This window comes from Diospyros lotus, chromosome 6 (assembly GCF_014633365.1).
Source record: "Diospyros lotus cultivar Yz01 chromosome 6, ASM1463336v1, whole genome shotgun sequence".
In the NCBI taxonomy this organism is placed as follows: Eukaryota; Viridiplantae; Streptophyta; class Magnoliopsida; order Ericales; family Ebenaceae; genus Diospyros; species Diospyros lotus.
In genome coordinates, this window is record NC_068343.1 from 4,925,820 (window position 1) to 4,995,858 (window position 70,039).

The 70,039-nt window shown below is 36.2% G+C and overlaps 7 protein-coding genes and 1 pseudogene across 17 annotated transcripts in view; 5 read left to right on the top strand and 3 right to left on the bottom strand.

Moving 5' to 3' along the window:
• The first annotated feature begins 1,215 nt into the window (after positions 1–1,215).
• Positions 1,216–8,382, top strand: LOC127803564 (protein decapping 5-like). Of its 2 annotated transcripts, none has more exons than XM_052339874.1 (9): positions 1,216–1,374; positions 1,485–1,670; positions 3,493–3,590; positions 4,577–4,648; positions 5,035–5,538; positions 5,623–5,814; positions 5,979–6,137; positions 6,391–6,483; positions 6,629–8,382. In XM_052339874.1, the coding sequence occupies exons 2-9, from the start codon at positions 1,538–1,540 to the stop codon at positions 6,866–6,868; spliced, it is 1,491 nt and encodes a 496-aa protein (XP_052195834.1). In that variant the 5' UTR covers positions 1,216–1,374; positions 1,485–1,537; the 3' UTR covers positions 6,869–8,382. The 2 variants fall into 2 exon arrangements, with proteins under 2 accessions (XP_052195834.1, XP_052195835.1); XM_052339875.1 differs by having other exon boundaries at positions 6,659–8,382.
• Positions 8,383–8,525: 143 nt separating this feature from the next.
• LOC127803565 (transmembrane ascorbate ferrireductase 2) lies at positions 8,526–11,933 on the top strand. Its single transcript, XM_052339876.1, has 4 exons — positions 8,526–8,804; positions 9,509–9,557; positions 11,112–11,311; positions 11,402–11,933. Exons 1-4 carry the CDS (start codon positions 8,661–8,663, stop codon positions 11,705–11,707), a joined length of 699 nt encoding a protein of 232 aa, XP_052195836.1. The 5' UTR covers positions 8,526–8,660; the 3' UTR covers positions 11,708–11,933.
• Positions 11,934–12,694: 761 nt separating this feature from the next.
• LOC127803563 (uncharacterized) lies at positions 12,695–21,548 on the bottom strand. 3 transcript variants are annotated; one of them, XM_052339871.1, is made up of 7 exons: positions 20,754–21,548; positions 17,500–17,673; positions 16,062–16,417; positions 14,885–15,629; positions 14,686–14,782; positions 14,549–14,603; positions 12,695–13,285 (listed from the first exon to the last, which is right to left on the bottom strand). In XM_052339871.1, exons 1-7 carry the CDS (start codon positions 21,235–21,237, stop codon positions 13,223–13,225), a joined length of 1,974 nt encoding a protein of 657 aa, XP_052195831.1. In that variant the 5' UTR covers positions 21,238–21,548; the 3' UTR covers positions 12,695–13,222. The 3 variants fall into 3 exon arrangements, with proteins under 3 accessions (XP_052195831.1, XP_052195830.1, XP_052195833.1); XM_052339870.1 differs by having other exon boundaries at positions 20,745–21,548; XM_052339873.1 differs by lacking the exons at positions 17,500–17,673; positions 20,754–21,548 and adding an exon at positions 16,662–17,248.
• A 1,153-nt stretch (positions 21,549–22,701) lies between these two features.
• Positions 22,702–26,366, bottom strand: LOC127804633 (cyclin-B1-2-like; annotated as a pseudogene).
• A 5,819-nt stretch (positions 26,367–32,185) lies between these two features.
• LOC127803982 (allene oxide cyclase, chloroplastic-like) lies at positions 32,186–33,482 on the top strand. Its single transcript, XM_052340664.1, has 3 exons — positions 32,186–32,578; positions 32,673–32,794; positions 32,885–33,482. The coding sequence occupies exons 1-3, from the start codon at positions 32,359–32,361 to the stop codon at positions 33,284–33,286; spliced, it is 744 nt and encodes a 247-aa protein (XP_052196624.1). The 5' UTR covers positions 32,186–32,358; the 3' UTR covers positions 33,287–33,482.
• An 801-nt stretch (positions 33,483–34,283) lies between these two features.
• On the top strand, positions 34,284–41,258 carry LOC127803981 (uncharacterized). Of its 3 annotated transcripts, XM_052340661.1 has the most exons (8): positions 34,303–35,458; positions 35,884–36,183; positions 37,460–37,585; positions 38,376–38,456; positions 39,118–39,173; positions 39,437–39,501; positions 39,602–39,728; positions 40,847–41,258. In XM_052340661.1, exons 1-5 carry the CDS (start codon positions 34,537–34,539, stop codon positions 39,144–39,146), a joined length of 1,458 nt encoding a protein of 485 aa, XP_052196621.1. In that variant the 5' UTR covers positions 34,303–34,536; the 3' UTR covers positions 39,147–39,173; positions 39,437–39,501; positions 39,602–39,728; positions 40,847–41,258. The 3 variants fall into 3 exon arrangements, with proteins under 3 accessions (XP_052196623.1, XP_052196622.1, XP_052196621.1); XM_052340662.1 differs by having other exon boundaries at positions 34,300–35,458; positions 39,118–39,501; XM_052340663.1 differs by lacking the exons at positions 37,460–37,585; positions 38,376–38,456; positions 39,118–39,173; ... (1 more) ...; positions 39,602–39,728; positions 40,847–41,258 and adding an exon at positions 36,536–37,385 and having other exon boundaries at positions 34,284–35,458.
• A 13,467-nt stretch (positions 41,259–54,725) lies between these two features.
• Positions 54,726–57,898, top strand: LOC127804688 (uncharacterized). Of its 4 annotated transcripts, none has more exons than XM_052341622.1 (5): positions 54,726–55,036; positions 55,146–55,187; positions 55,305–55,583; positions 55,695–55,882; positions 57,481–57,898. In XM_052341622.1, exons 1-5 carry the CDS (start codon positions 54,841–54,843, stop codon positions 57,694–57,696), a joined length of 921 nt encoding a protein of 306 aa, XP_052197582.1. In that variant the 5' UTR covers positions 54,726–54,840; the 3' UTR covers positions 57,697–57,898. The 4 variants fall into 4 exon arrangements, with proteins under 4 accessions (XP_052197582.1, XP_052197583.1, XP_052197581.1 ...); XM_052341623.1 differs by having other exon boundaries at positions 54,727–55,036; positions 55,143–55,187; positions 56,820–57,617; XM_052341621.1 differs by having other exon boundaries at positions 54,732–55,036; positions 55,143–55,187.
• An 899-nt stretch (positions 57,899–58,797) lies between these two features.
• LOC127804687 (uncharacterized) overlaps positions 58,798–70,039 on the bottom strand; it is a 17,451-nt gene continuing 6,209 nt past the window's right edge. Inside the window, exons 6-13 of one of the 3 annotated variants that reach the window (XM_052341618.1) lie at positions 64,812–64,936; positions 64,529–64,726; positions 64,336–64,426; positions 64,079–64,247; positions 60,960–61,070; positions 60,786–60,882; positions 59,871–59,979; positions 58,798–59,781 (exon numbers count right to left, since the gene is read on the bottom strand). In XM_052341618.1, the coding sequence (XP_052197578.1) occupies positions 59,904–59,979; positions 60,786–60,882; positions 60,960–61,070; positions 64,079–64,247; positions 64,336–64,426; positions 64,529–64,726; positions 64,812–64,936 (867 nt within the window). In that variant the 3' untranslated portion in view covers positions 58,798–59,781; positions 59,871–59,903. Of the gene's footprint in view, positions 59,782–59,870; positions 59,980–60,785; positions 60,883–60,959; positions 61,071–64,078; positions 64,248–64,335; positions 64,427–64,528; positions 64,727–64,811; positions 64,952–70,039 lie in introns of all 3 variants that reach the window. The other 2 variants (XM_052341617.1, XM_052341616.1) reach the window with 2 other exon arrangements.

Below are 70,039 nucleotides of genomic sequence, written 5' to 3' on the forward strand. Positions count from 1 at the left end.
TTCAGTTCAGAAGCCCAAGCAAAAGGGTAAAATTGGCCTCTAGGTCGAACCGTAGGTTTCTTGAACCGCAAGCTATCGGGTTCGGTCATGTGATGTGCTTTCTATCATTATATTATTATTATTATTCTGTTTCGTGCCATGTCATCATGCAATATTTTTGTCTCCTCGTACTCCACTTTTTGCGTACTAAACACCAAACATGTGATTCTTCCTGCTCTCTTTCTCTTTATTATAATATATAAAATTGTATAAATTAAACTCCACTTTTACTAAACATGTGCAGCATTACATCTTTGCTTTCTCATATTTCCGACGTCTCTCTCTTTCCTTTTCTTTCTTTTCTTTTCTTTTTTCAGTAAAAGGATTCGCTTTTATCATCTATCAACAAATAAATAAATTGGTAATGTTAAGGTATTTTAAAAACATTTTCTTTTTATTAATTACTTATTACAAAATATTTCAAAATATAATAATAATAATACATTTATAACTAACTAACTAGTGCATTTTGTTGTTCTTTAATCATTGTTTGCCAAACAATTAAACTTACCCAAAATAATATATAGGAAAGATAAAGAATTACTTAAACATATACTAATTAAGTGTGTACGTAAAAATGCATACTTTAATAACATACTACTAAATTAATATCATATTTTTGGCAAATTAAGTTGATGAATTAATGAACATTCTAATAATTATTAATGGGTTCAGCTGGGGCTTACAATGAACTTCGTTTCGTGGTACTGGAAAAAATTAACGACCCAATTGAAAAGTAAGTAGCATGTAAAAGCAATGGTTATCCATTCTATATATAGTTTTAAGCCAGCAGTATTATCTTATTATCGTTGTGACTGATTAGTCGTATATTAGCTTATTTTGCTTGATATTGAGGTGTAAGTTAGCTCTCTTTAGATTTGAATTATCCTGTACATGCTCCCATAAAGACCACACCAGTCACCAGCAGCAGTCTACCCGTTGGCTGTACTTGACTGCAAGAGGAAAATATTTGATTTACATTACCATGTTTAAACGGGAAAGCAATGAACTTTTAAGAATCCAAGAAACGAAATGGCTAGCTATGGCCATACGTAAAAGAGAAAGCCGATGAATTCACGGCTCTATACAGATATATATATATATATATATAAAGTCTCAGTTCCCTAGAAAAGGAATTGAAAATAAGAAAGCAAATGGAAAGAAGGAAGGAAAGATGGGGAAGAAGAGATAAAAGAGTGAGGGAAGCAACGCTAGCTGGCCGTAGCTTTGGCTTGTATGGCGTGTCGGCAAGGTTGGAACGGCCAGAGGCAAATGTCGAAACGAAGAACAATCGAGCCCCACGTGGATCGTCATCCCCTCGCATTTTATCGTCTTGTAATCCTCTTCCTCCTCCACCTCAAATGGCGTCTCCTTTACGGAAATATATTTATTTTTATATTCTTATTCATATTTATATACCCCTCTCTTATCATTCCCTTACACAGCAACAACATAAGAAGCAAAACCAAAACCAAAAACAAAAACAAAGGCGAAGAGCATGGCGGAAGAAGAAGCATTGCGCGACATGTTGCTGGGAAGCTTGGTGAGCTTGACATCCAAGACTGGAATCCGATACGAAGGCACACTTGCGGTAATCAATCTTGTTGATCGCAGCATCGTGCTCAAAGATGGTAACTGCTGTTTTAGCTTTGCCTCTTTCGATTTTTTAGGGTTTTTTTTTCTTCTTCTTTTGTTTGTGGTTCAAGAACTGTTAATGATGCAGGTCTGTACTTGAGATTTTGGTTTCAGGCTATGTGCTTTGTTGTGATCCTAAAGTTCTGGTAAAGTAAGAGTATACTAGTTGGGACTTAGTGGGAAAGCAACTGAAGGGCTCACGAGACCTCAGACTTACCAGCGCTGCCACCTCTCACTAGGCTATCATGGCATAGACTAACAGGAAGTGATATATGCGTGTGTGTGTGTGTGATCTGTCACAGGGAAGGTATAGTAGATGGAAATTGAAATATATACTAATTGGTATTTGATTATTTCCCACAATAACTAGTGCTAGAGGCATAGTTATAATCTGCAGTTGGAAGTTTCAAGAGTGCAAGATCTATAGCATACCTCAATTGGAAGTCGTAATTTATGTTTTTGTTGATAATTAGAGAAAACAATGAAAAAAGGAAAAGAAATTAGTGGTATAATACAGCTTGGAGAAAGATGGAGCTATGGTGTAATATTTGTGCATGACTTTAGGAGCAATGCATTTGATTCAAAGAGATGCACAGAAACAATTATTTTGTAAACACGCTTCAGTCCTTCATATGTATGTCTAGCAATCCAGTGATATTTTGTGCATGACCTAAAGGAGAAATGCATGCATGAAGACTTACGTTGCGTAAAAAATGCATCACCTTTTAGGTCCATAAGTGTCGTCTAAGTGTCAGCGTTAGGTCCATAAGTGTCGTCTAGGTGTCAGCGTGTCGCTATTCACAAAAGAAAGTGGCAAAAAATCACATTCAAATAGCGACAAAAAATCACATTAGACTTGTTTCACATTGTTGTATTTGGAAAAAATAGACACAACATTCTTCGCGTATTGGTTTATCCAGATACGGTAAAGTCCAAAGGTGTCGGCGTGTCGCTATTCACAAAAAAAAGTGGCAAAAACCACATTCGAATAGCGACAAAAAATCACATTAGACTTGTTTTACGTTATCACATTTGAAAAAAATAGAATTTGTACACAACATTCTTGGCCTATTAGTTTATCCAAATGCAGTAAAGTCCAAAGTAGAGATCCTTGCATCATTAAAAGGCCTACCATACTTAAAAAAAGAACATGTTGAATCTAATAGTCTTGCTTTCTGTATCCACTGACTGGCCTATTTTTAGCCAATTGTACGAGGCATGTTTTGGGTTTTTTGATATATATGGTTACGGGTAGAGAGAACAATAATTTTTATTACTTTGTTTAATTGATCTTTTTGACCGCTGTACCAATCTCTGGTAAGGATATCATATTCTGTGTTTGAGATGAAATCTTTACTTACTGCATATTAATTGGCACACTGGCATTATATCTATGTATGGTAAAAGGACTTGTTAAATGAATAAAATGTTTGAACTCATAGTTATCTGTACAATACACACGCGGGCATGTGCACACACATATATTTGAGAGTCTCCAATTCATCAATGGATGTATCTTATTCTGGAGGCTCAGCAAGATTTGGATATTCCTCTTTGCTATCTGAAGCCACGTGCTTGAGTTGTACTCCTCTTGTTTATTATATGTCCTGTCCCTATACCTGTCAATTTATTCTTAAGCAATTATAATTTGATGTTCATGTACATTCTGTGCTTAAGATGTCCTGCTAGAACTTTGCAACAAATTACATAGTTGACTTTATTTTAATCCTTGTTCTTTCACGTTTTAATGTCTTACTGGAGTGTGAAGGTGTAAATCAAACACTGATTGTTTCTTCTGTGTAACTTTTGACTTCGCAGTTAAGTTCTTGGGAACAGAGGATCGTGATGTGGCCCTAAAAGTCCCTCCTAGCGATACCATCTATGATAAAATTATGTTTCAATCAAAGGACATTAAGGTAAAGCCAAATTTTTGCTTAAATCAATGTATCTTTATGCCATCTAGTTGAAGCTAATGAATGCACGTTACAGTGCTTAACAAAAGACACCTGAGATTTGTGTTGCACAAGTGGCTATGTGGGTGGAACATGCAAAAGTTTTTCGTTGCAATAAAATAGATGTGAAAACATAGTGCATACATATATACATATGTTACTCTTTGCCTCTATGATTTCTGAATTGTCTGTAAGAAATATCGATGTAGAAATCTAGCCATCTCAAGAGCACAATGATTTTCTCATTTTAGTCAGACCAGATTCTGGTTAACTAGATCAAAACACTGTTAGCTGGATATTCTTGACGTGCATTGGCTAGTATTTTCTGAATTGATTTCATTTATAATAGCGACTTGAATTGACAGTAGAGTCATGCAAAAAGAGTAAATTATCAGACGTTGATGAGTCCAAGGTATTATCTTTATACTTGTTTTGTAGTATTGGTGGTTGTGCCCTATGAGTGAGTCTATTTCTGCTTCATGTACAAAGTTATGGATGCTAATTCTTGCATCGGATAACCCATGATAGTTTCTTAATTCTTATACTTCTCTCGGTTGCTATCATTTCCCCGGTCTTTGGGTTTTTTATTGTAGCTTTCCAAATAACAATTATACAGTATTTCCCTTGTTCTTCGTTGCTAAGTCGTCCGTCTTGGAAATTGTTGTGATCCATTGTATGTTGAATTTGTGGAAAATTGGCCCATTTCCTTTTCTTGCGGTTCCCTGCTGCGGAGACAAACAGTCTGCATGTTCATTGGAATCGGGTATTATAGGTTGCAAAGTCATTCGATGTTAAAAGATGCTGGTGTTTCAACAACAGATAGAAGGCAGAAGTACCTTCCTGTGACGGACTCTATTTAGGAGTGGAAAATCATATTAATTTGGTCTCTGTATGAATGCCATTTTGTTATCAGAATGACTTAAAATCTTATTCTAGCTGCCCGGTTTCAGGATGTGGAGGTCAAATCATCTACCTGCACTCAGGATAAGGATCCTATATTTGATGACCCAGCTGTTATCCAGGTAAAGTAATTGAAATTCTTTACATACAATGCTGATCATATATCACCTTGAGATATTCAAGCTGGTTCCAATTAGAAATATGGATTCGGGTGTCGGGTGTCTTGTCTTGCAATTAGTAATGACTGATTTTTTATGGAAAGAGTGTTCATCAAATTCTTACGAACGCATTTAAAGTTTTCCGTGTCTAAAACAAGTTAAAATGGTCACAGTTGGAAATTGATTAGATTGAGGATCTGAATTTTATATATTAATTCGATCAGCCAGGCAAAATTTCTTCCTTAATGAATTGGCTTCAAGCAACATCAGAGTGTAAATTTTATGTTTTTTTCACTTTCTTCTGCATGGTAACTTGATATTTGTATATTCTGAATTTGTTTCTCTTGCAGGCACACTGTTCTGAAGATGCATTTGTGCCAACAAGCTGTGTTACTGCTAATACTGGATCTTCACAAGATTCTAGCTCCCATGCTTCGGAGATCGGACTTCCACCGAATTTGAGCTCAGGGCCACGAAGTCCACATTTTGCTCCTCCGCCACCTAAGGATTGTGGCTTTACTGCACCTATGCATTTGGAAGGATCCCGCAGAGTCCCAGATGGGCTTCAAACTCAGCAGCAATCTTCGGTCCAGCCACGACCTGCCCCGTGGATTGCTCCTTCCTTACTCCAGCGTAGTCAAGATCCTGCCAAGAACGAATCTTCACCCATCAGAGCTCCTACGTTTCCTGATTTGGAGTTGCCAAAATACCCACCTCCTATTCGTACCAGCTCTTGGAAATTGCGTTCAAATTTTTATCCTGGGGAGTGTTCTTACAGAGCTTCAGCCTCACGATCAATGAAGGCTCCTATTCAAGCTCATCCGTTTCCTGCTTTGGGCCCTAACCCACCATTGGTATCTCCATCAACTACTGAACTGGAAAAGAATATTCTGTTCATGAAGCATCAAGTTCTTTCCTGACATGCTCAACTCTTGCAGCCTGTGTTTGCAAAAGCATCAGCCCAGCCTTCTCGAAAAGCTCAAGAGGAGGTGGGGATGGTTCGGGAAGCTCAAGCTGGAGCCAAAGAGGATGTCGAGATGGTTCAGGCATCACCAGCAGGGCTGCCAGTTCCAACGTCATTGACAGCTAAGCGACCACTTCTTCATTTTCCTCCGCCACCTGTTCACAGGGTAAGGTCATGTCTGCTTTTAAAGCAGCGGTTAAATCCCTTAAGTTCTTCAGGGAGATGTTGGGTTTAAATCATTTATTTATTACTCAACTGCATATTTTGCCTTGGTAAAACCGTTTATCTAGCTGACGAAGATTTTTACATCATTCTTTGTTGGCTTCACAGGCTTCATATCCAGCGATCGCATTCAAAGAGGACTTTGATTTTGAAGCTATGAATGAAAAGTTTAACAAAGCTGAAGTGTGGGGTAATCTTGGGAAAAGCTTCAACTCTCAGGAGGTTGGGAGTGGTTCAGAGGATCAAACTGATTCTGTAACGGTCAAGGTACTTTTTCTTCACTCTTAGTTTTGGTTTTAGGAATTATTTATGGAATTTAAACATATCCCTTGCCTCTGGAAAAGGCTCGTCACCTCTACTCCCGCTTGCGGTTTAGCCATGCTTTAGCGCTACCATGTAAAGCTTTCCTTTGTTTATGCATGTAATCTGTACTGATACCACTGATATGTATATATATTGACACAATTTGCATACTTTGCTCTTCATCCATGTATTGGACCTAATAACCACTATTCTGCAGGCTGGTTATGCTAAGGATGAGTTCTTTGATTCACTGACTAGCAATTTTAACAGGAGGACCACGTTCTCTGAACGAATGAGAATTGATACTGAGGTAATCACAGATAATCCAATTGTTGTGCCCCCCCATGTTCTCTCATGCAGTCCCCCTTGGTCATGTACCCCAGATTTCTATCTTGCATTGGGTTTTTGTATTCATGCATCCTGGAGTTAAAGATTGTGCCTGGGATTTGTTCCAGAGAATCCTAGATGATCTTGGTTTTCTGCAGACTTTTGGTGAGGAAGCATGGCAGTGGGGAAGTCGTGGACGCGGTTGGGGTGGGCGTGGGCGTGGCTGGGGTGGGCGTGGACGTGCTGGACGTGGCTATCCACCTGGTGGCTATCCGCCAAGGCGCCATGGCAATACCAGGAGAGGTAGTCGTTATTCCATGAGCCCTGGTGGCGCTGGAAGCACAAGCAATTGGCCATATCGCCCATAGGACATGGCAGCTCGTGGCACCTAATGGCAGTCAGTCAGTCAGAATAAGGGGGTGGTTTTATAATACAAATAACTAGGAGGAACGTGCGCTTTGTTGCTGTTATAAGACTAAACTTGGTTTGCCTTTACTAAGTAAGTTGCTTGCTTGTGTTGAAGTTATGCTTGTCAAAATAAAGCGAATCGAATCGCTAAGTGGAGGATTGCTATTGCGATTGCTATTCCTCATTTCATCATCCTATCCTATCCTACAAATAAGTGAACTTTAATTTGTTTGTACCTATATATATGGGATGTTCAATTACTGCTTCTATTACATGAATAAGTTGTTGTTGTTTCCTCCTAATCTTGTGTGTTGGTGATGATTCATGGTTAAAAGAGATGGAGCCTGCAGGAATTAATGTTGGAGATGGTAGAAAAGGGTAAGTATTTGCCTTCATAGTTTTCCCTTACCTGTCTTTATCTTATCTTTTCTTGGGCTTCCTCTACTTGCTGCTCTACCTGCAAATTCTGCTACTCCACTCCACTGGTGTTGGTGTTCCCTTCACCACTTTGATTATTCTTTTTCCTTTTTTTTTTCTTTTCTTTTTGCTATAGCTTGCCACCTAGATGACAGTACACAAAATCAATTTTTTTCTATACTCATAAAACGAAAACTTTGTTGGGTTTTAATAGTTGAGCCTTTATTTTTCTCAATCATCACTTAATATATTGAACTGAAAATATTATTCAATATAAGTGAATTATTCTATCAACCAACAATGCTATGTTATCTACTACCGGGCAACATAATATTTGCCTGGCAATGAGGGGGGCACGGCCCATGCACATGATGCCCATGTACAGACGCGGGCCCCACGTGCATGAGCCCGCGTCCCCTGGGCAAATGCTAAGTTGCCCGACAGTAAATAATATAACATTACCGTTTTGTTAATATATTTATTTTTTTTAAGTGACATTAAAAATAAATAAAAATAAAATTTATCTTTTCCATCTTATAAACCAAGCTAATCCACATATTGATTTAACTTAAAAATCATTATCTCACAAGTCATGAATTATCTTATTTTAGATTTTAAGTAAGTAACGAGTCTTTTAAAAATAAATAATATTATTTATCTATAATAATATCATTTAAAATTGTTAATCGTGAGGAGTCTAGAAATTTTCTTCTTACCCTATTATTTTATTTTTTAAAATCAAATAAAGGGAAGTCAGAATTTTACACTTTCATAACTTTGTAAGACAAATAACATTGTTTTTAATAGTAGATAAAAATATTGATATATTATCTAAAAATTGGGATTAGACTCAGAGATTATTAAGTAGGTGAAGAGGCTATTTTTATCTCTATATTTACTCTCTTCCAAACTTTTAGACATAAAATAATTATTCATAAATGATAATTAATCAGTTAAAAATAATCTTAACTTTATAATTTAGAAAAAATATTAATATAACAATACTATCACATAATTGTATTGACGTCATATTATAATTTAATAATTATAAATTATTATTAAATTGAGGAAAACATCGTATGGAGTTGTATTGAACATTCTTATTTTTGGGTATTTTGACACAATAATTGCTGTGCTTACGTAAGACAGGGGAGGAAAAAAACCATTGGGCCACGTGGAAACATTTCTTTTCAAAACCCTAATTCAAAAATTCTGTAACAACAGTTTTGCATCGCCATCCAAAGGTCCCTCTCCTTCTGATTCTTCTTCGTCTTCTCTCTCTACGAGGTATACCTGTGTGTGTATCAGAAAACAGATTTTTTCATAGGGTTGACGATGGCGGTTCCAGTGGTTCAATTCCCGATCTTCGGTGTGGTGAGGATCATCGGAGCCATAGTCACGCTTCTGGTCCTGACCTGGACTGTGCACTACAGAGGAGGACTAGCTCTTATCTCCGACAACAAAGATCTCATTTTCAATGTAATTTTTTCGAATCTTTTCTACCTTAATTTGCGTTTCACTTTTCCGCTGTGAAATGCCACTACTTCGACAATGATCTGTATATTTGCGCGACTGTGCGTCGATTTGCAATAATTTCTGTAAATGTTTCTCGGATTCTCGCAAACTGAGTTCGATCGCTACTTAGATACCAGTATGGGCTTTTATGGATCTGTGATAGAATGTAACCCGAATTTAATTGAGCCATGGAGATCTGTTGACTTGACTTTAACGGGTTGTGGCCAACTTTTGGGCAAACTTTGTTGTCGTGTAATTTGAGTTGCTGATTGCTGTTTTATATTGGATTTCATTTTGCAAAGAATACGTTAAGTATTTGGATGCTATTACTATGGCTATCTTTTCTGGATCTACTTTAGGACCCGAAAAGCTGATGCTGCATTGCCTCATTAAATTTTTGTCCTATTTTCTTTTTGATAACTTGGTGAAATTCGTTCTCTTATGGACGGGGGAAATGAAATCAATTTTGTAGTCAATTCATGAACCTTTTCAATTTATACTGGATACTTGGTCTTCTCTTTTGAACTTTCATCAACTTTCATCCTTGCATTTTCAATCATCTCAGAGGTGTTGTTAAGCTGGTAACTACCAGCTCTTGTAATTTGGTCTTAGCATTTAACATTATTCCTGTGGATTTTTTTTCTTAACATATTTGGTATTTTTTACAGGTTCATCCTGTGCTTATGGTGATTGGCCTTGTACTTCTGAATGGAGAAGGTAAAAAGTGATTCTTTGCTCATGACTCTGCAATATTTTATAATTGTACCAGTGAGAAAGCTCTTGACCATAACTGGACTGTTCTTTTAATTTGTTTTTGCAATGCTTCTATGGTTGGTAAACATAATGGAAGCATCATGTGTTCTGCAATATAATTTGTTTCTTTGTAATTAAATTATATTGGAACGTTCACAATGGTCTCAATTTGCTCTGGTTTTAACTTTTTGCATACCACAATGAATTAATGGTTTTTGCCACTTCTTGTATATACAAAGTTTTGGTCTACTGCCATGCAACTAGATAGAGATGACATTTTTGTTTCATTTCTTTTGCTAAGAAATAACATTAGGACTCAGTTTGCTGTGTATTTAAGTTCATGCCTACCTGATGCATTAATGGTTGCTGCCTTTTCTTTTCAAATTGGGTATCTAACATTAGAACAGATCCCATAGTATCTCAGGATAATAGAAGTTGTGAACAAGTGACAATCTTAGTGTAGTGGATGCATCAGAACTGATTAGGCTTCTGAAAAAAGCCACTACCTTCTGTCATGTACTTAGACTGCACTATTGTAAAAAGGGTGTTATTGTACAGGTGCTATTGTAATACGGGGGTAGTTATGGCTGTGATGACTCGTACCTAAGGGGGTGCAGCTAGATTTGTACACACAGGGAGTAACCATTTTTGGCGTCAACTCCCAAGTTGCGGACCAGTTTAAAGGCACGGTCCCGGCTTGGTTCGAAGGCATCGAATACAATTTGAATTGCCTTATTCTCTCTCAAATTTTCCTCTACTTTCTCTCCCTCTCTTTCTCTTCTCAATCATTCTCCCTCAATTCTCAAATTCCCCTCCCTCCTCCTACAATTCCCACCTAATTCTCCTCTAAATAGATGAGAATTTCCCCAGTCAAATCACTGATCTAACACCTTCTAATGTACTTTTTCTCCAAAGGACCATGAATAATAATTTGATTTTCTCTTTAGATGGCATTACTTTGAACCTAGATAATGTTATTGGATGGAAATTTTGGCCATATTGTAGAGTGATAGAAATCTATAAGAGCAAATTTTGATAAAGTTGAATCCCTTGAATTGATGTGCCCGTCAATTTGGAAATATTTATCCTTTTGTTCTTTTTTTATTTCCTTATTTATCTTTGATGCATGGGTTGTCTGAGTTTTCTTCTTCTTTTTCTTTTATCAAAGAATTGGTCTACTGATCATAAGATGCATAGAATTTTTTAGCAAACAGTAGCATGTAAATGATAATAAGTATGCTCAGGGTGCATTTTAGAATTTGCAGGATAAGTGCTGTTTGCTAAAGGTTTAAGAACACATTATACTTCCCCGTTTATTCTCTTCAATCTTTCTATTTCCTGTCTTTTTGTTGGAATACACCACTTAATCTATTGGATTGCTCACAGCCGTTGTGCACCTTAGAATAGAACATGCAATTCATCATATTGTGTTGGAATTTTTTCTGATACTTTATCCCTTACAAGCACATCTATTGCCTTTCTACTGTCATAAGAGCAAGTTTTGAATTGCTTGTGTAGCGATGCTAGCTTTCAAGACTGTTTCAGGAACAAAGAGCTACAAAAAATTAGTTCATCTCTCATTGCAATTCCTGGCTCTCTGTTTGAGCATAATTGGTGTATGGGCTGCTTTGAAATTTCACATTGACAAGGGCATTGACAATTTCTACAGTCTGCATTCGTGGCTGGGCCTCGCTTGCCTTTTCTTGTTTTGTATCCAGGTATTTCCTTAAACCCCCTCCCGCTGTATATATATTTTGGAGGTAAGTAGCTTCTATAATCAAGGGATTATATTTATTTTGTGTCTACAGTGGGTTGCTGGATTTGTCACCTTTTGGTATCCAGGTGGTTCAGGCAACAGCAGAACTAGGCTCATGCCATGGCATGTATTTTTCGGGGTTTATATCTATGCCCTTGCAGTTGCTACATGCACTACGGGTATCCTAGAAAAGGCCACATTCCTCCAAACCAACCAGGTTATATCTCGCTATTCCACCGAGGCATTGTTAGTGAACTGTTTGGGCGTCTTGATTGTTTTTCTGGGTGCCTTTGTTATTCTTGCCGTTGTTTCTCCTGTGAATGGTAAACGTGACAATCTCAGGGGATCGACAGAGTAGGAAGCGTTAATTAGACAAATAAAATAGGTGTGTATTTTCAGTTAGAAATTACAGGATTTGAATTTTCGTGTCAATCAGCTATTGCCATTGCCAATTAAATATAGGAATCGAGGAGACCTTGGATATTTGTAACATATTCACATTTGAATTCCATGACTGGTTTTCTGACTTGTAATTTTGGGTTAATTTGGCGGAACTGTTATTCCAGCGCGCCCTTTGTCGTGTGTATACATCTGTTCTACCTGCTGGATTGGGATGGCAGTGGCAGTTCAAATCTAAAGCTGCTGCGCGGGAATAGAAATAACCCTAAACGGGGCATTGCCAATGATCATGCAAAATTCATAATAACCTAGCCCCTCTCCACTCTTACCACTTAAGGGTTGCATGTACATGGGATCCCTTGTATCTAGCCGAATACGCAAAGAGCTGGTTTTAGTTCTTGCAGTCTAAAGAAGAAGAATAAGGGAGTTCAGCAATTTCTTCTCTTTCCTACTTAAGACGCTCATGGGCTTTAAAGAGGTGACTTGGTTTCATGTTAGCTAACTAGCATGGGCAGTTGTGCAATGCACAGAATGGGTATGGGTTAAATGGCATATATGTTTAGGAATGGCAATTAGTCTCAATTATCTATTTAATATTATAATAAATATAAGATATCATATATTATCATGATATTTATTTAAAATTTTATTAAAATAAGTATATATATAAATAAATAAATAGACGTCCAGATCACATACATTTTTTCCCCTTATTGGATAATTTCGGATTTATAGATCAGGGAGATTTTTTTGAAGATGATGGCTCAAAATGCTATTATTACGCGGTAGAATAAACTGTTGGTTCTACCCTCCCTCTTGCATCCAACGCGGACGCATTGGTGTTAAGTGAGCCGCGATGTAAATGGATTATCAAGTAAATCTATTTTTAAAATTTTCTCCACTAAAACAAGTATGTAAATTCATAATTTAAGGCAAGGCATAGGACTTATTTAAAACAAGTACGAAAATAAAGTTTATTAGAAAACTCATTTACATCGCTGTCTAAACCCTCTTTGCCAAGCCGTCATACATAGATCCCCCCTTGGCCATTGAAAGCAAGCCATCCATATCGGCTCAAAATTGTGCCACAAAACAGGTAACAATATTAAGTTCTATTGTCCAAAATTAGAAAAACATACAAAATCCTCCCATAACTGTCGTCATTTTTCCATCCCAATGGCGGGTTAACAGGCTTGCCACAACATTGAAAATGCATCCCTAAAAGCTGCCCGGAGAGGCGTGACAGTCGCACTCTTCACTGAGTCAGGTGAAAACAATCAAGAATCCAAAAACAACAGCATCAGCAGCGAATTTGACCTACGCAAATGGCATTATTCGGGACTGAACTGGTAAAGAAAGAAGACTGAACTTTGTTGAATTTTTTTTTTTTTTTTTTTTCTTATTTGGCACCGGGGTGAGATTTGAACATGGGCAAAATTTCAGAAGCCTCCAAGTTTTGTAAATGAACCTCTCTCTATATCCACAAGTGTTCCCTCCGGTACTCCCGAACAATGACAGGAACACTTGTGGGTGGGACCTGAATGAACCACCAAAACAGTAAGCAGCTGCTGGATTGGTAAGAAAGTTAAATATTGAATTATGTATAAATGCAAGGATCACAGTGTAGAGCACCCATATACAACAAAAGAAGAAAAAGAAATATGAAAAAACACAAATCATAACTTCTGCATTGCACATAGATCTTGGATCCACACAGGACCCTCAAAGCCCTGCTGGGGCAAACCTGACCGGGAGGGGGGGGTGTTCAAGAAAACTATAAAAATTAAAATAAAGTAGCAACAAACCATAAAAAAGAACAGACAAAAAACATGCATTCACAAGACAAGTATACCCATAATCCTGTTTCCATCATTTCCTCACTAGCGAAACATGTCTTCGATTTACAATATCTACCTCTCATTTAACATGGTGAGAAACTTCACTCAAAAAAGAGAGAAATTCATCACCATGAGACTCAAGGTAAGACTGATCTAGAAGTTGCCATAACTTAATGAACCCAAGTCCATGCAAAACTTTCAACATGAGACCCTGCACAAGTCAAAATGAATCCAAAGAGATGCTTTGGGTCCATTCCTACTTGCAAACCCATGATCCCTACGCAACCTTCTTATGTAGGATTCAACTTAAAAACCAGCGTTGTCACATCCTACTATATCAATCAACTCCTTTTACATCTTTTGCCTTAGGTTGCAGCAACTGAAAAACCAGCCTTGTTCTAATTATCCTAATCCATGCCCAATAGAACTAACTACCAGCGGATAAGGAGATGATAAAATGCATTTTTGCATGTCAATGTATAAGGAATGCCAATTCTTTAACATTCCACCAATGAAATCCAACTAACCTACAGAAAAAAACCCAGAGCAAACAAGTATGTCTTACGAACTACAATAATTCAACTCAAAGTTCTGTGCCAGGGAAAACAAAAAGTGTCATGCTACCCAGGATTAAACACAATGGGACATCTAAAATTAGTCTTCATGCAACATATATAGCTTGCAGAACCCAATTCATGACAACAATGCATTCAAATTTATTTTGTTACAGATCCTCATTCATCACACTGTAAGTAATGTACATATAACAGCGACTAGCAGGCCTATACTACACGAACCATGCCATCTGATTCTTTTGCAACTTGCATGCTAAGTTATAAGCACCCATATATTCATGTATTTTGTTGGTAATTCAACATATGCATAGACATATATGTATGCATAAATCAAAAACACTCAAAATATGAAGAAAATACCAGTTTTAAAACCAGAACCAAACTTACCATGCCATAATCAGTGATAATCATTGATACATAATCTGAAGGAGTTGCATCATATCTGTCAAATAAAGAGAAAATAAAGTTACATTGCTAATCCGGGCAAATTAATAATTGTGGATTAATCATGCTATAGAGCTTACATAAGGTTCAGAAGCTGTAAATTTTCATTAGTAGCCCAATCATTCAAATGGTTGATTTTTCCTTTACCAGGAACCTTTGATATAACATCTGGATCACCTGCAACACAGATAACTGAACAGGTAAGTCATCAGAGAATACATTTGCCACTTGTGACACATGGAAAGCGACACCATTATAAGTTACTGACAGAAAGCATACCAAGTTCATTAGAACAAATTGAATCAAGCTGCACCCTCTCATGGAATTTATATGCTTCACAACATACTAGGACGGGAACCTGGAACTCATGAGCAACCATAGCAACACATGCAGTCCCAACCCTTGAGTAAACCGTTCCATTGGACAAAACTGATGAAGCCCCCAAAAATACTCGAGTGACTTCATGCATGATATAAGAAACAGCATTAATATGAGTGTATGTACAACTAAGACCCTTTCCCATCAACCTACGAAGTAACAGCCTGCCTTCAAGCTTTGGACGGGAATCGACAATTACAACTCGGAACTGTTTACCAAGCTCATGGGCATGTAACAGAATCATTTCAACAGCAGATGATGATCCATATGTGAGAAGAACATCCCCATCTCTGATTTTTGTTACAGCATGCCTGACTATCACCTTATCTGCCAGTATTATCTTCTCGTTTATAAAACAATCAATATCTGATAGAAGAGTTGTTTTTGATTCTGACTCAGACAGAGTCAAAGGTAATTTGGCAATTCTAGTCTTAAGAAACCTAATTGCATTCCCCATGCTGATTGAAAGGGGCCTGCACTCAATAAGAAATGACACGTAACAATTAATTTTTGCAGTCAAGTCTCTTGCAAAAGCCTTTTCAGGTGGGGTTGAGTAATCTTTAATCGACTCCTGAAATGCTAGAAGCATTGCAATACAACGGGCATTGCCACCAGATATGTCTCCAGCTAAGTACCTTAACCCGACCTGATGACAGATATAAATGATCAAACTTATCAATTACCATGAAGCACATATAACATAAAATTCCATTGACAGATTATAGGCTACATTAAAGGTCACAGTTGCTGCCATGTGCATTTTTTTGTTCCTTGACCAGGATCCTTTGGCTGTCAATTAGTTTAAAGAAAACAAAATGATTGATCACATTTTGAAAGCTAAAAAAATTTCAGTAAAATATTGAGTTCAAGCATTTGAAGGCTAATCACTATGCCCGTAGATTTTATCAGCTTCTTAATTATTGATCACATTTTGAAGGCTAAACAAATTTAAGTAAAAAATTGAGTTCAAGCATTTGAAGGCTAATCACTATGCCCGTAGATTTTACCAGCTTCTTAATTATCATAAAACTAGAGAGGATATAAACTCTGATGTCATATAACTATTGCTAAGAAATACCTTATAAACAGCATGATGAACTGGATCAAGTTGAAAGAATTTTGATTCAAGACTGGGTAGTTGTGTCCCATGTTCATATTGGGGTAAATGCCTAAAGAGTTCAACCCTGTTCCTAGCTTCAGTTTGCATCACAACTGCCCTCTTTTTTGCCTTCTCCACACGACTCTTGTCATCAAACTGCATCCGTGGATGAGGGACATCTTTCTTCCGGTCTTTGTCAGATGGACGATCACCCCCTTTTCTCTCAGGAGCTGCAACTGTAGAACTGTCATTCCTTTGTGAAGAAGCCTTTGTTGCTTTAGCTGGCTTTGCATTCACTGCTGCTGAAGCAGCTACAGGGGTTCTATTTTCTTCCACTATAGGTATAATTATATATCAAAAAACATGCAAGAAGACAGAAATTATTTAATACATCTCTACTCATAATAAAATGTCACATCAGGTAAGCTGACTGATTGAACAATTGTATCAATGCAATTGCCTAAGGAAACATAAAAGCCTAGATGAATTTAAGCAGTTCAGAAAATCCACCTGGCAGGAGATATTAAAATGGATATAAGCAGGTCTGAAAATCCATCTAGCAGGAAACATAAAGTCTACCTGAATATAAGCAGATCTGAAAGCCCATCAAGCACTTGAGAAAGTTTAGAAACCATATGGTCAATTCTTATTCCACTGCACCTCAGGAGTTAATTTTTGCTGCTTCCCCCTTGGGGTCAGCAGTAAATCAGGTCTAGATCCATTGTTTTTAGACATTGGAGTGAGGAGGAAGAAATAGAGCAGGAAGCATAGAGGATGTTTACCAGGTCGAGCTTGATGCTTATTGTTCTATACTCAGAACAAGATCTACAGGTTGGGCCTGAGGGTAGAATTATCATTGTTTCCTTGTTTTTTTCTCTTTCTTTCTTTCTTTTTATTTTGTTAAACAGTAGGCTTGTTTGCTTTCAAGATGAAAGTCCCTGCTAAAAAATTGACAGCGAATTTTAGACAATAGAACACGAGAACTAGAACACAGATACAATACTTATTTGCCAAAATGTAGACAGAAAATTGTTTACCGAATGAACTTAGATGCTCAAAAAATGACCATTTTGTCAAAAGGCATGCATATGGCATCCTCCAAATTGGAATACATCCATGGACTCTTGAATGTGTTTCCCTTGAATTGTCACATAGCTCATTCTTCTGTATATAGTTAAGACAGGATCCAATAAACCACAAAAAATGTGCAGATGAATTTACAACCACCCCCCCCCCCCCCCCCCCCCAAAAAAAAGGAGAGGTAATTTTAAGATCAGATAGGATGAAACAAAAGAATGCAGTCAAACAGTTACGAATGCTACTTACGAAAAAGAGTTCACCCAGGCTGCAAGGGTAAAACTCCACATTCAATCATGAAACATTCACATATTTCAATAATAATTTATTTAGGAATCACCTTTTGCAGCAGCTTTTGCAGCTCGTTGAGCCTCTTGAAGAGCACGCCTATCAGCCTTTGACGTTCTTTCTTTTAGTGGCTTCAAACTTGCAGATATTTCCTTTTGAATTTCAACTGATGATCCTCCATCTTTTTCTGCAAAAGAAGCTTTTGGGTCCTTTTTGTCTTGGAAAGCTGCATTTGACCAGAAAGATCAAAACTAAGACTAGAAAATGGTAATGGAGTCACTTTCAGCAAAAAAACTAAAAGCCATGCCAAGTTTAAGAATGCTTATGCTTACTAAAATCAACAAAGCTCCTTAAACATTTCCCCTTTTCTGATTTTCTTACTTATTTACTCTTTTCTCTTTCTATTCTCCAAGCACCTAAATAGCCTTTTATAATGTCCAGGTGAACTAATAGGGAATAGTTTCGAATAATCTATTTTACAGGAAGATATATAGAAGAAAATTCATATTGATTTTTGAACAAATCCATTTAGAGATAGACTCTGTTCAGGAAAAAGAGAACAACTGCTACACTTGAACTCAGAAAATCCAAAGCTTTAATTGCTTGGGGTTGACTAAGATTCTGTTTCACTGTTCTCAACCAACATTCCTCCGAGCTTCCATTTCTGCTCGTGGTGTTTTTATAAAAAGCAGAGGATGGGAATTCTATCCTCCAAGGCCTCCATCATTCATTACACTATAAATGTGCCAAGATTTAATAATTGGGACTTGGTTCTTCTACATTTTCTTCTCCTAGATTACAGGGGCATTCTCATAGATACCATAAAAACCTTTCAATGAGCCAATTATCAGTAAAAAAAAATTTACCTTTGGACTTGCATTTTTTTCTTAATAAGGGTACAGCTATCTTTTAGCTACCCAACCAACTCAACAACAAATATTATCGTTCTTAATTTTGAATGAAATTAGAAACATCAAAATTAGAAAATTGAACAAAAATGAAATCATCTCACTTTGTTAGTTTTGAATGAAATTGCAAATTTTAACAACAGAACAACATGTACATACTTTGGTTTTGGCAAAAAGGGTTTAGAAAATATTTATCAAATTAGTGCCTTTTGCACCAGATTTTTTTAAAAAATGCAAATTTTAGAGAGAGAGAGAGAGAGTAAATCACAGGGACTGTAAATGCTAAAAGTAAACCACATAGGGTTTGCATGAAAATGATGCAAACCACAAAATGGAGGAAATAGAAGTTCTTGACAAAAGAGACAAAGAAAGATCAAGAAAAACTTGACAAAAAACTCTTTAAATAAGATATTAGTTATAAAGATTTTACAACAGATATATCATAGATTTAAGAGATAAATAAACAACAGGATTGATAAACTAGAATTTATGTTGTTGGTTCCACCTAGTAGTCTTAACATTCAGTAACTAGGAACTAAAACTCAATTCCTAAATCTTGAGGAATTCCTCTCCATTAATGGAGATATCTTGGATGAAATTTCAACAATATTAGTGTTTATAATTCCTCACTGACATGAACCTAGGGTTTGGCTAGGGTTTAGAAAGGAATTTGAGAATAATACAGGGGAGATAGAGCAGAAACAGAGAGAATTGAGGGAGAAGAGAGGAAATCAAGGGAAAGGAATGTAGAGAGAAAAGACTGAAATCAGATTATCATTCAACAACCATCTCCCTAATTCTCTAGGTTGCAGCACGGAATTGTTGATTTTCGAACCCCAGCAGGTGAGGACATTGATCAGCGATTGATTGAACGAATCCATTCTGTTTCCCTCTCAACTCTTATCTCTCTCTCTGTTTTGTCTAAACCCTCCCCCCTTCTTCTCAATTTCTCCCTCTTTCTGTTCTGTTTTGTCCCTCCATTCTATTCTTACTTCTTCAAGTTCCTACAAAATCCCATTCTAGACCCTAGGAAAACCTAGGGTCGTGACACTCATGTTGCTCTTAAAAGGGCCAGCACCTTTTTAGGATTTCTTTCTTCTTTTAAGCACAATATACACAATGTCATACATGTGGAAGTCTTCGCATGTCTTGTTTTGTGCTCCAGTTATTTTAATTACAAACAGTGTACAAAACAAACTAAAGCATCTGAAATGCCAACAAGTCTTACAAAATGGACGTCAACCTTTTTGTTTCTAATCACAAGGTTCAGCTTCTTTAATTCCTACCACCACCATCATCATCACTATAGGCCTTAACCATGCTGATTATATGGATCTTCCTCTACCTCTTCTGCAACAACAACTCCATCCTCTCATGTGTTTATTGGTCATGTTGTCACATAATAAAACCAAACCATCTTAGCACATCTCATGAACTTGTCTTCAATAATCGTCACTCCAACATTATTACAATAATCTGATTTCTTATTGCATTTTTTCTTGTATGGTGATTGTTCACAAATCTATCATAACGTTCTCATATTAGTTACGCTCATATGTTGCAATGTTGATACTTAATTGTCAAAATTTCACAACCCAAAAATGATGATCTTATAACCTCTTGCACAGTTTACCTCTTAGCTTTAAAAGGCTTTTACAATTGCATAACCTATTACACGTGCTTCTCCACCTTATTCATCCTGCCAGGCATTCATGAACATCCTGCTTGCAAATCTCCCATTCTTTTTGAACAATTGATCTTCCCACCAAAGGGGCAAAAAGAAAGGGCAAGAAATACTAAATGTAGCATGCTAAATATTGGGACTATAGAAGAAGTGCTAAATATGGGCATTGTGTTTCTTTCTTGGGAAATCTATAAGCTAGTGTTGGAATTTGGACCTTTGGAAGCAAAAAAAACGAAAAAACGAAATAAAAAACAAAGAACTGGAACTAGAATTATTTCTTTTTTGATTGGGATAGAATATAAAGTTAAAATGTGAAGATTTTCCTAAAAATATTACAAAATGTCGTGTCCTTCAGTTGGATTATTTATTAATAAACTAAACATAAGTAATTAATTTGCCTTGTCCAAATCCTCATTCTGAACATCATAGCACTTCCTAGGTGGCAGTAGAATCAGGGATCAGAAGTATGCTAAATCATCTATCCCCGACCTTTTAACAAATCATCTTCCTGAATGTGTTAAGTTATACTACTAATTAAGACACACCAACATGAGCCACTTTCAGATTTCAGTTATTTCATCACAATTCCAATATGAAAGCCGTTGCAGAAAATTAGTAAATCCACAAGTTCACACAAATATACAAGAACGAATGCGTAAAGTTATTATTTGAATATATAGATGCATCAGAAAAACTCTTGCACACCAGAAATACCAGGGGGCGTGTTGACCATTGAGACCGTCGTCAAGCTGCTCGCGGGAAAGTTGTTAGCCTTCGCGGCAGCTAAGTCGAATCCGCCGCTAGGGAGCGATGAAGCGAATTTCCCTGAACCGCCCCTGCGAGCCGTCCAGACCGGGGAGGGTATCTCTTCCGTATAGGCCGTCGGGGAGGTGAATTCGGTGGGATTGTAGCTGCCGACGGGAATGGAATCACCCGCGGACGGTCGCCGGAGAGGGGAGAGAGGAGCGGCGTGGAACTGAACCTGACGGCCAAGGTCGGAAAGGTGGCGGGGAGGGGGGATCATCACCGGGGAGAGGGAGTTACCGGAGGGGGAGATGTCGGAGACCGGAGGGGACGAGGAGGAGCGATCGGGGGGGCCGGACCGGGAGCGACTAGGCGGGGCGGCTCCGGGGGCGAAGAAACCCACCTGGCGCACCTTGGGGTCGATCACCGTACGAGTTGATCGGCGGGAATCCATGGATGGGAAGCTAGGGTTTTGAGACGGTGAGGTGGTGGTGGTGGTGGTGGTGGTTGTGGAGTGAGGCGGAGTAGTAGTAGTAGTAGTAGTAGTCGTAGTCGTAGGAGTGGGTCTGGACCGTCTGGTCCATAGAGAGAAGGGGGTGTTTGGATGGGAAAGAAAAAACTCACTCAGAGCCTCTCATGGAAAGTGGAGGAGGAAATCTAGGGTTTTGCGGACGAGAAGAGAGGAAAGGAGAGGATTGTAATTTGCAATTGCAGGTCCGAAACCGAAAGGGATCGAAAAGATGACGAGTGAGCAAGTGTAGTTAGTGTATGTAACAAGCCTTCCCTCGCACCCATTTTTCTTCTCTTTTTATTAATTTTATATAAACTTTTTTTTTTTTGGCCCTCTCTTCCACACCACATCCATCCATCCATCCATCCATCCATCATGGAGAGAAACGTTTCGGGACCTTATTTTAAAATAATAAAAATATTTTAAAATTAATTTATAATATTAATAAAATATCAAAAATACATTTTAATTGCTCAAAATTTTTTAATTTTTTTTAAATGTATTATAAAATTTATGTTTATATTTATAAAAAAAATATTTTTTTTTAAATTATCATTTCTCTTTTTCGACTATTTTCATTTTCTTACCACATTATTCAATTTTAGATGACTCAGCTTAAAATTTCAGGGAATTTTTGATAAAATAAAATATTTTAAAATTCGCTGCAAAAGTTCGCCCTGCCCATCATCATGATGCTAAATGCTGTCGGCATTTTGCTCCCTCACAGCTTCCTTTCCTTTCCTTTCCTTTCCATAATATTCCAATCCCATAATATTCCGATGATTACCCATAGGGTTTCAGTGAGTATTAAATCAGACTAATGTTAAATAGTTCAATTGCCCAGACCCAAAGTCCATTTTTAGCATTGTCTTGGGTGTCCGCAGTGCGATTTAATCATTCTAAACCTCTTTTTAATACGTTAAATTATATATATAATATTTTTATTACTCAAAATCAATTTAATTTTCATAAACTGCACTATATCACACCATAAAATATGGTACAATTTTCATGATTTTTCCTAATGGGCTGGATCAACTGTTAAAAAAAATCCTAATTTAAATCAACACTTTTACTCATTTATTGTCCATCCCGTTCATTCAAGTTAGAGGAAGAAATATTTAGAAAAGATAAATAAAATGTATAAAAAGAGAAGGATGAGAGATAAAGAATGTCGGTAAAAACTAGGGTAGAAAAAATTATTTAGGCTTTAGAATTTTATTTTTAATTTTTATATTATTAAACTCTTAATACCCATACAGTTTGATTAAAAACCAAAATTATTTTTATCAAACTGCAAATCGTATGATTCCCATTTCCCTTAAAAAATTCACACAATGCAATGCAACCAATTTTTATGATTTAGCGATTTTTTTAAACACCCTTAGCATTGTCCACTCGTGAAAAACACAAGCAATGAGTGAATAATCCATTGTTTCAATTACATGCATAATATAATGCTAAGTTGTAATGGGGTGGTAGGTTGCATAACATCTTTGCTGTTTACTAATTTTTATCAACAGATATAAGAGGACAAGAAGCCATACGGCCAAATTCCAAATAAAAGGGGGACAGGCAATTTTATTTTTATTTTTTTTGTGGGTGAAAAAGAGAACAAGAACCCAGCAAAGAGCAATACGAAAAGGAAGTTAGGTTTCTTTGGCAAGCATGGGATAATAATGCCTCAGACAAAACTGAGGCAAGCCGGTCCCTTGGAGAGTCCAAGTCGAACTTCCATTCCATGATGCATGTCCAGGGGGCGGACTGTTTCAGACTCGCGTGGGTCTGCAAGAAGCATCAAATTACACAATTCAGTCACGGCCAGAATCAGGTCTATTTTACCAAGTTCAGAACTTGTATCAATAAACAGGCAATAGGGACCAAATCAAGACCAGTTCTAATTTAAGAAGACTGGGGCCCCAAAAAATAGCATCTAGCTGAATGTTTGATGTGCCATTACCATTCAGGTAATCCTCAAACCCGTAGTCTTCCAAAGTTCCCCTCAATGCCTCCAAACCTAGCAAGGAAGAAGGTACCGGAGCTGGAGGCCTCTGGAATCTGCAAAGTTTTGATTGAGGAAAAAGGTCAACATTTTAGAAACTTTCAGGTCCTAAATATGATACGACTGAAAAATTATACTGAAAATGACTACCTGGACACTACAACTTCAAGAATTAAAATAACCAAGTGGGTGCATTAGCATAATTCAAAATAAAATTTCTGAGATAGCTTTCTGGGAAAAAGAAAAGAAAATCTTTGGCTCAATCATACTAAAAAGCAGAATAAGCCAGAAGCAAAACAATAAAAACACAGCATTATATTAAAAATATGTTCACATACGACTAGAGTGGATTCTTGATCTGAATATCTATCTGCATGAGTGTCTGTTCGTGCACATCCATCCTCCCATAAGGATGAACGCGCATACGAGAGAGAGAGAGAGAGACTTTTTCCTGGGTGGGTTCATGACCCTACCTTTCATCTTTTGTTATCTCTCCGCCCTTCAACTTCTCATATTTTCTTATTTAAATATGAACATTATCAAGATTTTAAATTATGTAAGTCAAAACTAATAGCAAATGAAATTTCATGACACAATACTGATTATTGGAAGAGTTTCAATTTGAGTTATTACCCACAAAACTACACACAATCAACTATTCTTATGCTCCCGTTTAATTATTGGCAATTTTTTTCCATTAGGAAAAATCTTAACCTATATTAACTTGCCTTTCGCCGTATCATCTCCGCATGGCATGAGGAATACATTTTTTTAACTTGGAAAATCGAGGGGTCCTCGATACACAGTTAGCCTTCGGCTCAAAACATCCACCCTCTCTATAAACCCATGGTCCACCTACTCCTTGGCCTAGGTGAACGGATAAGTTAGTCGCAGGCCTAAACCAAAGGCCTGACCCTTTGAATAGACACAATTGATGCACATCTCTTGTCGTATTATTTCTATCCTACTTAATCTAAACTCTCACCTTGTCATATTTGTATTCCTATTCCAGCAACTATTATAACATATTGCAATAGCTTATTTGATAACTCTTAATCCATGACAGTACTAAGAAACCTATTAGGTTATCTAGTTGATTAGAAGACACGGGAAAACAAATATGAGGACAGATACGATACCCTAAATTGACAGTAAAGAGTAAATATGAGTGCTGCATTTAGCATTTTCAGCAAAAATTTACGGATTCACAAAACAGATAAAAAAGACAAATAAGCTACTGGCAACATGGCAAATTCAAAAGCCATAAAAGTCAAACATTTAACGTAACAGATTTTTCAGACTTAAGACTACAATCTGGCAGCTCTAACTTCAACTAGCAAACCAAATCTTCTATCCAGATTAAGGTAGGACAGAAGTGGGACCCTGAATTGATTAGAAGCAGAAATCTTATGGTTGATTTTAGCATTTCAGCCAAAATTTATGGAATTCAGAAAACAAATAACAGAGGTAAATGTGCTGCCATCAACACAGATGAAACATTTAACATGACAAATTGTTCAGACTTTCTACTAGCAAAATATTCAAATTAAGCCTTAGATATTAGTCAACTCTAATCTTTAACTCTCCTCAACCTATATCTTCTTCCTTTTAGTATAAACAAACCAGAACCTTCTTTTATAAGTACAAGTAACGTAACACCTAATCCCATAGCATAGGCATGCTTACAGTATGACAATGCCTAGTAAAGTAACTCTAAAAGATCTTATACATGGTAAATCAAATCTTGAGAATCATATGCTTCATCCAAAACGTTTCACATAAATGTGCAACATTACCCCCTCCCTGACATATGAAATAAGACACCAAACTCATATGATCCGTGAAACCAACAAAAACTCCAATGGAAACCCTATCATCAAAATATTACTAAACTGGCCATTAATCAATTTCCCCATTCAGAAACAATGGAGCAAAACTAAAGTGAATTGACCCCTTAAAAAATGAAAAACATTCAGCTACAGTTCCACATTTGTCTCAGCTGAAACAAAACCTGATCTTTGGTTAACCAAAAATTCCAAATGTCCGCAGGTATCCGAAATGAAATATCGTTGGCTGAATTAAATCCAGCCTCTTCTTCAATTTCCCAGAAACCCAACAACACATCAACTGAACTAATCACACGCAACTGCCCCCAAAAGCATCACCTCGCACACAAGTGAAAATCCAAAAACTACTGGGGTTGTTCTTCTTTCAACTTTCAATTTTCAGTTTTAAGTTTTGAATTTATTTTTAATTTTATGATTTGAGTGTCTATTTTGATATTCCTGAAAACGTATTTTTTTTTTGTTAATAGCGTTTTTCTGTATTTTAAAAATTTTAAACGTATCAAAATAACTTTTTCTCCCGTTTTTCTTATAATTTTTTTTTTTTTTTTAAAATACGTTTCTTAAAATATAAAATAAATACGTTTTCAAACTGAAAACTGCCTGAAGAGAGCAAAAGAAAACAGCAAGTCCCACTTCCAGCGAAGCCATTCCCCCATATTTGCAAATCGTCAAATAAATCACAAAACAGTACCAGAAACAAGAGGATACATGTTGAGGCAACAGCTCCATTTCCTACCTAGAATGCATCTGGACATCGAGGTCCATCCTCAATGGAAAAGCCGAGCCGTACATGTCAGCGAGGACTCTACTCTTCATCTGTTCATGAACCTCCTTTGCCTAGCACCGTACACATACATATACTTCAATTAAGAAGAACATACACCTTTTACATGCTTATATTCAGATATACATACCACAAATACAAATATATATATATATATAGAGAGAGAGAGAGAGAGAGTACAGATTGATAAGAAGATTGGAGAGGATGAGATGAGATCCAACGATCTCGCTCTTAACGCTCTGGAGTCGAAACCGAAGCGTGTTATTTTGGAGACCTCCGATTTCGTGCGCCATAGCTTTCTTCGTCTTCGCAGCTTCCATTGTTCTGGAGAACTGATCAGAACTGGTTCAGCCATGGCTTTATGTGCAAGAAACAGGAAATGAAATCGAGGCCCAGCAAAGAAGAGAGAGAATACGACGTCATTTTATCCTCTGCCTTCTTGAGCTTGATGCGAGAAAAGCCCATTTTGTTAGGATTGGCCCAGCTCAGCTGCCATGGAGAACAAGAATAGGAAAACACCTTATTGCAGTGTTTTGGTAGGCTGTTTATGAAATGGGTTATTTTCCAATTCATTTTTATGAATGGTTTGAACTAATTTATGTCTATTTGTTAAAAATAAAAAAAAATAAAAACTCATTAGGATACCTTATAACTACAAAATTAAATTAATTAATTAATCACCCTCACATTAGACTTTGATAAAGAACTTCTTGAGATGAGTGCAAAACTGTAATTGATCGCTTAATTAACAGGAAACCCTCAAATTAGACTTTGATAAAGAACTTCTTTGCAGAAATTTTGTTCTTAGAGCCCTTTTAGTTAATTTTTCTTCTTTAATTAGCAAATACAATTGTACAATTGGGTTCTTACTTTTCTTTTGATCTCTTTGTTAATGACAGTCATCAATTAACTTTTTAAGCAAGAAAAGGTTAAAAGCAATTCTCAAAAGACAAAAGTAATTACCATTAAACATATACAAAACAAGTCTCGATAGCATACAAAGATAGATAAACAAGATTGAACTAGCTACAATATATTCCTAACACCTAATTTTCGCTTCGCTAGCTATTTACAATCTCAGGGACCGACATCTCAAAAGAGAGGCTCTCATCGGCGGCAACGATTCTGGCCGGCGGCCGGCCGATGCTATGTGGGATGATGAATCAATCGTCATGACTATATGTCAGTCACGCCAGCAGACAAGCATGACAATGCATCTCCGCATTATGTAAAGCCTGGCTCGCTGTTGCTTCAGAAACCTTCCCACGCCCGATCTCTTTGACAACCTTTTCTTCTTCGATTCTTCTCTCATGGCTCCACTCATACCCATATTATTCATGTCTATATATATATATATCTTCAGAGAGAAATCAGAAGTCAGAAGAGAGCTATATAGGAATTTATGCTCTTCCCAGTTGTGAGAGTGAAGTGAGCACTGTGCATGCAGTTCTTTATATATGGATGAGAGAGGAGACTGAAAGGTTCAACGAAAGGGGTTAACTCTTATCTCTCTCTCATTTATGGCCGACCGTGAGAGAGAGAGAGAGAGAGAGAGAGCATTTGCGTAGAAATTTGGGCTGCTATGTTTGGAGGATGATATTATAGTTTATTATATGCACGAAACAGCTAGGATGCTTCCTTTTGTTGCTTATAAACTGCAACGAACGTACCTTAGATAATTTACCACGTAATTTCCGTATTAATGAGGTTTTTTCAAAACATGGTGCATAACTTAGCCATTTTTCATAATTCTATACAATTTTGATAGATTCTAATCTTGCGTTATATGTATATAATAGAAGCTAGCCTTTACTCAAATGGCTTCTCATGATCAGTACGTACCTACCCTTAACTATATATTAATATATCTTGCTGGTCAAAGACTTCTTCTTCCGTGACGTTGTGTGGTTCTGATGATTTCTCAAAGTCACATTGTATATGTATAATGGATGGTGCTATATGTATTGATGGCACGAGAGATTCGATGATCAAATCGACCTTCATCATTAATCATCAAGGCGTTATGGATGGGCCCGGATGAAGCCTGATCACGCTTGCTTCATAAAATCTAATCAGACTTCATCTAGAGACGACAACGACGAGGTGATGAAATAGTGTAGCGACAGTTGACGTGAGCAGGATGTAGCAAGGCAACGATAGGATGCAGTGATGTTAGCAATCGCTCATTAATTAAGGCACTGTTGCAGAGCAACGAGGGGATGCATCGACGATCGATGAGGTAAAGGCGATGATGAGGTAAGGCAAGGCGGAGTTTACTGGAGGTAGCCATGATAGAGGAGAGATAAGGCGACTAAGGGCAGGGATGATGAATCTGCAAATGAGGTGAAAGCATTTTTGTTATTTGATGCCTTCGATTATTCTCTTGATAATCCAATTATTTGTATAAGTAGCATTTTTCATGTATAATAGATGAAACCATGGCTTCTCAACTCAACACATAGTTATTTATAAATTAGATAAGAGTATTTTTGTCATTTAATGTCTTCAATCATCCTCTTAATAATTTTATTATTTATACAAATAAGATTTTTGATGTATAATAGATGAAATCATGGCTTCTCAACTAAGAGAGTTAATTAACTTAAGAAGTACGGCTACCCGGCCGAGGAACAGGCCCAAGACAACAGAATCTTTGAGTCCTAAAATTGTATATGAAGGGCGTCAAGCTCAAAAAATTGCCCTAGGATACTGACATGATGATGCCTTGCTAATTCGTTCCAGCTGGGAAAGTTGAAATTGTTTAACACAAACGAAACCTTTTATATATATATCCCACATGTTTTGTACGTATATGCAGCCCTGTTCTTGTACTGCTTCTCCTATATATAACTTGGAGCCCCAGCCTCTCTTCGCTTTGTCCATGATGAGTGAAAGATAGATGTAACTAATTGGAACCTCTTGTTTCCAATCCTCATTGGGTTGACTTTTTATTATCCCCAACCCCAACCCAATTCGATTAATTATCCGTATAGTGTGTCACTATAATTAGGCATTAAAAAGGTTCAACACGTGACTCAAAATTCACAACCCGAAACCCCCCAAGGGATGTGTATAATCCACATCAACCCTTAAATTTTCATTCGTTAGTTAGTGCATTTAAAGCCCTATAATTCACTTCACGCTGTTTTTCTTTTTTTTTCTAAGCTCATTATGCCAGGTTTCGTTACTGCATGCACTCAGCATATATTTGAATTTTGAACTAAATCTTGTTTGTTATTTTAGAGTTGTCCAAATCTTCCAATTAAACATTATAGTATTATCTGGAAGCATGATATATACTTGGAACTGGTTGCTGGGTGGAACCCACTAAAACAGTGAGAAACAGAGAGCCCCAGTTACGGGAGACAAAGGAGAAAAAACAATTAATCCAATCCCAAACAAAGACGAGGAAGTCAGGTTTGGTCTAGGTGCATGTCTCTCTACCAGGTTTCACTGTATATATGTTCATGAACCATGGAATTAATAATAATGATAAGAGGAAGATGAAGAAGAAGACACAGCCGTAGGGTACAAGGGAGACATGTCAGCACGTGATAATCTCATGTCGGAAACGGCCGGTCGCTGCCTGCAACAAACTAGGCACTAGTCAGTAATATTAAGCATCTCCATAACCTAGCTAGTTTCCTGCAACTGTGTTCTTCCTCGACCTCAATCGGGCAAAACCCATATCCTATCCTGTCCGTAATATGGTTGAATTAAATTAATTATACTGAAGCTAACTCTTTCATGAACCTGCAGAAGAAGCAATGATATATATAGGCTGGCTGCCTTCGTTGAGACTCATCAAATCTTTGTTTCGATTTCATTCCTGTAAAATTATGAGCGCCGAATTCCCCAATTCAATGAATGGGATTGAACTGACATCGGTCTCTGTATTAAGACTCCATATATATATAATCATAGCATCAGACTCTTATCAAGGGGATCCGAACATGCATGTAGATGCAGGCTCTTTCATCGAACTCAGCGTCGCAATCGCATGCATCTGATTTGCCGGGCTTTAATTTCTCTTTGTTTCTATAAGTAGATCCATCCGTCTGCTCAGTAATCCATATATATCATGCATGTATTAGCATCAAAGGCAACAGGTGAATTAAAATGGGTATTATTCAAATTTTTAAAGAATTTAAGGGTTTGGAGATCTTGAGGGAGATGTTGGACTGTGTTTTTAATATGATTTGTGTTAGTAATTAACTAACATGCAAAAGTTTATCATATTATATACATTCAGTTCGTAATATTAATGCAGAGCATTGCAGCCACCACGATATTGGATTTGGAGGTCAGCCTTGTCCCTCTCTTTAGCTAGATGGGGTTACTTTCATAAGGGTACGTGACCCTGAAAACTGAAAACCTCCCCCAAATAAGTGGTCTTCCTTCGTGTTTCAGTTTTAGATTTTGAGTTTTGTATTTTGGTTGTTTGTTTTGAAATTTTTAAAAATATATTTTTTCTTGTTATTTTGAAAAATTATTTCTTAAAAAAAATTAAAAAATACGTTTATTTTGAAATTTTAAAAATGGTTTCTTTTTCGTTATTATGATATTTTATTTAATAAATTTAATTTAAAATAAATTATAAATATTTATTAGTAAATTATAAATTTAATTCAAATATTTTAAATTATAAAATAAAATTTAAATAAAATAAAATAAAAATAATTAATAATCTTAAAAATATCATTAAAAAAAGTTAATACAAACAAAACATATCACATATTCAATTTAATATTTAAATAAAATAAAACAAAAAAAATAAATAATAGAAAATAAAAAAAAAACCAAATAAGAGAAAACCCATCTTCATTCTTCTTCCATCTAGGGTTATGAGCAACCCATCTTCCACTGTCACCTCTTCCTTTCATCGTCGGCCGCCTCTGTTTCTCCTCCTCATCATCGTCGATCGCCCTATCTCCTTCCTGACCCATTATCGCGACAGTCGACTTTCTCATTATCATTGATCGCCCCATCTCTTTCCTCAACCAGTCGACCATGGCAGTCAGTGACTGGCGATGAGGAGTCGACGATAGTGGTGGCAGGCGAGGAGGAATCAATGACAGTGGTGGCGGGGAAGGAAAAGTCAACGACAATGGTGGAGGATGAAGGAGAAGAGAGGAGAAAGAGAGAGAACGTTGTTTTGAGAGTATGAGAATGGGTTTGGAGGTTGGGAGAGGGAGGGGGATTTCCGTGTTTTGGGATTGTTTTCTGTTTTCAGTGAGTTTTCACTGAAAACACCCAAAACAACAAAATATTGTTTTAGGTTTTCTTTGTAAAAATTTTAGTTATTTTTAAAAACGTGTTTTTAAAAATAATAAAGAGAATACGTTTTCAGTGTTTCGAAAAAATGAAAAAAGAAAACGGCCCAAAAAGGCCAAAGGGAATAGGCCCTAAAAGATTCATTTGCAATTTAAAAAATTACATAATAATTATAAAAGAGAAGTTTGACACAATACTTAATTCATTTGGTACATCACTTGCATACACGGGATGAAGAAAGAAATCTTTATATGTCCATGTAATAATTAAGTTCCTTCCATGGCTAAATATAATTAGTTTAAAGCTCAGTATTTTATCATCTTGTTCTAATTTAATAATGCATTCCCCATTTTATTCTTTGTATGTTTTACAAGTGATTGAATAATTTTTAATTATTTTCATTTCTTTATTGGACATTGACAATGAATTATTTTATATTGCTAGCAAACGGTAAAGAAAGATTAGATTATTTTACAAATAGTTTACAAGCAAATAATAAATAAATAAATCACGTGAATGCAGGTAGCCACCCTAAAGATGGCAGAAAATCTCTTTGCAATATTCTGGAAAATGACCCAAACTTGCACGTTTATTAAATTACTTAAATTATATATGTACCAAAAAGAAATCCAAAAGTAGAACGGCAACGGCGTGACCTATTATTAAAATGTAACCCAAAATTTCCTAGGCATCTAAATTAACCTCAACTTTAACATTGAATCAGCCATGCCCGAAACGTGGGCGAATTGTTTTGCATCACCCACCGCCCATATCATGTGGACTTGAGACTTCAACATTAGTATTGGCATAGAACTTCAAACCGGCTCGCTCTCCGGCCGGGCGTGTCCAGACTGGTCGGTTCAAAATGGACACGCTGGTGGCCGCAGCCGGTTGCCACAGTACCAAACCCACGTGCCCAATTGGAAACTGTTTTCATTTTCATATTCACGAATCATGAACCCTCTTTGACCCTTCTCGTAGTGGTGGACTTTCCATCGTCACCCACCCTTATAATCTCTCTCTCTCTCTCTAATATATATATATATATATATATATACACACACACACCCCCCAGTCTCCTCTCGTTGTCCATCATCACATCCTTTATCAGTTCGATAACCGAACCCTAGACTTTCTACCGCGAACAAGCTTCACCAATGGCTGCCTCATCCACTTCCGCTGCTCTCAGGGCTATCTCTTCTTCCGTCAAGCTGCCGGCGGCGGCCGCAGCCACCTCTTCGCCGGCCCAGACAGTCCGATCACTCAAGCTTTCAAAGTCAAGCCCCTCGTTCTCCCCAAACCTCAGTCTCAGGCTCGGCTCTACCAGATCATTCACCTGCAAGAGCCAGAGCAACCCAGCAGAGGCTTCAAGACCCGGTGAGTAATTCTGATTTAGTTCTCTGAAGCCCCCAAATCTCGCTTGTGAAGTGATCTGTTCGTGTAATGGCTTCCGATCTCCTTTTTGTTGCAGCCAAAGTTCAGGAACTCTATGTCTACGAGATCAACGAGCGAGACCGCGGCAGCCCCGCTTACCTTCGATTGAGCCAGAAATCCGTCAATTCTCTCGGCGACCTCGTCCCTTTCAGCAACAAGGTAAGTCTATGTGATTAATTTCTTTCCGACTTCTCCAATCTTCGCCGGAAAAAGCAGAGCCCAAACCCTGATCTGGGGCTTATCTCGCAGATCTACACGGGAGACCTGCAGAAGCGAGTGGGGATCACCGCCGGGCTGTGCGTTCTGATCCAGAACGTGCCGGAGAAGAAAGGTGACCGGTACGAGGCCACGTACAGCTTCTACTTCGGCGACTACGGGCAGATAGCGGTGCAAGGGGCGTATCTGACCTACGAGGACACTTATCTGGCCGTGACCGGCGGATCGGGCATCTTCGAGGGGGTGTACGGTCAGGTGAAGCTGCAGCAGATCGTGTTCCCCTTCAAGCTCTTCTACACATTCTACCTCAAGGGGATACCGGACCTGCCGGCGGAGCTGCTGGGCTCGCCGGTTCCTCCGTCCATCGCCGTGGAGCCGTCGCCGGCGGCCAAGGCCTGTGAGCCCGGGGCCACCATTTCTAACTTCACCGACTGAGTATGGGAATGATCATGATGTTGATGCCTAGCAATAAAACTCACTTTTTTTTTGGTGCCAATGCCATGGCCTGTGGTTGGGCTTAGCTTTTCCACCTTCAGGTTTATAGGTTGCAGCAGGGACCAATATTGTCAGTTTCTTGTGAGATTGTTATTGTAATAAAGGCAATTTAATAGATATAATTTGATTGGAATTAGATTTATAATGTTAGGCCAACTCCTCAAGAGTCAATCATCCGGTGAGATCGAGCACTTAAGGTAAATTTAAATTCTGTTGGTTTTGGGTCCCTCTAGAAAATAATGCCCAAATTCATAATGCAAGCATAAAGAAGGAATCAAGCATTATTGAGTGAGTAAGTGAGTTATGATGGTACCCCAGATTAAAAGTTAACTCCCAGCGTCAATCCTCTACTCAATTGTAATATATTTTATGATATTTACGGATTTATGGGTTATATGGTTATGTCTTATGTAGATATTTAAATAATAAATTTAAGTTGACATTAGTCATGATGGGATTGTTAGCGGCGGGGAAAGGAGAGAGGGATCCCCAATGGGTGAAAGGTTTTGTTGAGTTTTTTCATCTCCAACAATGACAAATCTCTTTTTTAATTTATTGTGTAGCAATGACTGCTAATTTTTTCTTAATGATCAAAATTAATTTAATAATGGTGTCGACCACCAATATATTTGAGGAATTGAATTTGAGTTCCTACATCTACACTTTCATGAATTTCTTTAATGAAAGAGAAAGAAAGGATAACAGGCTCTTAATTTCTTTTGGGTGTTCAATTTGTAAGCACATAACAAAATAAATTAAACAAAATGTTCAGTTTCATTTGCAAATTGAATCTAATGAGCTTCAAAATTTGCAAAATATAAATATTGGCTATTAAATAAATAAAGAAATAATATATAAATATTAAAAAAATGAACGAGTAGCTGGATAGCCATAGGATGTTGGAGAGGAGGGAGAAAGACGAGGGTTTAATATATAAGGGCAAAAGATTGAGTTAATTTATACAATAAATTAACTATTGGGAGTTATTTGTTATTTTCAGTATATTAAGGGTGTTTTTCATTTTTTATGAAACTTCAAGGGGGGTTTGGTGTAATTTACTCAAAAAGACAAGAGTCTTTTAGGACAGGTGGCAACCAACCGCCGGGGTGCCACATGGTATCCGAACCGAAAGTCCCGATACTCGACACACCGGAATGCCCTTCCGCTCTCGTTGTGGTTAGAGGTTGGTAATGCTAGCTGCCCTGCCGATTGCCATGGTGATTGTCCAGGCTTCGAAGCTGGATCTCCCACAAGCCTCCACCTCTCTCTCCTCTCCCCAGATCTCCTCTCTCCTCTTCGACCCCCACTCTCTCTCTCTCGCCCTCCTCCACTCCGATTCCTCCATCTCTCTCTACCCTTCTCTCTCCCCTCTCTCCATCTCCTGTCTCCCCGCCCCCCAAACCCTAGTTCCCCCTCCCTCATCCTCCGCCACCTTCCTCCTCCTCCACAACCCCAACCCCAACCCCCGCGTCCTCTTCGTCGTCGCCTCTCCTCTCCGCGGTGGCGCCGCCGTCCTCCTCCGCTTCTGGATCCTGGTGTCCCAGTCCTTCGCCAGGGCCAGACTGATCTGCAATCAGAGCGAGCTTAAGTTCGAAGAGAGCAAGTCCGGGGTCGTTTTCAGTGTTAATCACGGCATTTCTGTGAAGCTCGTCGGGTCGATTAATGTTTTGGTCATGTACTCGGTTTCGAATTGTAAGATATGGGTCTTCGCTGCGAGGATGGTGGGCGGTGCGGAGGATGGGGTGACCGTGAAATTGATGAAGTGCGCTGTGATCGATTGTTGCGCGCCGGTCTTCTCGATTAGTGCTTCGCTGGGGTTCTTGATGTTGGGGGAGGAGAATGGGGTGAGGGTATTCCCTTTGCGGCCGCTCCTCAAAGGCCGCGCTAAGAGGCCGCCGCGCGGAAATGGACTAAACAATGAGGAAGATCGAAGGTTGAATTTGCCAAATGGGATCATTCAGACAATCAGCGAAACTGTTGTTTCTGACTCGGTAATTCACTTGGACTATGGACATGGTGATTCTGGCCGAAAAATAACTGGTGGTGAAGGGACTGTGGAGATTTCTTCTAATGGTTACTTGGACGGCAAGTTCGATAAGCGTTCTGATTCTGGTAAGCACAAGTTCTGTGTGCACGTCTTTATCTGTATGGTTTTTTGTTTGAATATGTCATTCATGTTTTGGAGAAGACAATACACTTGTAATTTTTTTCCATGGGTCTATGTTTCTAACTTGTAGTTAAATTGTTCATTATTCGTCCTCGATATAAATTGTGTGGATTTACACTTGCATTATCGTTTAAATATTTCCTTCTGAAGAGAGGGCTACTTTCACGATTCAGCTAAACATGGTATGGTTATTTGGTTTTTAACATCTGGAACATTCTTACAATTTGTTATATTTGCATAATGTAAATACATTATTTGTTTAGCTAGAAATTGCTTCCAGTGCCGGTTAGTCATTTGTAACTGTTGAGATATCTGAAACTGATCATTTTGCCATTGCTCACAAAACCTGACAATGCATTGTTACTTGCAGTAAAGCTGAGATCTGTAAAGCTAAAGCATGACTCTAAGGAGTGGGGCACATGTTTTGTGGCATTTAAGAATGAGAAGGTTCAAAACTACAAATCTAGTAAACTACAATTGCAGTCAGTGAAGGCAATTTCTATCCGGGTTCTATCCCCAAATAAATTTATGATCTTGGACTCAGCTGGAGATTTACACCTGTTGTGCTTGTCCAATCCCATCCTTGCATCAGAATTTCCGTGCCACATGGAGAAGTTAACCAACACCATGAAAATTCAGAATCTGGCTGTTCTTTCTGATGTTTCACTACGTATGCTCCTTTTATTTTCTTTATCTGAAATTTCTAGATTCTTTGTTTTTCTTACTGCTTTATGTTGAATGTTAAACTTCCATGAAAAATCAAGTGAAGTGTTTAGAACAGCAGAGCACCAACAATATTGAGTGGGTTTGCCCAATGCTCATCACTGATCTTAATGTTTAATTACATAAATTTATGACATTGGTTGATTCTTCCTTGTACATGGTCCATATTAAATTATTTTTTCCAAAATATTATAAATTATACCAAAAATTTGTAAAATACTAGTAGCTAGAAATTACTTCCCAAGCTACTACTGACTGGCCACTTCAGCTTCCATATCGGTTTTTTTCAATGTGGGCAGATTTGCAATACAAGAGTGCTGATGAAGACAGTGATTCTGTATAAAAAGCCCACATTAGATCAGCAGTCCATTCATGTGGTCTTTGATATCTTCCCTGCTAGTCCACTGCGCTATTATCATTCCCATCACTCATCTCCATCTTTGCATTATATCCTCCAACATTGCTTGATCCTATGCCTCCTTCAGCAATCAAGCCCCCCAAATTGGTGCGATTGTTGGACAATTGAAGCAACTGGGTGGTGGAAAATTGAGGATCTAAACTCAAATTGGGAATCAATACCCATATGAGGTTGCGAACTCAAATCAGTGAATCTAGCTGGTGTCCAATCTCCCTTGTTCAAGGCCTGGGTCTCAGCAGGTCCACTCTCGCATCTTAGATTGAAGCTGTTATCTGGTGGTTTGCTAGAAACCACTTTCAGAATTGATGTCTGAGTTTTGGTGGCAGAAAGTATTGGACTTGAGTTGGGTCCACATCATTGAAAGCTGAAGCAGACAATGATTAGTCCACTGACTGCAACAGAAAATTGTTATTCCCTTCACCAAGGTTCCTGAGATGTGATGGTTCTGTTATCCTCCTCACTGGAAAATTGTTATCCCCTCTCCCACTTCAACGACAAGAAATTATCTTGTGAGAAATTATGGATTGGGTCAGTCGTTCTCCACTAGAGCTGCTGATTGAATTATAAGAACCACTGATTCTGTATTGGACAATTTGCCTGCATAGCAAGAAATCCCAACATGCCAGCCAAAGGTGGCCACAACCATAGTTTGGGAAATAGTTTCTGGCCACTTGTATTTACAGATTTTTTTTTGTGTGTATAAATTGTAGTATTTTTGAAAAAAAAAAAAAAGTTTTATTAGACTATGGCATTACTGGTCTATATCTCTATCCACATCTGAACAGAACTAATCATCATCTTGCAGGAACACAAACTGTTTGGATTTCAGATGGACACCATACAGTGCACTCTCTGGCAATACCTGACACTGATACTTGCGGTAGTGAAATAGATAGGAAAGAAACCGAGGGAAAGCTAATACAAACTTCAGGTTTTTTCTATTGTAGTTATTATTGGTTTAAGCTTGTAATCTTTGTTTTTGTGGCCTCTTTGAAACCCAGCAACTTCCTGGTTTGGACCTTGAGAGTTTGATTTAGGACAGGAGTTATGCTTGAATAGAATCCTATTACTAAAAATTTTGTCGTTGAGCAAACAATCTTCTGCATTAATATTGTGTTTATTCTGATTGAATAGCTAGCTGAATATTGCTGATAGTGTCAACCATAAAAGATTCTGTCACTGTTCTATGATATTCTTAAGGGAAGTTTTCGTAAAAATTCCTTTGGTGAAAATTACTTAGATTTTTTATATAACCTGCAAGTTGTTTTGTCTAGTTCTCTCTCTGTGTATATACATACGTACACACCTGTCTTCTGCCTCTGGCTGTGACTTCAATTATTTGGTTTTCTCTTTGCTTGAAGCTTGTGAGTGCTACAGATGCACACTGATACAAGAGTTTCTTTCAGAATTTGTCTTATCAAAATTGTCTTTTATCTTGCATGCTCTTAATATGTTTCTTCATTTCTTTTCTTTTAATGTTATCCCTAGTTTACTTCTATGAAAGCTCATTTTGATTTTATCCTGAACTATTCGTTCTAAATCAGTCCTCCACTAATTAAAACTTGTAACTGGACACATATTTTTCCAGTTCATGACACTTTGTTTTGCATGAAAACCTTTCATCTTTTATGAGCTGGCATTGCTTATCCTATGATCATTGTTACCAACTTTTATTTCACTTAATAGTATAGGGTTTTAATAATTTTTCTTTGTTTGGGCAGTTACTCAAGCAATATTTTCCAGTGAAAAGATTGAAGATATTATTGCTTTGGCGACAAATGCAATCTTGATTCTTGGACAAGGTATGCCATTTGTTGTTTGAAGAAATTCTTTCTCTGTCCATATGATGGATACTGTTGTTATAGATTCTATTTTGCACTACATCAGTGTGCAAAGGGTGAAAGTATTGATGTTTGTCATATTAGTAGAGAATTAAGTCTTTATCAGATAATTTTATTTGATCACCCACTTAATTACTAAATAAAGATATATCAACTAAAATTGGGTACAAGAAAATTGAAGGTGATATGCAAGATTAGCACTTATTTTTTAAGATGAAAGTCCTTTTGGGAGAATAATGGGATTTGGCCTAGCAAAGCTACCTTTAATGTAACATTGAATATAAAAAATCCAATTATTAAATGTTTGTGAAGTCTTGGCTCTACATCTACATTTAATTGCACTAGTTGAGAAATTACTATAACTTTTTAATTTTTATACCTTTGCCTTCTATAGCTGTATTATCACATGAAGAACGGTCAAAGAGCTCACAATAATTCTTGCTATTCACTGTATCCAACAACTGATTTATTTATTTTTAATAATTGACAATACTAGAGGGATAATAATCATAAGAGCTTTATGAGAATGTAATTCATTACATAATACCATTATCTGTCTCATTAGAAGTTTTTTGCTATATTCTTAGTTACTTTGTTTCTTTGACATTGTTTTACTTTGCAGGGGGATTGTTTGCGTATGCAATTTCTTGATGGTGCTTGGTGGTTATCCCTGTTACGGTGATTAGAGTTCTAAACTTGTGAATGTTTGTTATTCTATCAAGTTATCTTATGTTTCTGTCTGACAAGATTCAAATTTCGACTGGTGTTGCTGCTAAAAATTATATTTTATCAGAAGCAACTAAGAAATGGTTTTGCAACTTAAATTCCTGTAGTTTTAGCCTGGCAGTCTTCTTAGACATCGAATGCTAACTTTGTGTTAATTTATTCCTGGCAATACTTACAACCCTGCCTCCCCTCCCCCTCCCCTTCCTTCCTTGTAGGATGTTACTGGATAAATTGGTTTGCTTGATGCAAGTTGAAGGAATTTATGGGTCTTGTCAAGGATGTAAGTTTTGCCTGCCTTTTCTGTTCACAGAGTTGGCATTTTATTTTTCTGACTGCCTACTTTACTGTCTTGACATGAAATCTAACTCATTTATCTACAGTTCACTTGCTGTGCTGGTTCCTGTCTGGTTCTGATGGTTCTTTTTGTCATTATGCCACACAAATTATGAGCTGCAAATCCAATGTATCTTCTGGTGCACGTGACTTCAACAACAGTTATTCTTGGAGGTATATCCTGAACTGCATATTAATATCTTTCCATCTGCTGCCAACTTTTCAGATTCTTTTGGGTAAAGTACTTTTAGGGAAAAAACAGACTGCGAAATTCACAGGTAATGAACAAGCTCTCATGCTAATGGATATGAAAAGAAAATTGAGTGCATCACTATATATTTATGCAATTCAACATATTTGCTATGTTGGTTATAATCCAAACTTACACACATAATATTAATTATTGTTGCATATATATATATATATATATATATATATATATTGAAACATATCTGTGCATAACACAACAAACATCTTGAAGGGGTCATTGTTGTCGCAGATAATTTTACTCCTGTAATCAATTTAATAAAAGAGAATTATATCTTTTCTGCTTCAACATTACTTACTGAAAAAAAGACTTGAAAACAAGCATCCAAATGATCTTGTCATTCTTCTATTTCATCTTCAGCTTGTTGACAAGTGCATTTTGTTCATTCATTTTCTAAAGAAACTGAGCTTAAAAATGACCTAGCTTTATTTATCATGCCCATGAACATATACATGCATATATGTAATTATGTACTATATAGATATAAAACAAAAGATGTATGCATTTTGTTGAAAGCCATACACCATCTATGCATTTGGCTTTTAGTTGTGCTTTAACTCTCTCTCTCTCTCTCTCTCTCTCTCTCTATATATATATATATATATATATATATATATATTATACCAGCTTTCCTATTTCTGTTTTTTCATTTTTGCAAATTGGTTATGTTTAAAACAACCAAACTGAACTCGATATCACTTAGGAAAAGGCTGGCAAAATTTAAGGATATATAGAGGAAGCTCATTGAATATTCAAAATCTAGTCAACATAATATTCTTGACTTTACCTTTTTTGGTGACAAATGAAATGAGCCATTCAATAACTAGTTGAGCTCGGCTTCTATTCATTCATGTAATAAATGAGCCTAAAGGAGGAAGAAAAATGCAGCTCGGTTCATTTGTAGCTTTATCTTGATGTAAAAATGGATGTTTTAAAATTTTATTTTAAATGGCATTATAAGCTGGATAAATTTGTTCATTTCCATGGGATATCAGGATGCATTCTTGAATTAAACTTTCTACAGGGGAAAAATGAGATTGCGGGACAAGTGGATGCCTATTAGTGGAAAGGAAAAACTTTCTACCTCTGCTTTGGCCCTCTTTGAAAAAGCAAAGGAAAAACTTGGGGCAAACATATACTCCTTTTGGCTGTTGGCAGTGATTTATCTATTTTGTGCCCCCATTTGTGGTGATAGTGTAAAGTCAGGTAAGGGGAGGATTAATTCAGTTCCACCCAAAGGGTCACAAAGGTATGGAGCAGTTTTTGTCTTGGCGTTCTAGGATATTGTTTGATTTGGATGAACGCATGCTCATAGTGCACTGCACTTTGTAACAATTAGCTTAAGTTGTTCGTATGACACTACTGGTTTGTCATCTGGGCAGTGCGGATTACATTTTTATCAACCATTTAATCTCTTCATTATTATTATTGATAAATTACATACAGAACCTTTTGAGTCTGGAACTAAGATTGGGGAAATTCTATTTATAACTATCAATTTTGCTCTCCGCAACTTACTTTTAATATTTCTGAAAAACCTTATAAAATTTCATATTTACCCTTAATAAATATTGTACGCTCAACCACCCACCATTTACTCTTTCAAGCGCGTGCACGCAATTTTTCACCCACCATCGTTATAGCCACTTTACTCACTATATCTAAACACCTTTGCTCACTCACATTGCGCAGTCATTATTATTCAACATCTAACAAGCATTACAGAACAACTATTACTCAACATAGAAGATTGCTAAGCATAGTTCTGCTCGTGATAGGTAAGTTAAGCATGGAAGATTATTATAGACAAATGTTTATGAAGTTTTACAAAGAAAATAATAACTATTTATGTTCTGGCGAAAAAGAAGATAATAAAATTCATGAGGTATTTGAAAATTTATTGTATTTCTAAATTTATTTATCACTAACAGACAAAAACCAAGAGTTGGGAAACTATGAAGAATTCTCGAATCCTCAAATTCGGGGGAATCAGTGTGCCTCGAATCCTTCGATTCGGGGATTCCTTGAGTATTCGAACTGAGGGATTCGGGAACTCGAGGATGCCCCGAAGGATTCGGTTCGAGGGAGTCAAGTAATCTCGAATCTAATGATTCGGGATATTTCATTACTTTAAATTATTTATGTTTTTTATTTACATAATTTTTATTTTTTTGTTCATTTCATCAGTCAGCTGTCGAACCGTTTACTAATAATGAGGTATCATACATTATTAAACTTTCATTTAATTATTATTTGAACAATGTTTTTAAATTATTTATGTTTTCTATTTACATATTTTTTTTTTCATTTGAACAGTCATTTGATGCTATTGAACCATTTACTACCAATGAGGTATCATACATTTTTATTAAACTTTTATTTCATTATTATTTGAACAATATTTGAATTCTATTTTTTTATCAGCTGTTTAACAGTAAAGAAGAACTTATTTGATGGGTTAGATAAGTTGGAAAAGAAAATGGAATTGTTAACATGATAAAGGGTTCTGAATGTGGGGTCCCAGAAGGCCATTCAGAGTTCGCTTTGATTGCGAAAGGGGTGGAAAATATAGACCATAAAAAAAAATAAAAGAAGAATCAGGGGAAGAATTAAAACGTAAGTGTACGGGTTCAAAGAAATGTGATTGTCCATTTCAATTAATTGGCCTCAAAGTTTTAGACGAAAAATGGAAGTTGAAGATTACATATGGATTTCACAATCATGCACCATCAACTCAACTTGAGGGTCATTCATATGCATGGCGGCTTACAGAAGAACAGAAAAAAATATTGAATACAATGTCTAATAATCTTATGAAGCCTAAAAATATTTCGATGGTTATAAAGGTACAAGACGATAGAAATGTCACTACTATCAAAACTATATATAATGCACGTCAAAGATATAGACTTATAGAGAAAGGTGATCGATCACAAATGCAACAGTTGATAAAAAAATTAGGATAATGTAATTATGTGAAGTGGCATAGATGTGAGAGATCAACAGATTGTATTACAGATTTATTTTAGGCTCATCCAATGGCTATAGAGTTATTAAAGGTATTCCCCCATGTTTTAATAATGAATTGTACATACAAAACTAATAGGTACAGATATCCACTGCTTCAGATTGTTGGTGTAACATCCACTGAATTGACTTTTCCTGTTGTATTTGCATTCATGGATCATGAATGCGAGGATAACTATACATGGGCAATGGAAAGATTACAGAGTTTGATGGGATCTAATATATTTCCGAGAGTAGTTGTTACGGACAGAGAATTAGCATTAATAAATACAATACATAAAGTTTTTCCAAATGCTACCACCTTATTGTGCAGGTGGCATATATCAAAAAATATACTCACTAATTGTAAAAAGTTCTTTGATAGAAAAGAGACATGGGAGAAGTTTATATTAGGTTGACAGTTTGTTATGTTTGCCTCAACTGAGAATGAATATGAACGTCGGTTTCATGACTTAACAGATGAGTATCATGTATATGACAATACACTTGATCATGTGAGAAATGCATGGTTGAATAATTATAAGAAAAAATTTGTTGCAGCGTGGATAAATAAGATAATGCATTTTGGGAATGTTACTACTAACAAGTACTATTTATAAAACTCAGATCTCATATATCTTTACTTATTATTTATATTATAATATACTCAAAAATTACGATATCTAATATATGAATATGCTTTTGTTGAAGGGCTGAGAGTGCGCATGCGAAGTTGAAAAGACATCTTGGATCATCTCAAGGTGATTTTGAGTCATCATGGACAATCATCAACTCTCTTATTGAGTTACAGCATACTGAGATCAAAGGATCGTTTGAGAAGAGCTTAACATTGGTGCAACATAATTTCAAACCAAAAATTTTCAGAGAATTACGAGGTATTATCTCTAGAAATGCAATGAATATGGTGTTAAAAGAAACACAGATAACTCAGAAAATTGGGGTGGATAAGATTTCATGTGGATGTGTGATAAGAAGTACACATGGTTTGCCTTGTGCACATGAAATTGCAGAGTTCATCATTCAAGGACGACCAATTCCCTTATCTGTTGTGCATTCTCATTGGAGAAAGTTATATTTGATGCAGACTACTTGTGATGATAATATCTCATCTCTACTGATGATTGAGCCAGAGATAGAAACCATATATAAGAAGTTTCAGTTAGAATCAAAGACAGGTAAATTAGTATTGAAACAAAAGTTGACAGAATTAGTTGATCCTGTTACAACTTCATTAATGCCGCCAAGTGTTAAAGTTAAAACAAAAGGTAAGGCATCCTCAAAGAAAAAACATCATTTTGATAGTTCTACCAGACGTGATCTATCGTACTTTGAAATAGTACACTCTTCTCATTATAAAAAAAACCCCAGTAATACAGAGTTCAACTAAGATAGGGAATGAATGTAAACTTTCAAAATCTCGCGTGAATGTGAAATATAGATTGTGAGGTTATGATGATATAGATTGTGAGGTTATGATGATTCTTTCCCACCAAACGTACAATATTTCATACACAATATTGTGAATGTAAATTCTGATGGACATTGTGGGTTTCGTGCCATTGTGGCATTACTTGGTATGAGTGACCAAAATTGAAGAGATATTCGTATTAACCTGATTGAAGAGTTACATGTTTTTCATGCTGAGTATTCACAATTATACAAATCTAATATACGTGTAGATGAGTTAATGCATGCACTCTCTTGCTTTGAGTCTGTTGCACCTCCCCAGCACTGGATGACATTACCTGACATGGGACATTTGATCGTTTCAAAGTATAATGTGGTCTTGATCCATTTGTCTAGACTTCAATGTCTTACCTATCTTCTGCTGAGATCAGTACCTCCTCCATCACTACAACACAGAATTATTAATATTCGTTTTGTGAATGATTGTCATTTTGTTCAGGTATTTTTATTTGTTATGTTGTGTATTTGGATAATTATATAGTTATTATATTGTTATTAATAATATATGTTATTATTATTTTTCAGGTGTTTCTTAAACCAAACTCGCCAATAACTCCAGTTGCACTCAAGTGGCATACATATTGAGCTGATAGTGCACGAGAATGAGAAACACCATATATAGTTAGAATTGAAGCATTTTTGTCTATGATTGACAAAAATGTGGCAACTAAAGATATTATTGATTTAAGTGATAGATGACAAAAATATGAATGTAATGTTATTGATTCAAGTTTTTTTTATAAAATTATAGTTGTATTAGTTATAGTTGTTATTGTGTATAGAATATGTGATGTTTTTTATAAAATGTGATTTGTATACAAGCACTATTGATATGTTTTCAGTTGCTTTAATTTACGTTTTTTAAGTATTATTTAAAGTTATAGCAAAATTTATATTTATTTTATTTTAATTTTTCTTCAATTACTTTAATTTTAGTTTTTTAGTACATAAAATTAAATTAAAACTAATGGGAGATTGGCGACGTCCGTACCCTGGGATTCGGGGACGCCCAGAATCTTCAAACTCAGGGGTTCGGGGATATCTCCAATCACCGAAGGCAGAGATTTGGGAGGATTTCCTAAACTCAGAGTTCGGGGGCATCTCCAATCATCGAAACCAGAGATTCGAGAGTATTTATATATCCCGAACTCAGGTGTTCAGGAACATCCCCAATCACATAATCTAGAGATTCGAGGAGATTTATATTTCCCGAACTTGGGGGTTCGGAGACATCCCAATCACCGAACCCAGAGATTTGAGAAAATTTATATATCCCAAACTCAAGGATTCGGGAATATCTCAAATCACCGAATCCAGATATTCGAGAGGATTTATAAATCCCGAACTCAGGTATTCGGAGGCATCCCTAATCAAAGAATTTGACTCTGTCCCATAAATATCTTTTATTTTTGAATAATAAAAAATAAAAATATACTATTTTCTTTAACAAAATAGTGTAACGTTAGTTGTTTTAAATTACATCAAAATTTATATTAAATTTATATTTCTTTAATTTTAATATTTTAATTTTAGTTTTTTAAGTTTTTTTAAAGTTATATCAAAATTAATATTTGTTTAGTTATAATTTTTTTTTCAATTGCTTTAATTTGGTTTATTTAATTTTTTTGAAATTACATCAAAATTTATATTTATTTTGTTTTAATTTCTCTTCAATTGCTTTAATTTTAACATAAAATTAAATTAAAACTCTTTCGAACCTCAATATTCGGGGAGACTCAAGATATCTGAATCCTGATATTCGAGAACGCCCAGCATTCTCGAACTTAGAGGTTTGGGATTATCCTCAATCACCGAATCTAAAGATTCAGAAGAATTTGGAAATCCCGAACTCAACGGTTCGGGAAATTTCTCAATCATCGAACTCATAAATTTGGAAGTATTTGAAAATCTCGAACTTAAGGATTCGGGGCCATCCCTAATCACCGAATCCAGAGATTCAAGAATTTGAGTGATTCCCAAATTCTGGGCTTCAGTACCTTTTCTGCCAGCTGCAATTTTAAATATATTAAATTTATATTTTTTAAGTTACATCAAAGTTATATTAAATTTATATTTCTTTACTTTTAATTTGTTTAGTTGCTTTAATTTTAGTAATTGTAAAAGTTAAATCAACATTTATATTTATAATTTTTTTGAGTTGTTTTAATTTTAGTTTTCTTAAATTTTTTTAAAAGTTACATCTAAATTCATATTTTCTTTTGTTTTTTTTCTTTAATTGCTTTAAATTTAATTTTTTTAGTTAAATATTAAAGAGAAAGAAAAATTAAATAAAATTACATTAAATTAAAACTAACAATAAAATATTATTACAAATAACTTAAATAACTTGATCCACTTTAGAAATATAACAAATAAAAGTACTAATAAAAATAATTAATTCATTCAATACTCCATCTTGCTCGTGCTTGAATTAGTCTTGCTCATCTTGATTGGGGGGTTGAGAAGTACGAGATATGGAGGCTCCGGCAACATCACACGGGGAGCCATGGATTGAAGCTTGTAGAAGATGATAAAATACGATTTACGTGGATACATGTCTCTCTCCATGCATCTGAGGATACGGGTTCTACACTTGACATGGTAAGATTGAGAGCACCTAATGCAACACAATTATGCTAGAAAAAAAAATATATCAATTTTTTTTAATTTAAATAAACTATATTCAATAATAACTTTAACTTAAACATAAAATCTTACTACTTCAACAAGACTAAGTAGATCTTCGCCACCTCTATCGAACCCTGATCGACATTCATGATTTTGTATCAATGCATGAGTAATAGGTCCATACCACGATAAGTAATCGTGTGTAAAGTGTCATGGAAATTCACAAGGTCTACCGCGTCAATGTGGTGGTAATAAATAAATATCTCACTGATTCCAACTATCATCAATAAATACATAAATTACTCGATATGATGCCGTACATGTACCCCGCTTAGCTTCAATAAGTGATAATGGAGGTGGAGGAATAGTCTGTACATACTCAAACTGTCGTAACACCCTCTCAGGATAATATGATTCGATAATACTTCCACATTTCAAACAACCCGAGAAAAATGTAATATCTAGTAATGGGTGATGTGCACGAGCCCTCCAATACGGCATCCAAATTACTTGCAAGTGTTTTTTAATGTAAACTTTAATTTTAGAATATATTAATTAATTTATAAAATCATAACACAAAAATAAAATACCTCATCTGGTGATAAATTATCAATCTACTCCCTCACAAATTGTAAAATATCACTATCACGAACAGGTAGCCAACGAAGAGCCCGTGGTTGTTCCTCACTATATAACAAATTGTATTTATTTCTACTAAACTGAAAATATTCATATACCCATGCTTGTAAATTTGATATAAACAATTATTAATATATGTTAAATATATGTAAATACATAATATAGAGTTATGAAATTAAAATAATTACCTCAAGTAACGTAAGATATCCACTTATGCTCTTCACCTCTCGTCTACTCGCAATATCAAACTGTCTATATAAATATGCTAGGCACGCAGCTTCCCATGCATAACTACCAATCATATTCAAATCATTCAACAATGTCAGATAGGCCACTGGAACTAATGTACCACTTTTATTTACAAATAAGGTATAGCCTAATAAAAATAACAAATATGCTCTACTGACATGTTGAATTTCTTCATTCGAAACTGAATCTGGTAATGCATAAATGTTTTTCTCAACGAATCTAACTTTACAAATGGTCTTCTATTTTTTGCTATATGTTAGGCTGCTATATCTATTGAAATCCCAAGTAAACTAGATAATAAATCACGAGCTTCATTACCACTCAAATGATAAGGGATAAATACAGGTCTTTCAGTCACTGGAATCTTCAAAATAGACGACACATCATATAATGTTATACTCAGCTCTCCAAATAGTAAATGAAATGTATTTATCTCTGGCTGCCATCTTTCTATAAATGCTAACACAATCGTAGGATTTGTAAAACGATACGTACAATCTATCAAAGGTGATAAACTAGAGTCCATAACAATATCACGAACACGTTGATTATTTAATGGCCATTCGAGAATTTTTAATCCATGACTTCTACATTTTAATACACCTTTTTCCTATTAAAATAATAAATGACTTAATTATTTCAATTATAATAATAGCATGGATGTAACAAAAAAATAAATATAACTTACCTCTCCTGACCATGTTGCAAACGCAACGTGATTTTTAAACCTTTTTAGAATGGATGGATCCTGAGGGCCTCCAGGTAATGGTCCAACAGAAATATCATCCTGATCGGAAGGTTGCTCTTGCTAACTGGCCCTATATTGAGGAGCATCAGGAGCAACAGCAACAGACGGTGAGGCATATGGCTCTAAAAGAGATGAATCTACTGCTTTTGATACATCTATTGGCTCACTAGTACCCTCCACTATTTTCTTTCTCCTCGATGCAGTGGGACGCTGCCGAGATAAAGAAGGAAGAGCTCGTTCTGCTTCATTTCTTCTGTCGCGTACCATATCTATACAATATAACACACAAATTATTAATATTTTTTAAAACACATTAATTAAAAAATTAATTACGAACGCCTGAACAGCGAGTTTCGGGGGGTTGGGGGTTCCCCGAACCTCGTTGTTCAGGGAACCCCCAACCCCTCAAACCCTGAGGTTCGGGGGAACCCCCCCCCCCCCGGCGCAGATCTCAATTACCCCCCGAACAGTGGGGTTCGGGGGAACCCCAGCCCCCCGAAACTCGTTGTTCGGGGCGTGGGGTTCCCCCAAACCCTGAGATTCAGGAGGTTGGGGTTCCCCCGAACCTCAGGGTTCGGGGGAACCCCCACCCCTCGAACGCCTAGGTTCGAGCGGTAACCAGGCGTCGCCTGGCGTCTGGGAGCGAACTCCGACGAGTCCCAACACGATGTGGCCATGAAATTAAATTAGATGGCAAAATTTTTACCTGGTTATGCGATTTCGGGGACTCCAACGAACAGTGGGCAAGCAAAGCAAAATCGGCGGCGCTGTCACCAGTGATCTGAAGAAGAATAAGAATAATAGGGTTTGATGCGCGTGGGTGTATTTTTTGAGGGATGAATGTGTGGAGAGTGTATTTGTCATGTAAATGGTTGTAAAAAACAATAAGTGTGGTTGTAAATAGTAAAATTTAATATTTTAATTATAATAGTTGCGAAGAGCAAATTCTATGGTTACAAATAGAATTTTCCCTAAGATTGCCCTCTAGATATTAGAAATTACATCTCTTACCAGTGAGGGAAAACCTGGTTAACCTTCTCTAATCTCTTCCACCTTTTAGTCATTAGTTTGACACTAACAAAAATTGGTAACATCACCCAAAAGAAAAAAATAGACAGAGTTACGAGAATAGCCTTACTATTCTTTGTAAAAAAATAAAAATAAATAAACAAGCATACGCTTGTTACTTGTAACACAAGTAATTATTGATAATCTAAATAACCATTATTAAATAATTATAAAGCATAGTCATTCTATCAGATAATTAACAAGGTTATAATAAACAATTAATCTTGGTAATTACTCATCACATTAGAAATTAGTTCCTCCTGTAATCCTGCAGCAAAACACTGTTATCACAATCCTTGGTACGTCTGAAACATCTACTTCATGGTCGTGCAATTACCATGGCTGAACCCACATTCTCAGCCAAACTGCTGCATTCTCTAAACCTGTCTCGTAAGGACCACCTCTTTTTCTCGTACATGGCCTCATTATGACCATAGCTGGAACCCCAGCTTATCAGTCACCTGTCACCGCTAAGAGTCCCACACACTCCTCTCCTCCGCGCTACCATGAGGCTCATGGCAGAACCTCACCTCCTTGCTCAAGCAATCGCCAATTTTCCTTTTTACTAGCTTTCCCTAACTCCCACCTTCTGAGCCTACTATCAGCGGCAGAACCGCCCCCTCTCCACCACAGAAGTACTGTCACCATGGCTGAACCTAACATGCTCACCTGATTGCCACAAAATCACTTTATGCATTTTTGTTACTTATATTAGAGCAACTCAAGGGGGAGTGCCGGGGTGCCATTTTGACAGATATAGGGTAGTTATCTAGGATTGTAAAATGACAACAATCTTCTTGCAATGTTATTTTTCTAATATCTGGAGAGAAAAAAAAAAGAGATGATATTTCTAACGGTAAAATCTAACGGCTTTATTTCAACTTTTATAAATACATAAATTACCTGAAATAAGAGTTTTTAAGCAATGTGAGCAACAGAGCGAAAGAGAGCCAAAGAGGCAGCCGTCAACCAATTTTGTTTTGTTGTAGATGAATTCGCAATTTGACCGTTCTTTCACTAATTTATATGATGATAGTATGCAGATCGATCCCCGCAGTATTGGTGCCAGTATAAAATAAATTTGTTATAAGAGTGAGAAAATCTCAAAGAATAAAAAACTTTTTTCAAGAAAAAGATAAATTAATTGTGTGTGTGCGCTTAACACGAGTAACATGCAATTACTAAAATAAACAATAAAATTGTGCTTTCTAGCATAGAATATTGAAATATATAAAACTTTATGGAGGCAATCAAGAAAAGCGTTCACAAGCTTCTATTAAAAGCCGTTGAACTGATATAAATGCAAAATGTGGCAAATTTATTGATTTTTATAGTCAAATAGAAAGACTGTGACAAAATGGACACACTAAGCAAAATAATATAATAATTGAGCTTTTTTAGATGGACACTACTATGATTTGATATTTGAACTATTGACTGAATGATTTCATATGTTTTTTAGGTTGATGAAGCAAAAGAAATGTTTGCTAAAATCATTGGAAGACCATTTCAATACGAGTATTGTTGAAATATATTGAAAATAGAGTGGAAATGAATTGATAATCTCACTAGCAATAAGAGATCAAAAATCCATTCAAATAGTAGCCTTACTGAATCAAATCATGTTGAATCTTAATATTTAACTCCACATTTAAGGAATGACATTGAACCCTTGTTCATTCCCAATCTCGACAAGTCATTGGGCAAAAAATTCGAAGAAACAACTTTAAAATAAAGATAAGCAAACTAGGGTTGAAGATATACTAAATCACCATCACTAGAATTAAAGAATGGAAGTGGAATGACAAAAAATTGAGCGGCATAAGAAAATGTTTGCTCAGCAGAAGATAAAATTGAAGCAACATCGCAGACAGTTAGAAATTGAAAAAATGCAGTTAGAAGTTGAAAAAATGCATAATAAAATGAAAATCATGAAAATTGACGCTACTGGTATGAATCCAATTTCTGCAACATATTAGAATAACTTGAAGATAAAGATTATGAAAAACGAAATTTTATTTTTTAGTCATTATTTATTATATTGCTATTGTTCATGAAATACTATGTATTAAGTTTTTATGGTTGAATTTTGAAATTTAAATTTTGTGTACAAAATTTGAAATTTGAAATTTATAGTTTTGACTATAAAAATATTTTGAATGTAATAATATCTATCAATATCAACCCTGAAGGAATCTGGTTAGAATTTGTTTTTTCTTTATAATTGCGGAAACAGGGCACCATGCGTAAGGGAGATTGATGTCAAGAATTAATGTAGTCATTTTATACGCAGTAAAGAAACATATTTTCTTTGGGGAGGGATCTCTTGAATTGTTTGTGGAATCCTAGTTTAAGGTGAGACCCTCCCTGCATTGGTCACACACATTGGTCACACAGCAGGTAGGTTCTTTAGGCTTTCTTGCTTCAAAAAGGTGAAATTGCTCATCTCGCGCGCTCCTCACACCTGGCCTGACAAGACGTGGAAGAAGTTAATCATGGTGACTCAGCCGGACGCAATGGCTAGACCCGGACTCACCGCGCACAAGGAGTCCCCCTCACTTTATAGAGAGGTACCCCTATACTATCACTTGCGAGACTCGATCCTCGATCTTGATCTAAAATTCATCACGAAAGATTTTGTGCCCCTTCTTGACCAACTAGACTGACCATGCGGATTTCTTTAGGCTTTCTTCCCTGATAGATAATTTCCCTTTTTATTAAGTACTCTCTGTCACTCTCAAGACCTCACTGAATTGTATGGCACGCACGCACGCGTCTGCACCTCAAAGTTGGGTGTGTGGAACTGTAACGTAAGTAAATTTTGGCAGTGAGGATGATTAAAAATCTGTGACCCCATGGAGATGACAGTGACAGACATGTGAAGATGAGAAGTGCTTAATTATGGTCAAGGCAGGACACGTGGTTTGTGGATTGACGACATTACACTGACCATTGTTCTTGAGAAGCACCACAAATGTGGCCGGAGCTGCTTGTTTCTCAATTCTCATCCAAGGGTGACTTTTAGGATAGAAAAACCCGTGAATGTAACCAAGATGTATTAATTTAGGATAGAAAAACCCATTAATTTATGGTTACTGCACACACATTTTAGGGGGTCCGTATGGAGTGTATGAGAATTAGGACCAATCCGACCAAAACGTGGATGAAAACAAAACAGATTCTATTTTTTCAGATGCAAGATATAGTCCTTCCCGTCCATCACTTGAGGCAGCGTTGATCAAAATGGAGAACAAAATACGAAGAGCAGCCTCCCGTCCATTTAAGTGGCTGTTATTGGAAGTGGAACTGACCCTTTTCCAAGTATTGTTCTCTACAGGACGCACAATTTTACTAGTGGCCATGCTGCAGATGTGATATTGCTTGCCCCCTTTTTACATGCAATTGCAATATGAGACAATGTGCATGGAGAAAGGGGCCCTCCCATTTTATATAGTTTTTCTCTCTGTATTAATTTGTGACGAAGAGATTGGTTTCATAATTCAAATTTGTGATCTTTTGGTCACGAAGATCCAGGACGGGAATTTGATGGAAATGGGAAGCCAGTGTGACTGGCGGAGCAAAGACAACAGGGCATCAATATTGTACTAGCGGACGTCATTGCTCTCTACTAAGTCTCGCTTCCCTTGGCTTTCATTTTAGTAGAAGTGCAGTAGGAGACTAAGGGTGCAAGAGATGAGGAAATTGAAGAAGGCATATATGCAATGCAACTTTTGGGATTAAAGGAAGTGAGATGGGAAGGGAAAGCCAATCCAAAGCTGTGCGTAGCAGCCGGACCTTATCCCTGTCGATGAGACCTACTTAGCATACAAATCAGACAAACTGTGAGTTCAGTTGAGGGACCCACCCTTCTTCTTCTTCTTCTTCTTCTACTACTACGTGGATGTGGGGGGGGGGGGGGGGGGGGGGGACCTTGGTTGCACTTATTTCCACGATAAGATCTGACACCCACATGACCTGCACATGCACCCCAACAAATATTCTTTTTCCCTCTCTCTCTCTCTCTCTCTCTCTACCCTTAGCCAGAAAGAAAGAAAAAAAAAAATCTAACCCCATCCTGAAATCTTTGAAAGGAACCCAACGGGGTTGTCTACATCCTTCAACTTGGAAGGCCCCAATTTCTCCCCTCCCCCCGCCGGCTCATGACTGGTTTGGGCCGTTGGGCCCTAACTTCTTCCTTAGCTTTCGTCCGTACAATGTTTTGGGTGTTCAAAATTAATGCTTTATTTGCGTGTTTGGATTAATATTCTAAGTTCTGATTATTTTACTTTTTTTAGTCTTTGATACCTTTCTCAAAGTGGATTTTACCAGCTTGCTTAAAAGCTTATCTCCGTTGCTATTTATTTATTTTTTTTCTGTCTTTTTGCATGTTATGGCATTTGTTATTATTATTAATATTAAAAGCCCAAAGTATGGTGGCACAATAATACTACTGTTAATAATTTTTATTACAAAATTATAATTGTATTAGTATATTAAAATGAAAAGACAAAAGTAGATTAACAACCTTAAATAAAATTAATTAATACATGGAAAAATCTAGGCCATAGGTGTAAGTGTTAGCAGAGTTGGCAAGAGGTCCGACTTCTGAGAATCAATAAGGAGAGATTAAGTTTAAAGAATATAATTAAGCAAAGGGGGGGGGGTGAAATTGAAATTCTTTGGTGATGACTTTAGTTGCATAAAAATCATGTCTTTAATTAGCTCAAGTAAATCCAGTCTCTTGGTGGCATGGCATCCTGGCCATTTCATTCACTTACGCCTCAACGTCACTCACTTGGCATCTTTGACACGGGCGCCCTAATAATGAAGCAACAAAGGTTCACGAATATTTAGCTCGAAGCATAGATTTCGTGGTGTCTTAAGGATAGGCGCCAAATTACTGAAATCTGTACGTATATTTGTTTGCTTTTTATATATGTTCGTAAAAAAGATTCTGAAATTACAATTACTGGCGAGATGTGGCTGTGGGTGCCCATATATATATATATATATATATATATATTATGCAACATTAGTTTGGCCATGTGGCGGGGTGGGGACGTGTTAAATATGACGAGTGGAGTTGAGAAGAGAAGAGAAGAGAAGAAGCGACACTCAAGGAGGCGCAATAATAATATTTGAATCGCTCTCTCTCTCTCTCTCTCTCTCTGTACCGCCGCCACTTGCACGCCATGGAACGACGAGATGAGCCGGAGTTCAATTTAAGAGAGTGGGATGTCAAGGCTCGTATGATCAGCCGCGAGAACACCAGTTCTAGAAGGTTTTCTGCTTCCAATCTCACCAGTTTCCGAGAAGATGCCAGGTCGTCTTTCCGCTCCAATCTCACCATTTCTAGCACTGCTTCTTCTCCTGGCTACGCCATTAGAGGTACATATATCCATCCATCTCCCTCCTTCTCTCCCTCTCCTATGTCTCTGCAATTATTAAGCATATGAGCCTGATTTTTTCTTCTTTTCCATCTTCTTCTTGCCAGAAGAAATCGACCCTTCGACGTATTCGTTCACTACTGCTCTCAAAGGTGCGTACGTACTTAAGCCTGAAGTGGCTAGTTCCAACACCATGATGATGTGATCATGAAGATACAGATACCTTTTTTTATTTGGTTTATAAGTCGTTCGCAACTTCGATGCTGCAGCATTGCAGGCGAGATCAGCTTATAATTGGGAGTGGCTGTCACCGGAAGGGTTTGCTCTAAACTCCAAATGGAATGAAGCTGAGAAATACATATGCAACCCTCTTTCCGGAGAGGTTCCGATGGAGTGTCTGTCCGCTAAAACACTCAGCGGCCGGTCGTTCCGGAGCTTAGCCGCCGGCCGAATCACAATGTCTGCACCTCTTGTATGCTCCAGATTTGCCCATCCCAGGTCTCCTCTCGCTTTTCATGAAACTGAAGTAGTCCACCTTCCGGTTCAAGGTACGAACGCCTCTTAATTTTATCATTTAAAAATGCGCTCTATCTGTATGACGAAATGCTTCTGTTTTTCTGTTTATCCCCTGAAAATTACTGCGCGTTTATTCATTCCAGAGAAGAAGGTGGTGGGTGGCATGAGGAGGGATGTGGGGACTCAAAGTACCCCGCCCGAACTGAGTTCTAGCAGCAGTCCGAGCCCGGCGCCGACGCCTTCCATCGGAGAAAGATCCATAAAGCGAAGTGAAGCGGAAGTCGAAGATTCACCCATCTCTGATATGGTAAAACTCAAGTTTGACGAAAAGGTATGTTTTTTGAAGAATTTTTCAAATTATTTGTTCCTTGTTTGGCTGGCCATAAAGCTCAAGTATGCATGTAACTTTTATCATTATTTTCAAAATCTGTTGCTAATAAAAAATATATATATATTCTTATCTTCAAAAGTAACCTAAATATATATATATATATATATGTAGTTTTGGGAACTACATTGACATGCTTGAGTCAAATATTTTTGTTTAAAAATTTGTGTAATTTTATAAAATTTCAAGGGTTTTCCATTGAACATGATGAATGTAATCTGAAAGGTTAATGTGATATAACTTTTGGGGTAATTTTTGAAAAAGTGAAAAATACTCTATATTTGTATCAAATCTCTAAGAGTCACTAATTATCCAGAGTTAATAATGAATCTTTTATGGTCAAATGTGTTTGATTAACATATTAAGCCATAATCATTTCACCATTTCATCTTAATAGGGTTTTACCCAATTTATTTTAAAAAAAAAGTGTTTTTCTGATTTTATAATAAATAATCTTATTTTTAATTCTTATCTTTTTATCAATCACACATTTATCATAACATTCTCATTAATATAATATATTCCAGTCAAAAAGATATTCTTTGTGATACAACGAAGTTGACACGTGTTGATTTTGAACATTTCAAATAAAAAATTCAGAGCATCAAAAGTAACCTTTAATTTGGCAGTGTTTTTCAATCCATCCGTCTGATCTGATCAGATCATCATCAGATGGGGGTCCTTCAGGATGGGAATCATGCATGCATGCATGCGTTTGCATTGCATTATATGTGTGTAGTGTAGTGAGGGAGAGATTCGTACGAGCATGCGTTTCCCCTGAATTGCCTTGCTTTTTGTAGCATATAAATCCACGGCTACTACTGCCTCTGTATATCATTTCCTTCAGCTAAAGCATTTTATTACTAACTTTGAGCTTCAGGGCCAGGCCAGAAGCCCGCAATCTCCGTGTCCTTTCAGCCATGCCATGCCATTGACTCAACTTCTCTTCTTTTTGCCCCCCGGCCGGGCCATTAATAAAGCCTTGTTCTTTTCTCTTTCTTCTGCTGTTTCTTTGAGCCTATCGAGAAACTCTACTTTTCCATAAGCAGGAGAGAGGGGGGTATTCATAGAGTTTTTTGTTTTTAATAACATGGCGCAAAAATTCTACCATATAGGGTTAATGTAGCTATATATTGCTTATTATTAGTTTGTTCATACATTTTTTCTACCTCAGCTCCACTTGCATTAAACCCCTCTTATTGGCATGTTTCAAATGCTTGTGTAAGCACAGATATATACCAAAGTTCCTCGTAAGAAACCCATTAGAATTTCGGGGTAACTTGTTTTCTTCGTTACTTTGAAAAGCACAAAGCACTAGCTCTGCTACTCTTCCATGGATGCCAAATCTGTGAATAAAGTTGAAGCAAGCATACAAACAAAGCATTCTAAAGTTGATGTAAAGTGTCACTGGAAACTTGATTTCAAAAAGATTGCTTACACAGCACTGATGATGATTCTTTCACGTAGGCGAACTTTTAAGAAATTAGCATGCAAAAACAGTTGACAGTGAAGTAGTGGGTCTTGACATTTGAGCAATGCAGGCTGAAGAGAAAAAAACAAATAGAAAGGAGGAGGAGGAGGAGGAGGTGCCGCAGCAGGAAGAAGAGAGAAAGAAAGCAAAGCAAAGGTGGAGGCGCAGGCAAGGAGGAGGAGGCTGCTTGTCCTGGAGAAGTTTGTGGATGGCAAAGAGGCAGAGACAGAAACACAAACCAATAAAAAAGAACAGCTTTATTCACCATTTCAGCGCCTACTGCTAGGAAAATGTAAAAAGGTTATAGTGCTGGACGAGTCATTAGCGCCCCCACCCCGTTTCTTCTCTCTCTCTAGAGGTCTGCCTGTCTGTCTATCTAATATTTTCTTTTCAGATGATGTATAGAGAGGGAGAGATAGTGGAGATAGCTGCAGAGCAAAAATCAACGGACGGGCGAAGGGAGAGTCTGAAAATCTCTTTCGTGTTTTTGGTCTCCATTTTTGTTTTGCTTTCTGACAGCTTGGCTTGGCTTTCACGTGCATCCATTTCTTACTTTCTTTAAAGCTCACAAAAAGAAAATCGAAACCCAATCTATCTCGATTCTCTAACACACCATGCGATACAATAATATTGTCTTACAAACCATGTGCCTATGACCTAAATATTTTTAATAAATTTACCCTTCACTAAATTAAATTATATATATATGTAATATAACACAACACAATAATACCGTATTGTAATATTATATCAACATTAATTAATGTGATATAACTGTTAAATTATATATTATCTCCTCTCACATGCTAAGATATCCACAGTACACCCTTAAAAGGAATGAATTGGTGATGTTTGGTTTTCATATTAATTAGGATAGTGATGGGGTGGCTCGGCCATCTTGGGCAAAGCAAAATATTGTACTTACAAACAAATAAAAGTTTCGTAAATTTATATATATAATTATTCATTAAATTATTTATTAATATAACATTTTACGTGGGCAAAAGTGAGTTCATTTCCTGAATTTAATAAAAAAAAAAAGAAATTATACTATTACTTCCAATTTAACCAGTTTGATTACTAACCTTAATTAACATCACCGTTTGCAATTTAACATCAATTGATGACATCAGTCACTTGACAAAATTAAAAATTAACAGTACTTCGATTTAGACGATTCTATAGTCAAATTGGGAAAGAAAATTTCACATTCAATAATAAAATCAAGATAAAAACTATAATTGAATTAATTTCTATTAAAATTAAAACTATGATATAAGATAATAAAAATTAAAATCCATGGCATTTTTATAATAAACATTAAAACGTCAAATATATAAATTAAATATATAGTATATTGCTATCATAAAAAATATAAACAAGAAAAAAAAAAGTATGTATCGTTATATAGCAAATATTATATACCAAATAACATAAATAATAAATTTTCTAACATTTTCATGGACCCAACTGTAAATGCAAATCCGATTGAGCTTTCTCAAGAACCTTTGCACCAAAACCAACAAGTTGGCTGCGAGAGGAAGCTTCATTTTCCCTAGAACCAACGCAGACTACAAAAACCCAGATCCAGTGGGTTGCAGCAAGAACAAAACTAGGTGAAGACGACCAATGGAAGAGGCAATCAGTAGTGCCAGGAATCTCACCGAATAGGAAAAGAAACAGAGAAGATGTTGGCGTCGTGGGTTGTCGAGGAGGCGTTACAGACCTATCAACCACCGATTGAATGATCCTCCATGGCTGTCTGCCAAAGAAGCGCAGTGAGGAAGAAGGCCCGCGCGAGAAGCCACCAGATTGCTAATCACCATCGCAGCCACGGAGATTGCAGAAGAAAACAGAGGGATTGGGGGAACGAAGTGGCGGTTGAACCGGCCTGGTCCAAGGCCAAAAACGCCAATTTTCAAATCATTTACTTCTAGTACTGGACCGAAGCAGCCATCCTTTCGGTTTATGGTTGAACCAGTCCGACCGATCAGTCTAGTTCGGTTTTAAAAAACATAATTTTCATCTTAAATTTAAACGAGGATCACTAGTGAAAGAAAGTTCCCTGCACCACATTGGACCATTCTCAAGGTTCCAAGTCCCAGAATTGCATGTTGGGATTTAAGTAGTGTTTCCTACAATTTGTAATTTTTGGCCCAGCAATGCAAGTCTGCTAATTGCTTGTCCACAATACAATCAGCATAATTCTGAACTGCAAGTTCAGAATGACAAAACAATATAATTTAAAACTTACAACAATTGAAGATAGCTGTGGAAGATGAAAAACCATGGAGCTGATCGTCCCAATCATTTCATAGCCGTCCGGTAAAAAAACTTCCCAAATCTATCTATCTTCAATCTGCAGCAAACCCTATGCAATTGTTGTAGCTTGTCACTGAAGAAAAGAGCTTTTCCATAAGTTGGAAGTGCAAATGATGGTAAGATTTTGCCTAGTGTTACCTTAATGTTGCTTTATAAGAGGTGGTGGATTATCTAACCCAGGTCTGCTTGGCTACTTATAGAAGAAAGCCTCTTCAGTGTTTGAGACCTCGGTTTTGGTTTTGTCTTCCTGTCAGAGTTGCCAAGATATTTAAACATCAACAAAAGAGAAGAAAAGAGAAAAAAAAAAGCTAGATGATTTAAGAATTGTTTCCATTAACACAAGCATATCTGGTCATCCAAAGTACAACTGACGGTGCATATGCAATTATGAATTTACATCCAAGTGTAGAAGAAGGCAGTCAGTGGTGTCCCGAAAGCTGCGTTAGGGCCAGAAGAATAAGCTGAAAAGGAGAAACGCCCCCGAAAAGAAAGACCAATGGTTTGTGGATGTTATAGAGACATTTCATTACAAATTGTCAAGAGGAAGAGATCGAACAAATGTCACGCCCATTGCCCATTCACATGATCATCTTTAAAACAAATGGTACTGGGAATGTCTTCAATGGATTAAGAGATGTCATGAACGCTCTCACCGTTTCACAATCACTTCCCGTGAGACATTTCAATAAATTCCGGGAATTTTTCCCACACGACAATAACAAACAAAAGTCTTTAATCCCACAAGGTGGGATCAGGTAGATGAATTATTAATCTCTAATAAACTCTTATCATTACCCATATCCTCTTTAACCATTATATCCTATATCATATTTTGTTCCACCAAATTTTCTTTGGTTTTCTTCTTCCAATTTTATTAAGAATTTCTTATACCAATTTTTGGAAAAAGTTTAATAAAAAGTAAGGTAAATTAAAAAATAAAACATCTGGATGTTTCCGAATTCACCATGACTATCCGATTGAACTCAAGTGCCCAAGCCAAGAATGAAAAGAAAATAATGCATTTTATATGATGGAACAACTTATTGTACATACCTTAAGGAATAAATGTACTTTTCTATTTCTTTTTCCTGCTCAACATCAAAGGTGAACCATTTTTCTCCTGACTCAACCGCATCCCAGATCCCCACATCTGAAAATAGAAGAAAAGGATTAGTATTCAAAACTCAGAGATGAATTACTTCAAATATTGCACAGTAGGAAAGTAACCTTGAAGCACAACATTAGATTTGTTAGGGTATCCTTTTAATCTCCAATATCTGTGCCCATTAACATCCAATAGGATAGGTTCCGTTCTAACAGCATCAGACGTTGGCTTCCCTAAAGAAGTTAAAGGCGCAGATAGGTCAGCTGATATAGCCAATCTTAACTATAAGCAACATAATGGAGAAGAAGAGAGAAAAAAAGGACTTGGCAGAGAATTGGGACCAAAGAAAATGAAACAAACCAGTAACCCAAGAAGTACCTGTCTAAACTCCAACTTTAGCAAATGAAACTAGCCTATCAATTGCAAGAGTTCACCAGTTTGGAAGTGTTCAATTATCAGGTGACCAAGAACAACTTATGAAAGCAAATATGTTATGTAGATTACAACAATCTATATATTGCCCAAAATTAGGGGGAAAATAAATAACAGAGCAACTGTTATTTGACAATATACTGATGACAAAACTAGGCAAAGTCTGATGCCCCAAACTCAAGTTCAGAATTATGTGGTTGTAGTATTATTCTGGATTAAATTTTAGAACTATAAATGCAAAAATAATTGAATCAGTAAGAAGCTCCAGAATACAGCGCACACTAGGGAGAACAAAAATAAAGAATTAAAAAAAGACACTGAAAACCTATTATGTTGCATTTGGATAGAGGGATTTCAAATCATGTCATTTGAACTTTGCAATGTGAAATGCTTGCATTTCAAATTCTATCATTTGAAATGACACCAAAATTCTTTTGCTTTTTTATCCAAATCCACATGGATTTGGACCAAAATCCAAATGCTTTCAACAAAAGTGTATCTAAACGATAAATTTAGAATTTTAAATTCCGAATGATAGGGTCAAATGGTCCTCTCCAAACACAACGTAAAAGAACTCTTCTCCTAAAGGTACAACTTTTCATACTTATCATAAGCTATATAACAATTTGCTTGCAGGTCAAATTCCGCAATATATGTCTAGCTTAAACGGACAAGGAATAACTGCATGAGGAAAAATCCAAAACAGAGGAACAGAAAGTATATTACCATCAGCCAGTCATCCTTCAGGGCAAACTAGACATCTTTTATGTGGAGAATGCTTGGCTAAGAGCTCAAATAGAATTTTCTGAATTTTAAGCAGGCCTTCTTCAGTTGTGTCGAATATGCATTCAAAACTATCCTACTCTCATTCAATTTCTCTTCAAGGTTAATTTACAAAAGGACAATACTAAACTTTTAGGTATTTACAATTTTAGAACAAATTTTAAATTTAAGCAAATTACTAAACTTATCAATTTGTTAAAATTACAGAACATTGTTAGAAATCATTAGTCTTCACAGCTAAATGATAACTTGGCAAATAAGTTGGATGGAAAGAAAGATGACATGCACAATGATATGGCTTTTAATTGATGACGGGAAATCTGAGGAACTGTGTAGAATATTGTTGAGCGTTGAACACAAATTGAGGAATTATGTGGCAAATAAAAGCCACATCCATGTCATCTTTCTTTTTGTTCAACTCATCTGCCAAGTCATCATTTAACAATATAGGCCAGCAGTTTCTAATGCCTTCTATGATTTTAACAAACCGGTAAAATTAAATATTCATTCTAAAATTATAACAAACCTAAAAGTCCAAAGTTCAGTTTTTTTATTTTTAAATTTACCGTTTTTCCATTTCCAAGAATATCTTGAATACTTCAAAACAGATGTATTGATCCCATAAATACATATAAATCAAAATAAAAAATACTAACAACACGCTGAACCTTAATTCAACTAAATTTGGTTGATTATATGTATTCTAAATAGTCAATCTTATCTATGATCACGTATTTGGAAAATCGATATAACCTATGCCGTGGTTCCACACCTAGTAGGCATAAGGCTTGATATGTTGTTAATCGGTTTTCTTCTCACATGTGGCATGACTAAATCATCTTAATTACATCTCATGCATTTTATCTTCAACAAACACCACTACAAGCTTACAACTATAAGCTTTAAAAAATTGAAGTTGGAAATCAGTAAAAAAATTATTTACATTATTAATTCCTCCCACATTGGACTTTTATTTACAAAAACTTTATAAATATCTTCCATTGAACATAAGACTTCCGATTTGCTTCTGGTGTTACCAAACATAAGTGTAAAGAATATATTCACATTTCTTTCCAAACATGTAGATTTTGAAAATTATTTGGTATTATTTTCCATATAAAAGATAAGTATCTCTTTGCTAGTTAAAATAATTAGTATTTTCATATGTACACATGCTTTTATTTATTTCATTTGCATCACAATTTTCCCTTTTAAAAAAAATGTCATGTTAGTGTATTTTTGTCAATTGTTTTCGAGTACAATTATTTACCCAACTTTCTCTGTAACCAAAACAATTAAATAAAGAAATAGTGCTCTGCACGATCAGCATTTCAAAGATTGTGGCCTCATTTGCATAATGGACAGCCAAACATGCATACCCCAATCTAAATGCAACATAGAATTTCAACTAATTGATTTAACTAAAAACAAAAGAAACCACCATCATGTTCAACGTTAGAAGCATACATGTGACAACATGCTCATAAGTGAACCACGATCCCAAATAGCCCTCCAACTAAGCCTACCCTCATACCACATACAAGAAAAGATATTCTATCATTTACTGGACGGCATTCATACGGCATGCTATAAAAAACCAAGTCCTGGGAAACAGTGTTTGGAACTTATTAACAACGTAAACATAAAGAAAACCAAGATAGCCCAGTTTTAAGGGCATTTAATGTAGCATATTACTGTCTTAACCTGTAATCCCATCAACTGAAAAAGATTTCATATAATTAAATACCAACAAAGAGTATGAAATCCACCAGGCACACCCAGTCATTTATGGTGTATCTACGTGGTCATAATGCAAATTTGCCGGTTCAGAAATTTCAAGATTGAAACATTAAGCATTATATCAGAATAAATGTTGTGTGCTAAACTGTTTAACAAGCTAGGGATCAGACTGAAGTCGGCAAAGAGATTCAGAAGGACAAGTTCAATTCAATTAAGCCCCACCTCGACCAAAATACTCATCTGAAACCTAAAACCTTTAAAATTCAATGAATTGCACAGAATATACCTTTAGGCACCTTGCCTTTTGCTTCCAGCATCTTAGCATGAGCTTGAGCTGCTTCAATTTTAATTTGTGAAACAATAGCATCATGCTCAGAAATTGAGAGAGGAAGACCATTTTTCGCAATGAGAGCTATGGCCATCTCATCCTGCATCTTCTGCTTCAATTGTTTCTCCTACACATGATAGTAATTAGAAAATAAAAACTAGATTAAAACATCATGATAGTATACTTCCAAAGGCAAAGTCCATGAAATTTGCAACCTTATGCCTTTCAGCAAGCACTTGTTCTTTTGCTTCCTTTGCCTTTTTCGCAAATTTTAAATTCTGATCATCTATCCAACTCCTTATTTTTCTGAAATACAAAAAAAAAAAAAAAATCCCAACATCTTTAGGATGCAAGAAAGATTGAACACTAGAATAGGCAAAACATAAAGCTTAAAACCTTATGACATACGTGGTGCAAAGAACTTCATCACAAAGAAAATTCAGGAGCCTAATCTTCTCTGAGGAGTTTAAATTATAATAATCATCAGCTTTCTGACCAAAGTGCTCCAACTTCAGTTTCTTCAACAAGCACTTGGATCTTGAGGCACAATTTTGTAGAGCGTGAAGCCAAGAATTTTTGGCTTTTATTGAGAGAGTCACTGGAGAGCTGTACAAAACACCAAACACGTGTCAATACACATACCCTCCTATCCAAGTAATTACCAAAACAAAGTTAGTACAGAGGCTTATACTTCTCTCCCAAGTCATTTTGTATCAGACCCAACAATTGGACATGAAAGTTAGCAACTGGAGAGTATTGCCGCCGGCGCCTATGTTCCCCACATATTTCTTGAAGAATGTGTTCAGGCTCTCCCTTCTTCAAATCAAGAATCTTCCAGAGAATTTAAAAATTTGAGAAAATAATAATCATGTGATATCTTAGAGGATTCTTGGTTTTGTTTCTACCAAAAATGCACAACATAACAAATCAACCATACATTTAATTAATAAAGTGTGGATATTATTTGAACACTGAGCCTAGCATGGCACTTTGGGTGAGGTTCTGAACTTCAAATATGTTAAATCATCGATAAGGATAGGAAAGCCTATTGTCAGAAGATAACAAAGTATACCTCAAGTTCTTGAGCAAGAGCAAGTGCATACAACAGAAAGTATAAGTAAAACAACAGGGGTAGTTAGAAAAATCATCTGAAGCAATATATATTCAATTACATGCACTGAAGATGAATGTACAATCACAGGTCCTATGCCAAGACAGAGCAAGGAATTAAGCTCTTCCTTGCAGGGATACAAGTTTTAACTGAACTAACCAGCAAAAACCATCAATATCTCAATAGCCTCTCCCAACAAGGGAATGGATAGTTCTAGGAGAGAAGTTGATGCAAATCAAGGGAGGAAAACCAGAGTGCAAATGCTAACCAAAAGAATCAATCAGCAATTATTGCAAATAAACACATTCTAAAAGAGCATGCAAATTGCTTTAAGAACCTTAAAGAAATGATAAAGCTGAATTTATCCCCTCAAAAATGCATCATGTGAACAGGACTATTGAGTAAAATGATCTACCACCTAGGAACCCTCTCACCAGGCACTAATACATGCATGAAGAGGAAATTAGGCTCAAGCAGGAGACAGCACACTTGAAAAGGGAGAACAAACTTTTACAAGCAGCCATAGAGAGCTCAAAAGGCACCAGTCAAAATTCTTATTCAATTGAGCATATAATTGTCAATGGCATGCCTAGGCACGAGGCACACAGAGGTGCACTGCCATGCATGAGGCACTGCCTAGGCGCACGCCTCATGTGCCTTGTATATGTAACTGTATTAAACTCTATTTCTTGTCCGTTTTGTCATCTTAAATCCTATTCTTCCTGTAAATTTGATTGCATATTCTTGTATATTGGTGAGAGACAAACCTAGCGGTGTAAGCCGGAGTTTTGTTAGATCTGACCAGGATCCTTTAGCAGTGATATTTACTCACTGGTGAAATACTTGCAAATGTGGGCACGTGGCCTGTCCTCTGATGACCTTTTTCCTCCTTCAAAGTTGCCAGAGGCAGCCGACCACCCTCCCTGAGACCTTTTCTCTATTAAACAGTTTGAAATTGTGGTTGTTGGTTGCATCAATGTGCATTCCCTGTGCGTACTATTGCATTTTCAGTCTTTCCTATTTCTTTTGCAATTTAGAAGAAACAAATTGCAAAATAATAATAATAATACAAATTCTTTGGTATAATTGTTTCTTGCCGTGTGTTCTACTCTAATTTCTTTTTCTGTCTCCTAATTTTTGGTGCAAAAGAAACAAATTGTTTTTCACTATGTGCAGTACCAATTTTTTTCTCTTCTAATTTCTTTTGCAATTTAAAAGAAATTAATTGGTTTTGTTGTGTTCTGTTGTAATTTTTTTTCTTAATTGTTTTTTGCAATGTGTTCTGCTGTACATTTTTCTTTCCTCTAATTTATTTTGCAGTTAAAAGAACATTATTGTTTTCTACAATAATATTAGTTGTTATTATAGGCTTGGTTCTTTATCATTTATGATTTATGAGTTTGCATCTATTTTCTTATAGGTGTCTATTGAAAAGAATGGTGTATAAGTATTTTATAATCATTTAGAATAAATATGACAGGTAGAAGAACCTTATTTTTTTCTATAATAATATTAGTTTTTATTATAAGCTTGGTTATTTATCATTTATGATTTATGAGTTTGCATCTATTTCCTTATAGGTGTCTATTGAAAAGAATAGGGTAAAAATATTTTATAATCATTTAGAATAAAAATGAGCCTCGTGTGCATGAGCCTAGCGATTTGCCTTGTGCCCAGGCCCCAAGAACTCTTTTGCACCTCAATGCACCTTGCTGACAACTATGACTGAAAAATGAAAATTAAAGAGCCCTAAGACATCACATAATGGTCAATGCTAGCCCGAAGTATATTTGGACCAAGCAAACAATTATATGAAAATCAACTAAAACCCCATATTGGATTTCAAGGTCATCGCAATGAAACCTCAGGTGTCACTACCTGATTTATGGGGTTGTGGCTGGCTCAGATCCCTAGGAAGGCATTAGGCCCCCTAAAGGCATGCAAGTCATACACATTGGAATAAAGACAAACTAACAAGACTAGAAATCACCATGAATGTACCTGTTATATATGAAGCAAAATGTTAAACTACAGGACAAATAACCTCATCAATACATCTGGATTTCCAAATACAATGGAGTCAAATGCTTAGTCTAAATATCTCTATCACTATATCTAAGTATATCTATCTATATCCATATAACTGGATATTGGAGAACTTTAAGGAAGTCGTGGCAATTTTGAGAACCCTGTCTTACTAAAAAATGCTAAGGACTTCCATTTCCTCGATTGACCATTAATTGAATCCAAGGCGTTGATTAACAAATGCTTTGGAATACTTTAATTGGGCTTAATGTTAAGACAAAATTCCTATATTCCAACATAACTCGTCCAATCACATTATCTATTTCTTCATTTGGTTATTGGTTAAACTTTACAAACTTTCTCAATTTCTTCTAGGTACTTGAACATGATTTAGATGTGGTTTGTTCATATATGCTAATTTGTGGGGGTGAAATTGGATATGGTTAAAAACTCAAAATATGAAATTTTGAAATGTATTAACATTATTCCAAACTTGGCATGCGACTTGAATCATGGTTTTTGTCTTCCAAAAATATAAATATGTTGAAATGGAGCAAAAACCTTCATGCTCAATCCTTAAAAAGTTGTTAAAGTGACTTAAGGAAAAAAATTGGTACAGTGATGATGATTTGATGTCGTTTTATAAAATGAATAATGATAGCTTTTAGATTTTATTGCTTTGTAAATTAGTGTTAGATGGTGAATTTATGAAGGACATGTACATCTTAATTTGGCAATTTTGAGGACTCTTTCTCCTTTAAGAGGGTAAGGATGAAACTTAAAGTTATTCCTTGTTGTGGCACGAGGTATCAAGATCAAGGGCATGTGAGCAACATAACCCCCCCCCCCCCCATATTGGGATTTCAAGTCCCTCCTTATCAATGGCTTGTATGACAACATATTCGTAAGCTATAGTCTTAGTTTTCTCTTTGAAATTATTTGTGCTTATGTTTCTTTCTTCTTATAGGGACTTCTCAAATTGGATGCTACTATAAAGCATTTTGAGTTAAAATACAAAAGCATCCTCCCAAGGTGGTTAATGAGCTTAGAAAGTCAAACAAGAGAAAGCATTCCTTCTTAAGAAGATATCAAGTCTAGAGAGATTGGTTGAAGAGCTTGAAGAGGTGAAGGTCAAGCTTACAAAGAATGAAGAGTCATTTGCTAGCTCCCTTCATGAGCTCAAAGAGCGTAATATAGAGCTTGTGAGTCTTAAGGCCAAATTAGAAGGTAGCTACTACAAACAAGGTTACGATGAGGGGTTTACTCCTACTATTAAGAACACATAACAATTAAGTTACACAATTACATATTCAAGGATGGATGGATTCAGGCTTTGAAGAAGGCAGGAGTTTCTCTAGAATCTGAATTGTACACCTTAGTGCCTTTGCTTGATCTTGAGCTTCACATAGATTTGGAATCTAATAAGGATTAAGGAATTGGAGAAAGTAGTTGATCTCCTAATCCTTAGGGTTTTTCTTTTGTTTCTTTTGTGGTTTTGTAATTTTACATGTTTTTGTTTTGTGATCTTAATAATAATGTGCCTTCGTTTGTTCATATAACATTTCAATGAAATCTTTTTTCTTTACATTGTTGCAATGAATTTGTCCTAGTTTTTTTTGTTTGATAATTTTAGATTTAATGAATTACGATCTACTAACTAAAAACTAAATAAATAAGATACCTCATTTTACCTTTATTAAAAGAAATTTTACTTGTAAAGAAATGCATGATAGTCAATATAATTACTTGATTTTGTATTGATTTCTCAAGTTTCTTTCATAAAATAGCAAGATAAAAATTTCATTGTCAATGTAAAACTTAAATCCACTCGGTGAAATCCCTTATATGAACTTTATCTCTCCAATAATTCCATCAATGACCACATCTTCCTTAAGGCAATATATTCCACATGTCTTAACACTTTCCATCAAGTTTTGTTTAATCTAGTCTTCCTCTATTTTGTTATAAATTTCTTCCATCTAATCCATTCACTTTACAAGTGCATCCTTTTCTTTTTTACTCACATGTCTAAATTCCCTTAACCGTGGCCAAAAGTTTTTATCTTCACTAAGTTGTCGCTTAGGGCTGGGTGCCAATAGGTTGATCCAAGAAAAAAACTATAACCACGTCCAATTGACACGGCTAAAAACCAAGAGAAATAGACATGGACACAATTACAAGATTAGAAAATTGATAATTACAATTATGGAATTTTTATCCATAATCATAATTGAAAATCATAATTGTAATTGTAACGGAAAATATATTAGTTATTAAAATATCCATAGAAGTTTAATTATACAAAAATTGTTTCATTATATATACATATATATATATTATATATATATCAATCTTATGGAATAGCTACTTTTTTGTTATATTTTTATTTTTATGTTGTTTGTAATATTATTACAGCAATTGAATTATTTAAATTGTCGTAAAACTCAGGTTTTTGTTGTATAGTGTTATTTTTTTTTTTTTACTTAGATTGTTATTATTTATTTATTCCAGTTATTTGTTATTGTAAACATTTAAGCTGTTTTGTGTTATTTGTATTTATTGCATAATATAATTTTATTTTGCACTTAATATATCTCACTTTCATTAGAAAAACTACAATTTTATTTATTTTGCATTGTTACAAATAAAATCTAATGGTTATGATTATACAATTATCCAACAATTACAAACATGCTTATGGTTATGGAAAGCCATAACTATGTGGTTATGATAATGGACATGGTTATGGATGTCAAACTCCAATTACAATTTTAAAAAAACCA

Bases quoted from the DNA above. Each gene is read 5' to 3' on its own strand.
- LOC127803564 (XM_052339874.1), top strand. From the start codon at position 1,538: ATGGCGGAAGAAGAAGCATTGCGCGACATGTTGCTGGGAAGCTTGGTG. The intron at 4,649-5,034 runs GTAAAGTAATTG...TTTCTCTTGCAG, and splicing joins ATGACCCAGCTGTTATCCAG to GCACACTGTTCTGAAGATGC. The intron at 5,815-5,978 runs GTAAGGTCATGT...TTGGCTTCACAG, and splicing joins CTCCGCCACCTGTTCACAGG to GCTTCATATCCAGCGATCGC.
- LOC127803565 (XM_052339876.1), top strand. From the start codon at position 8,661: ATGGCGGTTCCAGTGGTTCAATTCCCGATCTTCGGTGTGGTGAGGATC. The intron at 8,805-9,508 runs GTAATTTTTTCG...TATTTTTTACAG, and splicing joins ACAAAGATCTCATTTTCAAT to GTTCATCCTGTGCTTATGGT. The intron at 11,312-11,401 runs GTATTTCCTTAA...TTGTGTCTACAG, and splicing joins TTTTCTTGTTTTGTATCCAG to TGGGTTGCTGGATTTGTCAC.
- LOC127803563 (XM_052339870.1), bottom strand. From the start codon at position 21,237: ATGGATTCCCGCCGATCAACTCGTACGGTGATCGACCCCAAGGTGCGC. The intron at 16,418-17,499 runs GTGATTCCTAAA...TTATACCTATAG, and splicing joins TGCAAAAGCTGCTGCAAAAG to TGGAAGAAAATAGAACCCCT. The intron at 14,604-14,685 runs GTAAGCTCTATA...TTTATTTGACAG, and splicing joins TTACAGCTTCTGAACCTTAT to ATATGATGCAACTCCTTCAG.
- LOC127803982 (XM_052340664.1), top strand. From the start codon at position 32,359: ATGGCTGCCTCATCCACTTCCGCTGCTCTCAGGGCTATCTCTTCTTCC. The intron at 32,579-32,672 runs GTGAGTAATTCT...TTTTTGTTGCAG, and splicing joins AGCAGAGGCTTCAAGACCCG to CCAAAGTTCAGGAACTCTAT. The intron at 32,795-32,884 runs GTAAGTCTATGT...CTTATCTCGCAG, and splicing joins TCGTCCCTTTCAGCAACAAG to ATCTACACGGGAGACCTGCA.
- LOC127803981 (XM_052340662.1), top strand. From the start codon at position 34,537: ATGCTAGCTGCCCTGCCGATTGCCATGGTGATTGTCCAGGCTTCGAAG. The intron at 35,459-35,883 runs GTAAGCACAAGT...TGTTACTTGCAG, and splicing joins CGATAAGCGTTCTGATTCTG to TAAAGCTGAGATCTGTAAAG. The intron at 37,586-38,375 runs GTTTTTTCTATT...TTGTTTGGGCAG, and splicing joins AAAGCTAATACAAACTTCAG to TTACTCAAGCAATATTTTCC.
- LOC127804688 (XM_052341621.1), top strand. From the start codon at position 54,841: ATGGAACGACGAGATGAGCCGGAGTTCAATTTAAGAGAGTGGGATGTC. The intron at 55,188-55,304 runs GTGCGTACGTAC...TCGATGCTGCAG, and splicing joins GTTCACTACTGCTCTCAAAG to CATTGCAGGCGAGATCAGCT. The intron at 55,883-57,480 runs GTATGTTTTTTG...TGAGCAATGCAG, and splicing joins AACTCAAGTTTGACGAAAAG to GCTGAAGAGAAAAAAACAAA.